We start from the raw sequence: 72,089 nt of genomic DNA on the forward strand, positions 1-72,089 counted from the left end.
TTCCTCAACAGATGGCACCTCAGCCAGCCACTCAGCAGGGCCATCCCCACTTTGTCGCACGATGTGTTCCAGGCTGAGGGATTTCTACTCCCCCAGGACCTCACATAAATGCTCAGAAAATCTGCAAACCTGTTCCTGTGGGTCGATGATGGTAATAGGTGTGGCGCTGCAGCCTCCTCTCGTTGTTATTGGGCTGTCTTCGAATCACACCAGATGACTCTATCCCGAATGTGACAGGAGTTCATAGAAGGCATCTGACTCATCGGCCTCGCCTGCATCCCTCCACGGATGTTCATCATGTTCATCTTCGGTGGGGGCATAAGTACCACGAAAAGTAGCCTGGGGCTTACAGCTTCCCACCGTCTCCTGCCCCGAGTAGAGGACTGTCCACCCCTCAGAACCGGTCCACTGGACCTCCTGAATACCACAGAGATCCAGGTTGGTGGTAGTTAATTGAAAGTGGAGGAGTTACCAGCCCCTCGCACCCGTCTAGAGCTCCCATTTGGCCGCAAACCCCATGGCTGCAAACCCCATGGCTACAAACCCCATGAAGGGAAAGGCCAATCTAAATTGGCCCTCCCCCCCACGGCACTGCCTACCACAGCGTTGCCGTCCGGCACCACGAGGAGGTAGGGGGTTGTTTCTTCCGCAGTCATACACACGCGCGCTCACACACACGGTCGCACTCACATACACACACACATACACACACACACGGTCGCACACACACAAAGACAAAGATCCCCCGTGTAGCCTTAACAGACTGTAGGGGCAAGTGCTGATGTTTACACACCGCACCAGGTTCTCATTTGAAGCATAGTCGACCTAGGGGAGGCCCATGACAAGTTCAGATAATCGTCGCTGGTGGTGTCCGTGAGCGGAAATCGAACTCGGGTCGCCAGTTCCGTAGCTGCAGCGCGCTAACCGCTACACTATCGCTCCCCACATGCACACACGAAAACAAAGACACACAAACAGATACACTCATACACACAGAACCACGGGACGGTTTGGGAAGAAGGGGGAGTTTCACGACATGAGCCACCAGTCGCATTGAAACGCTTTGCTCGCTTCCCCAGCCACGTGTGGTGTGAACTTTGGCGAAGTCACTCACTCTCTCAGTTGTTCACATTTCAGCTCCCTCGCCCACCGATCCTACCACCCACCCACCCAACCATCTCCTCAGTAACCAACCATCTCACTCACTCGGTTGCTTACCCGTGAACTCACTCACTCACCCACCCGTGCACCCATCCACTCATCCATCCATTCACTCACTCAACCCACTCACCCAACCCACTCTCTCATTCTCTCACCCACTCACCCTCTAACGCACTCAGTAATTCAGTAACTCACTCAGTAACTCACCCAACAACAACTGTGTTTCGGCAGTGACGTCAACCACTGCGCTTGTACCAGGCTAGGTGCATTTTACACTCATTATCACCCACTCACCTGCGTACTCACAACCCACTGCGTCCACTCGTTCGTTAAAATTAGTCTCCCATTCAATAATTTACAACCAATCGCATATCAATGCACCCACCATCTCATTCACTCACTCACTCGCTTATTTATTCACTCTGCTAGCGATCGACTCGCTCGCTCATCTATATACTCATCCACTCATGCAAGTATCCATTTAATTACTTAACTCACTGGCTTGCTTATTCACCCTCTCGCTCAATCGCTCCTTCACTCGGGACTCCGGATTTATAATCCCGTATGGAGTTGGTGGCGGTGAATAGACAGATGCATGCGCACAAACACACACGCCGACTCAAAGCACACACGGACAAAGATCACCCGTGTAGCCTACGCACGCTGTTGGGGCAAGTGCTGTTAAAGAGCACCGATGAAGGTCAGAACGGTACATGAAGGGGTGGTGTGGCCAAAACCACGCCCGGCCGTCTCTGTCTCCCCAGTGCTGATGTGAGGCTGAGTCGACCTAGGGGAGGCCCAGATAATCGTAACTGGTGTTGACCGTGAACGGGAATCGAACCTGGATCGTCAGGTTCGTAGCACAGCGCACTGGCGGCATATACTACCGCTCCCCACATACACACTACACACACATCGCACACACACACAGACATATAGCAAGCACACAGTAACACACGCAATTACAAAGGCAGTTACAAAGACAAATACAAAGATCCCCCAGATAGCCTTTGAACAAACTGTTGGGGTAAGTCCTGTAGCGAGAACCTATGAAGACTGGGACAGCAGATGAAGGGTCCGTGGTCAGGACTACGCCCGACCGCCTTTGTCACCCCAGTGCTGATGTTTACACACATCACGAGGTCCTCATTTGAGGTGGCGTCGCCCTCGGGGAGGTTTAGGATCTGTTCAGATAATCGTCACTGATGTTGGTCTAAATTTTGACTTAAAACTATCGTGACTGCAGGAATTCATATTCTTGGTTCTTTCGGTAAAAAGTCACGTCGATTAAAAAAAAAAAGATTACTTGTATAAAAAATAAAATAAGAAAACTATCGCAATAAATATAGGGTGATAATTATTTTTTTTATTTTACGTGACTTTACCGGAAGAACTAAGAATATGATGTTGGCCGTGAACGGGATTCGAACTCGGCTGGCTGGCAATTAACAAACGCGGCTTTTTCAGTGCGCTAACCACTGCACCACCGCTCCCCGCACACACAGGAGCCCAGTCCAGTGTGGTGGCAAAGAGACCGATGACTAATTGAGTGCTTAAGATTATATTCCTCATTATGATCATCAGCCATGATCAATCTACTGCTGGATGATGGACTTCATAAGCCATCAATCATCTGTCACGGTTCGACAAGGTAATGATCCGCATCACGAGATGTGAATGATCAAGAATAATTGTATTTATATATTTTAAATATATTAAAGTAATGTTTGGCAGTAAAAAAAAAGATGAAACCCTTCGCAATAACCTGCAAATGTATTATTACTTTTGATTTAAAGCTTTCGTGACTGCAGTAATTCATATTCTTAGTTTTTTCGGAAAAGTCACGTTGAAGAGAAACAACAAAATAATAAAATATATATAAAACAATAAAAAAAATTCTCACGACGTTTCGACCATAACTCAAACGGTCATCTTCAGGTCATCTTCAGATGACCGTTTGAGTTATGGTCGAAACGTCGTGAGAATTTTTGTATTGTTTTATATATATTTTATTATTTTGTTGTTTCTCTTCAACGTGACTTTAGCGAAAAAACTAAGAATATGAATTACTGCAGTCACGAAAGCTTTAAATCACATTTAATTTATTACCAAACATTTTTCATTTGTCTCCTCTTGCGAGAAAATAGTCAGTTTACTCAATATATATGCGTGCTAAATACGAGATACGCAATGAAATAAGTAGATTTCGCCCCCCCCCCCCCCCCACCAAAAAATAAAAATCGTTAAATAAAATAAAATGCCCGGTGAATGTAATTATGAAGAAACATATTTGGCCTTTTATATATGTGCACACGTATCGTATTTCTCTGATTTATTCATGATAAAACGATACTTAATGAAGAAAACATTCTCCAAAAATCGACGTACAAAGCGCTATCGCTTAGGCGGGTGGTCGCGGCAGCTCCTCCACGTGGCCGCCTGCAAATCGCAAATCCGGCACCGTGATGGCAGCAGCGGGGGTTAATAGATCATCGCACCGATGGTGTTGCTTGAGACTCCCCCCTCCCGTGGGCATCGAGGAGGAGCAGTACCCCTGTCTCGCCAGGAGAAGGCGGTTCCAGCGAAATGTGTTGTTCCGTCTGCACGGGGTGGGGATAGCGCGTTGCACCCTCGCACGCGTGCGTTTCACCTCCCACGTACGACGCGCGCCCACGTTGCCCATTTTTTGGCGACAACATCTGAATGCTTCTTAGGGGGGGCCGCAGAACTTGGACGGATTGTTTGGCCGCCGCCACCCGCGCCGCCGCCACCACCACCGCCACCACTCACGATCGTGCGATGAAACAATCCGCCCAAGCGCCTGCGCACGAGTTGATTTCATCGCTCCGTCTCCCGGGCGGACGTGCTCTCTGACGCCTTCCATCCCTTGGCTGCCACTCCGTTCCTATCATTGACCATCGCCTCCTGCCCAAGCCCCACTCACTCGGTTTGTTTATCTTTCCCAATGCTTTGCACTCCCGTCGTGTTTGTTTGTTGTATTGTTTGTTGTTGTAACCGTCTGAGCCTCGTGCGCCTTACCGGTCATCTGTGCGAGAACAAAAGCGCTTCGTAGCTCATCGGATTCCTCCTGCAATCTTGAATAAATATTGCTCATTCTGAACGTGGGCAGGCCCTTCCCTCTCTCCCGCTCCTCTCTCCGTCGCCCATTCACGACATCCTTCACTCCACTCCCCTTGCCACGAGTAAACATCCCTCCAGGGTGAATAAATATTCAGATTCTGACTTGTCTTGAGAGTCAAAATTGACGTCTGATGTGCCTTTGTTCTCGAATCAAAGTCTCCCTATTCCTGTCTCTCGCTCCGATGCCCAACGCTAGACCCACACTTATTTTACGCACTGTAACTATATACAGAGAGAGAGAGATTCGTAATAGTTCGGAGTTCAGAGGGGTAGTGACGCACAGTCCAGAGGTAGTGTGAGAGTTGGACAGCGACACACGCGGAAAGACACTCGTGGAGACAGAAAGCAGAGACAAAATCCACATTGAAGGTTTTTTTTGTGCGGGGTTAGATCGCGTAGAAGAGAAATGAGTCGTGAATCCACCACCATCGCCACGACCCGACAGAGCCATTTAGTCAGATTTATCACGTTAACGAAACGTGACAATCAGCCGCTACTTCAGCACCACCGTGGTGCTGGACAGCGAACCCACGACGAAGGTTTACAATGCGAGTACCGGTGACGTTTCGCCGGTGATTACAGGAACCGGCCTCGTCAGGCGATGCGCCACAGTTTTGGAAGGCGTCTCTTCCTGTTACCGCCGTCGACAGACTAAAGGCGAAGTCGTTACTGTGTTAGTTGCTTCGTGCGAAGTCCGCTTGCTCTACCAGAGCTGTTGTCGTGAGCGTCGCTGGTGGCTATCGGCACGGTGAGTTTCGAGTCGATGCTCTTATGAACGACGGCCAGTTGACTTTGAGTCTCAGGAATCAAACGTCGTTACATTTAAAACGTAAAAAACAGAACCCGGGGAAAGGTCTCTGGGTTTGATCCTGCACGCGAGCTCGTAGGCCACCCTAAACCGCATCCACCACACAAACCGCGGCAGTAGATGCGGATACAAAAAGCACAAATAAAAAATAAATAAATAAAACTCTCCTGTATTAGTGGTGCGACTGTGGTCATCCAGAACGGGACCGTACAACGCGTGACGACGCGTTGCCCTAATCCACAACTACGAAGGAGACGTCGCAGCGGCGACGATGGTGGCGGTACACTCCACTGGTGCTCCTGACACGGTAGTCACCTGGGCTTGACCACCTGAACGTGACATTGTCGTCGTTTGCTCTGCACCTACATCAGCCGTACGGTAGAATAACTCATAGGGACCCATAGATTCATAGAGACCCACAGAAACGCATAGACCCATTGACGAGCAGACATCACAGCGGTACACTTCGCTGCTGTCGCTGAGGTCGTTACGTGAGCTTGACCACCTGCAAGTTACATTGCAGTAGTCCGCTCTGAAATCTGCACCAGCAGCGGCCATACGACGGAAGAACATTTTTAAAACGAAGCCAAAAAAAAATAAAAATGATTCGGCAGAAATTTGCTCACGCCGGCTCCCACCAGCCGCTCTATTTGTGCGTGTTGTTTTTTTACGGCGCAAACGGCGCCCCAAGTCAACTCTACACTGGCTTCTTCACAAACCGGCCCAGCCCGGCTCCGAATATCGATCCGTCTCGTCCGTCAGCGAGAAACAAAAGCGGAGTTTGATTTTTTTTTGCTATCTTTATTTATATATATAAAGGCTGGTGCAGTGAGAGCGACGGAGACCCGCGATCTTATAGGTCACCGTCTCTTGATGTGTTAATGAGCGGTTTTAGGAGGTGGTCGTGGTGGTGGTGGTGGTAGTGGTGGTGAAGGTCGTGGTGAAAGTCATGGTGGTGGAAATAACGGTGGTAGTGGTGGTGATGATGGAAGTGCACGTGGCCTGGCACAGACGCCGTGGTGACTTCGCCATCACGTCGTGACGAATGGCGGCTGTGTTGGTATTGGTGGTGATGAGGGTGGAAGCGGTTGGTGGTGAAGGGGAAAATCTTCGTTTAGACTGGAAGAGGAATCCGATGAGCTGTGAAGCTCTTTTTGCACAGATGCCCAGTAGGGAGACGTCAGAAAGTGGTGATGATTGGTGGCAGCCAGGTGATGATGGTGGTGGTGGTGAAGGTGGTGGTGATGATGAAGGTGGTGATGATGGTGGTGGTGGTGGTGAAGATGGTGGTGATGATAGTGGTGCTGGTGGTGATGATGAAGGTGGTGATGATGGTGGTGATAGTAGTGTGTGATGGTGGTGGTGATGAAGGTGGGGATGATGATGGTGGCGGTGGTGGTGGCGGTTGCCAAAGTAATGAAGGTGGTGGTGGTGGTGATGATGGTGAAAGTTGTAGGTGGCGTTGATGTTGGTGGTGAAGGTGTTGCTGGTGGTAGTGATGCTAACTTTGATTGGGAGCGGTGGCGCAGCGGTTAGCGCGCTGCGCTACAAACCCGGCGACCCGAGCTTGATTCCCGCTCACGGCCAACACGGGTGACGATTCTCTGCAGGGGTCCTGGCCCTTCCCTAGGGCGAATCGGTGCGGGGAGACAAAGGCGGCTGGGCGTGTTCTTGACCACCCACCCCCTCGTGTGCCTTGCTTGCCCGCATAAATGCTCGCTGATAGCACTATCCCTAGCCGTATGTGGAAGGCAATATGGGGGATCTTTGTCTTTGGTATCGATGATGATAAAGGCAGTAATATTGATCATGTTGGTGACGGTGGTGAGGATAATTGCAGAAGGCTGAACCCTTCCGTTGCTGCTGATACCACTGATGCTGCTGATGATGCTGTTGCTGTTGATGCTCATGATGAGTATCCGTCCCAGCGGCTCCAGCTTAGGGCACGTGGCGTGCACATCACAGGAGACAAAATACCCCCATACAGCCTGCAAAGGCTGTTGGGGGCAAGTGCTGTTAGCGAGCACCAGTTAAGGCCGGAACAGCACACGGGAGCTGGCTGTCTCTCCAGCGCCGATGTTTATGCACCGGACCAGGTACTCATTTGAGGCTAAGTCGATCTAGGGGAGGACCCAAGACCGGTTCAGATAATCGTCACTGGTGTTGGCCGTGAGCGGGAATCGAACTCGGGGCGCCAGGTTCGTAGCGCAGCGCGCTAAGCACCACACACACAAACCACACACCACACACACCACACACACACCACACACACTCACCATACACACACACCACACACACACACACCACACTCACCACACACAAACCACACACACACCACACACACACCACACACACACCACACACACACCACACACACTCACCACATACACACCGGACACACCACACGCACACAACACACACAGCACACACCACACAGACCACACACACACACCACACACACCACACACACACACCACACACACCACACACATACACCACACACATCACACACACACACCACACACACACACCACACACGCAACACACACACACCAAACACACACCGCACACGACACACACACCACACACATAACACACACATACCACACACACACACCATACACACATACCACACACACAAAACACACACCGCAGACACCACACACACCACACACACCACACACGCACGCCACACACACCACACACACCACACCACACACACTCACCACACGCACACCACACACACCACACACACACTCACCACACACACACCACACACACACACTCACCACACACACACACCACACACACTCACTACACATATTCACCACATACACCACACACACTCACCACACACACCCACACACACCACACACACACACCATACACACACCATACATACAAACCACACACACATACTACACACACTGCACACACCACACACACACTACACACACCACACACACACACCACACACGCACACCACACACACCACACACACTCATCACACGCACACCACACACACACCACACATACCACACACACACTCACCACACACACACCACACACACACACTCACCACAGACACACCACACACACTCACCACACCACACACACCACACACACCACACACACCACACACACCACACACACACACTCACCACACACACACAAAACACACACCACACACACTCACCACACACACACCGCACACACCACACGCACACAACACACACACAGCACACACCACATAGACAACACACACACCACACACACCACACACAAACCACATACACACCACACACACCACACACACACACCACACACACTCACCACACACACCACACACACACCACACGCACACCACACACACCACACACACACTCATCACACGCACACCACACACACACCACACATACCACACACACACTCACCACACACACACCATACACACACACCCTCACCACAAAACACACCACACACACACCACACATACTCACCACACACACACACCACACACACACCACTCACACCACACACACCACACACTCACAACACACACACCACACACACTCACCACACACACCACACTTACCACACACACACCACACACACACACACACATCACACACTACACACACCACACCACACACATACTACACACTCACCACACACACCACACACACCACACACTCACCACACACACAGGACACACACCACACACACATCACACACACCACACACACTCACCACACACACTCACCACACACACCACACACACTCACTACACACACGCCATACACACATCACACACACACACCACACACACACACCACACACACACCACACACACAGCACACACAGCACACACACTCACCACACACACACCACACCACACACACACGCACACCACACACACACAGCACACACACCACACACACTCACCACACACACCACACACACACCACACACACACACCACACACGCACACCACACACACCACACACACTCATCACACGCACACCACACACACACCACACATACCACACACACACTCACCACACACACACCACACACACACACTCACCACAGACACACCACAAACACTCACCACACAACACACACCACACACACCACACACACTCATCACACGCACACCACACACACACCACACATACCACACACACACTCACCACACACACACCACACACTCACCACAGACACACCACACACACTCACCACACACACACAAAACACACACCACACACACTCACCACACACACACCGCACACACCACACGCACACAACACACACACAGCACACACCACATAGACAACACACACACCACACACACCACACACAAACCACATACACACCACACACACCACACACACACACCACACACACTCACCACACACACCACACACACACCACACGCACACCACACACACCACACACACACTCATCACACGCACACCACACACACACCACACATACCACACACACACTCACCACACACACACCATACACACACACCCTCACCACAAAACACACCACACACACACCACACATACTCACCACACACACACACCACACACACACCACTCACACCACACACACCACACACTCACAACACACACACCACACACACTCACCACACACACCACACTTACCACACACACACCACACACACACACACACATCACACACTACACACACCACACCACACACATACTACACACTCACCACACACACCACACACACCACACACTCACCACACACACAGGACACACACCACACACACATCACACACACCACACACACTCACCACACACACTCACCACACACACCACACACACTCACTACACACACGCCATACACACATCACACACACACACCACACACACACACCACACACACACCACACACACAGCACACACAGCACACACACTCACCACACACACACCACACCACACACACACGCACACCACACACACACAGCACACACACCACACACACTCACCACACACACCACACACACACCACACACACCACACACACACGCACACCACACACACACCACACACACCACACACACACTCATCACACGCACACCACACACACACCACACACACTCACCACACAAATAACACACACACACCACACACACTCACCACACACACACACCACACACACACCACACACACTCACCACACACACACACACCACACACACACCACACACACACCACACAAACACACTCACCACACACACACAACACACACACAGACACCACACACACTCAACACACACACACACACCACACACCACACTCACCACACACACACCACACACACACACTCACCACACACACACCACACACACACACACCACACACACTCACCACACACACACCACACACACCACACCACACACATACTACACACTCACCACAGACCACACCACACACACCACACACTCACTACACACACCACACACACAGCACACACACCACACACCACACACACATCACACACACTCACCACACACACACATCACACACACACACCACACACACAGCACACACACAGCACACACACCACACACACACCACACACACTCACAACGCACACAACACACACACACTCACCACACACACACCACACACACTCACTACACACGCACCACACACACACCACACTCAACACTACACACACCACACAGACCACACACCACACACACACCACACACACCACACACCACACACACACACACCACACACACACACTCTCACTGCACACACACCACACACCACACACACTCACTGCTCGCACACCACAGACACCACACCACACACATACTACACACTCACCACACACACACCCCACACACTCACCACACACACACATACACCACACACACACCACACACTCACCACACACACAGCATACACACCAAACACCACACACACATCACACACACTCACCACACACACTCACCACACACACACCACACACACACCACACACACACAGCACACACACCACACACACCACACACACTCACTACACATATTCACCACATACACCACACACACTCACCACACACACACGCCACACTCACCACACACACACACTCCACACACTCACCACACACACACATACACCACACACCACACTACACACACTCCACACACACCCAAGAGGCCCCGTTCGTCTCTCTGCATCACCTCGCGTCACCGTGGCGTGCTCCCCACGCTCCCACGCGTCGCCATCGCAGTGATTAACGCGTCAAGGGCCGCAGAGAGGCGGGCAAATAGACAAAGAGACCCCTCGCGCCTCCACGCGCACACAAGACAAAGGTGGCCCCGATAGCCTGCGCACGGGACGTTGGGGCCAGGGGCAAAGTGCTGTTAGCGAGCAGCGGCACCTCTGGAGGCCGGCACGGCACACGAGGAGGAAGAGGGGTGGGTGGTGAGCACCACGCCCGGCCGCCTTTGTCTCTACCCCGGTGCCGATGTTGACGCACCCCCAACCAGGTGACACTTGTTCAAGGTGACTCGTACGCATGTGTTGCGTGGCGTAGTGGGGGGGAAAGAAACCAACACACGTACGGTGCGAAGGAAGCTCAACAAACATACAGTTGCTACGCGAAGGTCCAAAAACGCCAAGTGATCAGCAACAAACAGCACTCTTGAAGTTGCAACGCATGATAATGAATAATTAACAAGTACGTTTAAGCAGCCAATGTTATAATTTTAATGTATTTGTTGAGTGTGTAAAGCCACGTAATGATTTGTCTAATTGTGTGTCGTAAGACCTTTCACCACCCGATATGGTCATATGAAGGTTTAACTGAATATATTTCTTCAGCTCACTACTAATTTTGAAGGATAATTCTCACAATGATATTTAGTAATCGTACAACGTATGTTTCCTCTTAAATCTATGAAGGCTACGATTATACCAACTTGGGAAAAGAGACGACTACGATGATGATGGGAGTAGGGAATTTCAAAGTGGAGCAGTGCGAGGGAAGTCAGAACCAACATCTGTATTCATCCTGGAGAAATCTTATGAGCTATGAAGCTCTTTTTCACAGATGTCCAGTGAAGTGTTAGTGACCTGCAGTGTGGTGAGTGAGCGGGTGAGTGAGCGGGTGATTGGGTGGGTGAGCAAGTGTGTGGGTGAGTGGATGACTGAGCGGATGAGTGTGTGGGTGAGTCGGTCGGTGGTTGGGTGAGTGAGTGTGTGTGGGTAAGTCGGTTGGTGGGTGAGTCGGTGGGTGGGTGGGTGAGTGAGTGTGTGGGTGAGTCGGTGGTTGGGTGGGTGAGTGTGTGGGTGAGTCGGTGGGTGGGTGAGTGTATGGGTGAGTCGGTGGGTGGGTGAGTATGTGGGTGAGTCGGTGGGTGGGTGAGTGTGTGGGTGAGTCGGTGGGTGGGTGAGTGAGTGAGTGTGTGGGTGAGCGAGTGGATGACTGAGCGGATGAGTGAGTGTGTGGGTGAGTCGGTCGGTGGTTGGGTGAGTGAGTGAGTGTGTGGGTGAGTCGGTGGGTGGGTGGGTGAGTGTGTGTGTGGGTGAGTCGGTGGGTGGGTGAGTGTGTGTGTGGGTGAGTCGGTGGGTGGGTGGGTGAGTGTGTGTGTGGGTGAGTCGGTGGGTGGGTGGGTGAGTGTGTGTGCGGGTGAGTCGGTGGGTGGGTGGGTTAGTGAGTGTGTGGGTGAGTCGGTGGGTGAGTGTGTGGGTGAGTGTGTGGGTGGGTGGGTGAGTGTGTGGGTGAGTCGGTGGGTGGGTGAGTCGGTGGGCGGGTGGGTGAGTGTGTGGGTGAGTCGGTGGGTGGGTGAGTGTGTGTGTGGGTGAGTCGGTGGGTGGGTGAGTGTGTGTGTGGGTGAGTCGGTGGGTGGGTGGGTGAGTGTGTGTGTGGGTGAGTCGGTGGGTGGGTGAGTGTGTGTGTGGGTGAGTCGGTGGGTGGGTGGGTTAGTGAGTGTGTGGGTGAGTCGGTGGGTGAGTGTGTGGGTGAGTGTGTGGGTGGGTGGGTGAGTGTGTGGGTGAGTCGGTGGGTGGGTGGGTGTGTGGGTGAGTCGGTGGGTGGGTGGGTGAGTGTGTGTGTGGGTGAGTCGGTGGGTGGGTGAGTGTGTGTGTGGGTGAGTCGGTGGGTGGGTGGGTTAGTGAGTGTGTGGGTGAGTCGGTGGGTGAGTGTGTGGGTGAGTGTGTGGGTGGGTGGGTGAGTGTGTGGGTGAGTCGGTGGGTGGGTGGGTGTGTGGGTGAGTCGGTGGGTGAGTGTGTGGGTGAGTGAGTGGATGACTGAGCGGATGAGTGAGTGTGTGGGTGAGTCGGTCGGTGATTGGGTGAGTGTGTGTGTGAGTCGGTGGGTGGGTGAGTCGGTGGGTGGGTGAGTGTGTGGGTGAGTCGGTGGGTGGGTGAGTGTGTGGGTGAGTGAGTGTGGGTGAGTCGGTGGGTGGGGGTGTCGTTGTAATCAGCAGTTTAGAGTATTTGGCTGCTATTTAATGTCCACACGATAAGCCTACTTCGCTGAGCTTTCGTTTGTGGCCAGGTCGCTTCTAAAAAAAATATCTATGAAGCTCAGTGGGACTTACTTGTTGCAATAAGCAAAATAGTTTAGTGTAGTTCTGGCTTTTTTTTTTATCTTGGGCCGTGCCCTCTTCCTCTCTTCAATCTCGGGGTGGGTGGGAGACTTCCATCCCGGCCTCCCTCCTCTCTCTCCCTGCTCCTCTCTCCTTCATCCACCCGTTACATCCCCATGACTCCACTCCCCTTCCCGTGGTGGTGGTGGTGGTGCCATGGGGTGCAAGGTTTCCGTTCCGACTATTTCTCTGATGGTTGTCGATTGAAGCGATACCCCGGTTGACGTCGGGAGGGATGCCCTCCTCAAAAGGTGCGACGACGAATATCGAAACGACGTTAAATCGAAGCGACTTACCGGGTAAATCGCTATCGAGTAAATCGCTTCCATTTAAGGATGAGAGGCGACGGAAAACGAGAAAAGACGGACGACGATGCCGTCAGCGACCTGAGCGTGTCCTTGAGGCGACGCAAATCGAGTGGTCGTGTTAATGACCACGTGACGACGTTATTGTGAAAGGGGGAAAAAGTGGCAGACGTAAATCGGGATATTACTGTATTATTATTATCCGCAGCAGCAGCAATCACCAATTGTCTTTCATCATCTTGATGGTAATCATCATAATCCAATGGTTTCCTTTATAATCACACGCTTATCGTCCAGCACGTTACGGTTTTTGGATAGATAATTTTCATCATCATCATTATCTGCAGGATAATCGTACCATTTTTATTATATATACACTAGGGGATGAGTTTCGGACTAAAACAAACCTGAAATTGGAACCTTGGATTTTTTTTTTTATGTAGTGATGTATTGCATTTGGAGGCTAGCCCCCTCTTTTCTCTCCGCCTGATGAAGACCGCTTGTGTTGCGATCGAAATGTCGTGGGGTTTTATTTGCATTTATTATTTTCAATTCAATTCAATTTGAAATTTTACTTGACTATTTTTATTGTTTTTTTGCTTTCATTATTTCAATTTATTTTTATTATTTTGTTTACTATCTACGTGAATGTGAATTCCTGCAGTCACAAAAGTTTTCAGTCAAAATTCACGGCGAGTGTTTATTCGGCGAGGCATGAAAGCGCAGCGCCCGTGGAAAAGCCACGTGGAGGTTGTGCGTAAGCAACAGATGGCGATTAGTCCACTTTGCTTTCTCCTGGCGAGCCACAGGTAGGGCACGTCTTGGACGCCCACTGTAAGGGAGTTTCACAACATCTGTGTTGCGATCCACCAATCCTCACTGCTGCCTTCAGGGTGCTGGGTGGAAAATGCATGCACATTTTTGGGGGGGAGGGGAATTTCTGATAGCTCACATAGTCACGTGTTTATTCACGTGTTATCGGGCTCACACATGTGACCGCCACATGTGTCACTAAAAAAAAAACCTCCTGAGTTGATCTCACGAGATATAGCCGGATTAATAAATTTTGTCACATATATTCTCCACAACTACTCGAATGATTATTTCGAGTTTTGCTTTACCGTGTCATTCAAAGTAACCCACAAACGCCACCTCGTGAAAGACCCAAGGCAGAAGATGCCTGGGTTTGATCTTCCACGAAGCTCATGGTCCACCCTAAACCGCATGCCACTGCACAAACCACGGCAGTAGATGCGGATACCCGATGCACGAATTGAAAATGTAAAACTCTCCGGTAGGAGTGGTGCGACGGTGGTCCTCCAGAACGCAGCGTACAGCGCGTAACATCGCAACGCCCCGATCCACAAATACGAAGGAGACGTCGCAGCGATGATGATAACGATGATGATACACTCCCATGCTGCTGACGCGGCGATCTGGCTTGACACACCTGCACGTGATATTGTAGTTTATTGCTCTACAATCTACATCAGCCGTGAAAAAGAAGAAGTTTGGGTCGAATCACGCACCCCATAGTGCAAAGAGATAGAGAGGCGGGAGTCCTTGCCTGGAATGTTCACCAGCATTGTTTCAAGCAACAAGCCTCACTGCTGATGAGACGCCGCGTATCGAAACCGCTCCAGAGTTTTGCTCGACTTGAATGAATGCTGCTGAAATTATTCACTCGGCCTGATTCTATTGGATTTTTCCAGTTTAATAAAAAAAACGGAGCGCATCCTTGGAATAAGAAAAAAGGGACAAAGATCCACCCTGTAGCCTCCATAGGCTGTTGGGGCAAGTGCTGTTAGCGAGCACAGATGAAAGCCGGATCGGCACACGAGGCGGAGGGTGAGCGACACCACGCCCGGCCGCCTTTGTCTCCCCAGTGGCGATGTTTACACATCGCACCAGGCACTCGCGTAAGGTCCGACACCGGTTCAGATCATCGTCTCCGATTTTGTTTTGCCAGTGATAAACCTAACTCGGGTGGTCAGCTTCGCAGCGCAGTGCGCTAACCGCTGCGCCGCCGCTCCACACATCCTTAATGCACCCGCAATAAAACGTCCCTTTCAAATGGCAGTCCATCACATCATCATGATCATCATCAGTAGCTGCAGTAGCAGCAGCAGCAGTCATGGTCTATCCACTGCTCGATGAAGGCCTCCCCAAGTCGTCGCCATCTCTCACCTGTGATGGGAACGATGCAAGAAGGATCGTCAATAAATAAAGGCAACGTCTCCACACCGTGGCCCCAAACACTCGTAAGCCAAAACCATCGTTTTATTGTCACTTCTGTTTTTATATATCTTTATATATATTTACACAATCATCAACCACACGCAACGCATGGCATTTCAATTCCGTATGTACAAGCAACAAGTGTGCGTGTGCGTCCGTGTTCCGTGTGGCATTGTGTGACCTCCTGCCAGCGGGCGTTCGACACTTCACGTGGCCTCAAGGTGCACATGGCCTGGTCACAAGCGTCGTGGTGACGTCACCGCCACTTAGTGGCGAATGGCGGTTGTTGTTGTTGTTGTGTGGTATTTGTGCTCGCTAAGAGCACTTGCCCCGACAGCCTGCATGCCTATACGGGGGGGACGGGGGGAGGAGTCCGTTTGTCTTTGTGTGTACGTGTGTTTGTGCGCACAAATAATGCAACAGATACCCATTTGAGACTAATTCGACGTCAGCGAGGCACAGGCCAATCCCAGGTGCACACGTGACAGCCAAGGTAAACTATGTTACACTCTTGCTTGCACGTGGTATCCGAACATAGCCGGTAGCCTCCCCTTAGCTCGACTCAGCCTCAAATTATTAGTAAGTAGCTAGTGCAGTGTGTGAAGACATCAGCGGAGGAGAGACAAAGGCGGACGGGCGTGTAAAAGCTGTCAACGCCATCCCACCAGGTTCCATATTGGCCTTAATCATAGGTGCTCGTTAACAGCTCTGTACCCCAAACAGTCTGTATGGCTGTATGGGTGACCGCTGTCTATGTGTTGATACGCATGTGTGTGTGTCTGTGCGCGCGTGTTCAGTTGCATACATAACCGTAGTAAAAGCATTTTTGCAATTACAAAAATAAATATTAATAACAATACCGCAGGACTTGCCATGACATTAAAATTCACAAACGCTCCAAAATGAGTTCTTCCAATATTTTACAAACTTTTTTTTTATATATGTCATATTTATATAATTTTCCTGCATCCTCCCCCCCCCCTCATTTTAAATCAATAGAACTTTATATCGCATTACAAAACATGTTATTCTTTCCTATTTGTGTTTTGTTTGTTTAAATACCGTGTGTTGTTTTCAAGTCCCCTTCACACTAGAGTGACCAGTTGCGCCTCTCTCTCGCTCTCATTCCGTGTGCTGTGAAGTAAGGGCCATTGCCCGAAACGTCGCCTATTTTATAGGCCTCCTCTTTAAAGGCCACCGTGTTATTGACACACGTGTTGCGTTCTTGTTGTTGTGCTTTTTTTATTTTACCAGGTAAGGCCCCACTGAGCTATGTAGCTCTTTGTTCAGAAGCCACCTGGCCACAAATGATAGCTCAACAAAGTGGCTTATTACGGGCAAATTTAGAGCATCCAAATACTCTGAACGGGGTGTTGATGATTCCAAATGTGGACGTAAAACCCGGAGGGCCCGGAGAAAAATCCACGCGACCACGGGGAGAAAGAACACGCAAACTCCAAATATACAGCAGGCGTCAGGGTCTGGATCAAACCCACGACCTCCTGTATACCGGGCGAGGTAGTTAACATCTCCTAGCCACTCTGGCTTGTGCACCACGCAGCAAGAGCATCACCAAATAATTCGCTGATATTATTCATCATTATTATTATTACTGGGCTTGTTTAGGATGGGAATCCTCATAGCGTCTCAATACCCTTTTTGTAGTAGGGGTCTTGCCAAGTTTTCGCAATAGGGTGGCGCTAATTGCTATTCACATTCCAATTGAGTAATTAGCAGAGTGTAATCCTTCATATTTTTTTCACAGAATATATACCCCGGCGCCGTGGGGACATAATGGCCTACTGCTTGCGAACGACGCCACGCGATTTTTAACGTCCGCTATGTGCGAAGCAAGCGGACACGCGTAATTATACCGCAGTATTAACCAGGGCCGCCGCCGCTTTGCACTGCAAACGGGCGGCAAACGCACTGACGCTGGGCCGTGCCTTATATGTCGACATCTCTTGCGAAACAAAGTTGCGAGCGGTTGCGCACAAACGGTTGCTGGGAGTTGCCAACCACCGGTTGCGAGTAGTTGCCCGCAACCGGTTGCGACGAGTTGCGTGCAACCCCGTTGCTCACAGTAGACACAGACTCGACTTTCGAGCGTCGATCTGCTCGGCGATTTTGTAAGGAGACGTCATCACCATGTGACGCAGTTGTGAAACAACGATTGGTCGTCACGATCCTGAACACGCCCATTAATTGACTCGCTGCGCAAGTCCTCGCTCAAACGTGGACAAATCAGTTGCAGGCAATTAAGTTGACGACGACGATGATGATGATAACGATGATGAATTACCATCAATCTAAGAACTGGTATTTGGCATATGATGGTGTTTTTTTTACGACAGTAAATGTTTGTACGCTGCACTGAGCTTTAGTTGATAGCGCAACTCTCCGCTCGGATGCGGACAGAGGAGTTGCGAGCTCTGAGCTGCGTGACACTTTTGAGAAGGATTTGATTGCGCAACTGACTGCTCTGGTGTGGAGCCGACTTTACTCTCTCGCTCTACATCGCTCCCTCTCTCTTCCTCTCGTTTGTTGGAAATAAATTCTAATTATAAATTAATAGCACGTTCATTAATTAACCTGAGACAATGCATTTAATCTACAGATACAGAAAATAACTACTTTTCGTGTAGCAATGTACAAAAGTTGAAGATGCACTCTCCCCGTCTTCTTCATCATCATCATCATCATAAGTCTCCATCTCCTCCTCGCGGTGAGAGGGGGAGGGTGAGTGCCATTGTGTGTGAGTGTGTTTGTTTGTGTGTGATTGTGTGTGAGTGTGATTGTGTGTGTGGGTGAGTGTGGGTAAGTGTGTGTGAGTGTGGGTGAGTGTGGGTGAGTGAGGGCGTATGTGGGTGTGATTGTGTGTGTGTGATTGTGTGTGGGTGTGATTGTGTGTGAGTGAGGGTGTGTGTGAGTGTGTGTGAGTGTGGGTGAGTGTGATTGTGTGTGAGTGAGGGTGAGTGAGGGTGTATGTGATTGTGTGTAAGGGTGTGTGTGTAATTGTGTGCGAGTGAGAAAGAGTGTGTGAGTGTGATGGTGAGTGTGTGTATGTGAGTGTGGGCGGATGTATTGCATGTGTATGTATTTGTGTGAAACACAAACCCGAACCCACCCTAGGTCGACTCAGCCTCAAATGAGTACCTGGTGCGATGTGTAAACATCGTCATTGTGGAGACAAAGGCGACCGGGCGTGGTGATGGCCACCCACCTCCTCGCGTGCCGTGCCGGCCTTCATAGATGCTCGCTAACAGCACTTGCCCCAAAAGTCCGTTGAGGCTATACGGGGGATCTTTGTCTTGTAATGTGTGTAACGTGTGTGTGTGTACACGGTCGTGCATCCACGCACAGTAATTGGAGCGTGCAGTTCATCTATCTGGTGATACAGCGACCTCTGCCTGAAACACATGTTGGCACAGCAACACACACACAGACACACATACACACGCGCACACACACAGCAACACACACACAGATAAATGCACGCGCATATATACAGCAACACACACACACACACGTGCACACACGTATAGCAGCCCACCCAGACACAATGGTAAAACCAGCAATACACATACATACATACAGACACACACACAGACAGTCATACACACATGTAGCAACACACATACACACGCCCACAGATACATCAACACACACAGACACCAATACATTCAGATATATACAGCAACGCAGGGCAAACGGACATAAAGACACACACATACATGCATCCATACAAAGACAGACACACACATAACGAACACACACACACACAGATACACATACTGTTCATACACACACAGAGACCCACATCCACATACACACAAAAACAAATAGACACACAAAGACACACACAGACAGACACACACAGAGACCCACATCCACATGAAAACAAATAGACACACAAAGACACTCACACACAGACACGCACAAATACGCATACATAAACAGGGACACACATACACGTACATACACACACCAAAACAAATAGACACACAGACATGCACAACAGATATGTAATATACACAGACATACACAGGGACACATACAAATGCATACACACACCAAAACGAACAGATAGACACGCAAAAAACAGACACACACAGATAGGTCAGCTTTAAGTGCAAGCATCGATTCATTTTAGTCTTAATGTTAATCCGTGCGAATGCGTGTTAATTGTGTGTGTGTTTGTGTTGAATACACTTTGTGTGTATGTGCGTCGTAGAAATGTGTATATGTACGTTTAGGAGTTGATATATGCATCGTTTCAAGGTGCACCAGTCCTGGCACAAGCCCAGCCTGCCACAAGCTCCGTCACCACCACTTAGTGGCGAACAGAGGGTTGTTGGTTATATATTGATCTTAGCTTGCAATAAGACATATTGAAAACAGCCCTTAATTCAAACACAGAACACCATCTATGAGCCAAACGTACTTTATACGAGCATAGAGTGCAATGTGGAACTACTTGCCCCCGTCATAGGAATGTAGAATGTACACCACTGGCTCAGCAATGTAATAGGAACGATCGCTGAATGTAATGTATATGAACGAAAAGAAATCATCATTGTGCTGCACTATGCTGCAAAGTCTATGCTCCCCACCGTCACCAACCCACACTGACCAGCTGCGGTGAGGTATGGCCAAACGACCCCCACGTGAGAAGGTGCGACGGCGTGGGGAGGCCTTCATCCAGCAGTGGATTGACAGAAAAGGGCCGTTCATAATTATTACACAAGTTCACTGAGAAACAGTGAATCCAGCACATTACATCTTATATTTTACCTACACTAATTATAAAATGCAACACGTGTGTCAATAATATTATACGGCCGTGAACGATAAAAAATATATATTTAATCGGCGACGTTTCGGGTCATGACCACTTCTTCATGTACTATGAAGAATGGGGCCAGTGAATTATTATTATTCAGGCGCAGCCCTGCAATTCCCTGCTCATGCCACTGCTATCAGAAAGGCCTCCACGAGAGGAATCTCTATCGAGCCTCCCGTTTGAGGATATTTGGCCTACTCGTCCTCGCTGGCCAGAGGTCATGGAAGTGGCTGAGGAACCCACGCTTATACCCCACCACCCATAACCTACCTGCCGAACGGATGAACCACTCATGCCCGACAGCCGCGGTGTACAACGACAATGTACTCGCACGTAGCCGAAAGCCGTGCTGATGGGATGCGCGTGCCGTGCGTGCGAAGCGTCGGACGTGGGTTTGTGATACACCGTTGCGATGAGACTTACCGCAATAAAAACCTTTTGAATAAGGCAGTCGTGTAAGAGCGCGTTCTATACGAGGCAATGGCGGTTGTCCTTTGAATCTGAAATACACAGACACATGAGTAAAGTTCATAATAGGGTTTTGTTGGGTGGCTAGATCGCGTAAATATAAATGTGTCCTTAAACCGTCGCGACACAGCCAATCAGTAAGGTTCGTGTCACGTAAACAGAACGTGCCAATTCGTTACTGGCACAGAAAAAACACCCGTTCGTGTGTTGGAGAGCGAATCCACAACATTTACAATCTGAGTACAAGGAGTCAAGCTGTAACGCGAGGAACGGTGGCTCAGCGCTTAGCGCAGTGTCCTGCACCATGGGCCCCGCTGATCCTCTGATATTCTCAGCCACGCCTAACAACTTTCCCCCTCCACCTCCCCCACCCACCTCCACACACACACACACCCCCATTGACCGGCGCGGTAAAGTATGGTCAAACGGACACATGCTTTTGACGGTGCGAGAGGCCTTCATCCAGCAGTGGATAATGTTTTTGTTGATCCACTACTGGATGACCGTCGGGTCTCCCCCCAAGTCCGTGCGGGTTATGGGGGGCAGGGGGGGGGCGTGGCGGGGGGGGGGGGTGTTCGACCATACTTCACCGCTTTGGTCAGTGGAGGTTGGTGTAAAGGTGTCATTAAAGCGCAAGTTTTTTACTGTTGGGAGGAAATACGAAAAAATAAAGGATACTGTGCTTACACAAAAATAATAACATTCATGGCGAAAGTTAAACCGACATTAAAATCAACTAAACTAAACGTGATGCGCAAACAATATAAACTCAACTAGAGCATTACAACTAAACTATATTTTATTTTATCAAGAAGAAACGCCCCATACCGAGCTGGCCGTCGCGGATGATAGCTCAACAAATTGTACTTCTCACGTGGCAGCCAAATACTCTAAACTCCTAATAGAGGGTATTTTGTTTGGGTTAGATCGCGTAAAAATATAATAAATGTGTCGTTACACCGGCCACCAGCCGACACAGCCAACGTGTAAGGGGTTTATCACGTCAACAGAACGTGCTGATTCGTTACTAGCACAGCAACATCGGGTGTGTCGGAGAGTAAGCCCACAACATTTACCATTCGTGCCCGACGTTTCGCCAGTAATTACAACTGAGCATTATCAGACGACGTGCTCGACTCCAAACGCGTTTTTCTAAACATGCGTAGAGAGCGATCTCTGTATCGATGGCCCATCGTTTCATGCCACCCCCAATCTCTCCTCGCACGTTCGAGTCAACAGCTGATGAGTCAATACCGCGGTGGAAAACACTTTGGCCCCGCATCTTCGCAAGATGTGAGAGTGGTAAATGATGTAAAAAGTGCACCGTGATTGGTGGGAGACGCGACCCTCTTGCAGGCATTTCCTCGCTTAACGCGCTTATCGCAGTGGTAGTAGATGCGTTCCAAAAAACGCGCACACAAAGCGAAACCGCACGAGGGGATAGCTGCCTGTCGAGTAGCACATACAGCACACACACAGTACATATAGTACACACAGTACATATAGTACACACACAGTACATATAGTACACACACAGCACATATAGTACACACACAGTACATATAGTACACACACAGTACATATAGTACACACACAGTACATATAGTACACACACAGTACATATAGTACACACAGTACATATAGTACACACAGTACATATAGTACACACAGCACATATAGTACACACACAGTACATATAGTACACACACAGTACATATAGTACACACACAGTACATATAGTACAGCCACACACAGTACATATAGTACACACACGCAGTACATATGGTACACACAGTACATATAGTACACACACACAGTACACACACAGCACATATAGTACACACACACAGCACACATAGTACACACACAGTACACATAGTACACACACACAGTATATACACACACACAGTACATATAGTACACACACAGTACATATAGTACACACAGTACACACAGAACATACATTACACACAGTACACACACACAGCACATATAGTACACACACAGTACATATAGTACACATACACAGCACATATAGTACACACAGTACATATAGTACACACACAGTACATATAGTACACACACAGTACATATAGTACACACACAGTACACACAGAACATACAGTACAAACACAGTACACACACACAGCGTTGTCCTATCTCCAACCACATAGCCGCATGAAGTTAATTAAAACCGCATCGAGCCACAATAGGTGAGCCGCATTTACGCGAAATCGCACAAACGCATAAATCGAGGGACAGTTGAATATCAATGGTGCGGGAGAGGAGGAGGAGGTGGGGGGAGATCTACAAGTGGCATTGGTAAAGGCGCAGCTCTGCAATTTCTCGCTGTGGCCACTCCCGCAGGAAGGGCGCCACTCGGTGTGCGTAAATCTTGTCGCCACGCCACCTGCCCTATCTGTTCACAAGGCCTGCGGCGGTCACCTATTTATGATGGGGTTATTTTACTCATTGCTAAACTTCGATTGTGTTTTTGTTACAGTTTTGTTGAGAAACAGGCTCGACGGTTGTTGTTGTTGTTGTTGTTGGTTTTTTTTGCAAAACATTAAAGCGTGTGAGAAGCAGTGCGATTAACGTCGTAACAGTAAATAAATAAATTTTGATTTAAAGCTTTCGTGACTGCAGTAATTCATTTTCTTATCTCTTTCGGTAAAGTCACGTTGAAGGGACTTTACCGAAAGAGCTAAGAATATGAAATAAAAAATAGGTTAACAGCTTTTATTTTTTAATTGAGCATAAAAGTGTCGCGATTTTTTGTTTGTTCCTTATTGTGATTATAATAGTTTGGGAAGTAAAGATAAGCTAGGAAAAGACAGAAATCTGGCCCTCGCCTGATGAAGCTAGTTGTAATTACTGGCGAAACGTCGTACTCAGATTGTCGTGGCTTGGCTCTGCAACACTACCGGCGTGCTGTACTAGTGACGAATTGGCCACGTTCTGTTTACGTGATACAAACCTTACTAGTTGGCCGTGTCGGGTGGTGGCGGGTTTAACGACACAACATTTATATATTTACGCGATCTAACCCAACCGAAACTATATTTTATGAGACCTCCTTTGCCAGTAGCAAGATATAGTAATAGGTTTTTACCCTTTCATCTGGCACAAAAACTGACACCTTTATACAAGGGATCATGTTTGCAATAACCACAACACAAGTAGTCAAAATGCAAATAAAAAAAGACAACTCTGATAATATATAATAGGACAGTGCACATTATCAGAGTTATATTTTTTTGTTTGCATTTTGACTACTTGTGTTGTGGTTATTGCAAACATGATCCCTTGTATAAAGGTGTCAGTTTTTGTGCCAGATAAAAGGGTAAAAACCTATTACTAGAAACTATATTATCAAAGAAGGCGTCGTCGACCCTCCATCCCATGGCGATGGTGGGGAGAGTCGGGAATTCCACATCGGAGAGGAACCTCGAGGCGAAGTCGAACTCCTTCGGATCCCCGACTGCCGGGCCATGGAGATCGAACTCCCCCCCTGCATCGAATCGAACCGCCTACACATCCCCGCATCGCGAGCGCGGTCGTGCCGAACAGCAGCAGCAGTATCGCGATTATCATGAATCTAAAATAAATCATAGACTATTGGGATTTTATTTCGATTTAAAGCTTTCGTGACTGCAAGGATTCGTCTTCTTTGGTTCTTTCGGTAAAGTCACGTAGAATGAGAATAAGATAATAAATTGATAAAAATAAAATAACACAATAAAATTCTCACGACGTTTCGGCCACAACACAAGCGGCCTTCATCAGGTGAAGGGACGAGACTGTCTGGAGGACAGCGCTGGAGCGAACACAGCTTTTAGTGGGGTGTCTATAAATGTGGGGTGTCTATAAATGGATCGGGCGGGGTGGGTGGGGCTGGAGAGGGGGGGGGGGGGTTTGCGTGCGAATTTGTAACACTGAAGTCTCGCCGCTTGAACAATCGATGTTCTTATCGCCTTATGTACGGACCATTGGACGTATTTGCCGAACAAGTGAGGCATGCCTTTTATCGTGGAGCTAAAAAAAAATGTCATTCTCGCGCAAAGCTCCCCCCGTTAGTCTTCACCGATTGTGTATGGCAAGTGCTTTTGGCTACGTACGGTGCGAATCCGGCACGGTTACACCAGGGTATGGGTGGCCAGCACCACGCCTGGCCACCTTTGTCTCCCCAGCACCAGGTTACTCATTTGAGGCTGAGTCGACCTAGGGCAGCTCCAGGACCCGTTCAGATAATCGTCACTGGTGCTGGCCGCGAGCTGGAATCGAACCCGGGGTGCGGCAGCGCGCAAATCGCTACAGGAACGCCCCGAGCCCGACAGAGACAAAGATCCCCCGTGTAGCCTTAACAGACTGTTGGGGCAAGTGCTGTCACCTATGATGGCTGGGAGAGTACACGAGTGGGTTGTGGTTGGCCAGCACCACGCCCGACCGCCTTTATCTCCCCGGTAGCGATGGGTTTTTTTTTCTACATCGCACTAAGTACTCATTTTGAGGCTGAGTCTACCTAGGTTGAGGTCGCCGGTTGTTAGCCGTGAGCGGGAATCGAACTCGGACCGCCGGGGTTCGTAGCGCGGCGCGCTAACCACTGCGCCACCGCTCCCCATGTTACGCAAACGTACATGCGTAGGCACGTGTGCATTGATATGCGCACTCGTTCGCATGCAACACTCGCGGAACTGGTGAGAAGGTACACTCACAAGCGTGACACAAATACGCACAGCAGTTAAAAATACGCGCGGACACACCAACTTTCTATGCATGCGCTGCGTGATACGCGCACAAGTACTTAAACGCATGCAGACACTGCGACACATATACACACACGAACTATGCGAAACAAAGACAAAGATCCCCCGTATAGCCGTAGGAGAGCGTTGGGGGAAGTGCTGTTAGCGAGAGGCAGCACCGCACACGATGTGGTGGATGGCCACCCTACGCACACAAACACGCTTCCAAAACACCAGCTCAGATAATCGCTACTGATGTTAGCCGTAGCGCCAGTGCGCTGCACCCATTAAAGCATGATAAGTGCACCTAGCCTGGCACAAGCGCTATGGTGGGTCACGTCACCGCCACTGAGTTGCGAATGACGGCTGTCATCGATAAAGCGCGCGATCGTCGTCGGCCATGGTCGATCCACTGCTGGACGTAAGCCTTCGCAAACCGTACGCCGCAGACAAACGTGCGTCATGAAGGGCCGTTGCCCGAAACGTCGCGTATTACACGTTGCATTGTTTAAGGCCACACCCGGTGTCGTTGACGAGTCTTTCGGGGTTATCAGACACTTATACAAACATCGCGTTGACCCTTTAACCTAACGCTGTAGATGATTTGGGGCAGTAGCATTAGTGAGCAACTATTACATACTGTATACACAAAGACAAAGGTCACCCTTGTGTAGCCTCTACCGGGCTGTTGGGGCAAGTGCTGTTAGCGAGCACCTACGTACGAAGGCCGGCACGGCACACGAGGTTGGGGTGGCGTGTGGCTAACTTCATGCACGGCCGCCTTTGTCTCTGCACAGTGCTAATGTTTGTTACACGTAACAACAGGTACTAATTTAAGGCTGAGTCGACCCAGGGGAGGCCCCGGACAAGCTCTGATGAGACTCGTCACGTATGTTAGCCTCGTGCACATTCAACAACCCACACATTAAAAAAAGTGTTGCGTTCATATTACGAAGGCATAGATATTACAACTATAACGAATTGTAAATGTTGTTGATTTACTCTCCAACACAACGGTGGGCTGAAGTAGTAATTATTTGGCGTTTTGTTTACGTGACAAATCCCTTACTAATTTGCTGTGTCGGGTGGTGGAGGGTTACGACGCATTTACACTTCTGCGATCTAACTCAAAAACCTTTATTAGGAATAATATTCGTCGCGAAAGCCTACTTGTTAAACTAGAACGATACGTACGAAAAATGAATCCACAATCTCATTCGCTAATGACTCAACTCACCCAAACGACTTATTTACTCATACAATCACCCACATTCCAACAATGTCACTCACTAACCCATATACTCACCAACTCACTCACACACACACAGTACTCACTCACTCACACACAGTACTCACTCACACACAGTACTCACTCTCACACACAATACTCACTCACACACACAGTACTCACTCACTCACACACAGTACTCACTCACACACAATACTCACTCTCACACACAATACTCACTCACACACACAGTACTCACTCACACACACACAGTACTCACTCACACACACAGTACTCACTCTCACACACACAGTACTCACTCACACAGTACTTTCACACACACAGTACTCACACACACACAGTACTCACACACACACAGTACTCACTCACACACACACAGTACTCACACACAGTACTCACTCACACACACAGTACTCACACACACAGTACTCACACACACACAGTACTCACTCACACACACACAGTACTCACTCACAGTACTCACTCACACACACAGAACTCACTCACACACAGTACTCACTCACACACACAGTACCAACTCACACACGTACAGTACTCACTCACACACACAGTACTCACACACATACAGTACTCACACACACACAGTACTCACTCTCACACACACAGTACTCACTCACACACACAGTACTCACACACACAGTACTCACACACACAGTACTCACACACACAGTACTCACACACACAGAGTACTCACTCACACACACAGTACTCACTAACACACACAGTACTCACTCACTCACACACAGTACTCACTCTCACACACACAGTACTCACACACACAGTACTCACACACACACACAGTACTCACACACACACAGTACTCACACACACACAGTACACACTCACACACACAGTACTCACTCACACACACACAGTACTCACACACAGTACTCACACACACAGTACTCACTCTCACACACACAGTACTTACACACAGTACTCACACACACAGTACTCACTCTCACACACACAGTACTCACTCACACACACAGTACTCACACACAGTACTCACACACACACAGTACACACTCACACACACACAGTACTCAATCACACACACACAGTACTCACTCTCACACACAGTACTCACTCACACACACAGTACTCACACACACAGTACTGACTCACACACAGAGTACTCACTCACACACACAGTACTCACACACAGTACTCACTCACACACACAGTACTCACTCACACACAGTACCCACTCACACACACTACTCACACACACACAGTACTCACTCACACACACAGTACTCACTCACTCACACACAGTACTCACACACACAGTACTCTCACACACACACAGTACTCACACACACAGTACTCACTCTCACACACAGTACTCACTCACACACACAGTACTCACACACACAGTACTCACTCACACACAGAGTACTCACTCACACACACAGTACTCACTAACACACACAGTACTCACTCACTCACACACAGTAATCACTCACACACACAGTACTCACTCTCACACACACAGTACTCACACACAGTACTCACTCACACACACAGTACTCACTCACACACACAGTACTCACACACACACAGTACTCACTCACTCACACACAGTACCCACTCACACACACAGTACTCACTCACACACAGAACTCACTCACACACACAGTACTCACTCACACACACAGTACTCACTCACACACAGTCCTCACTCTCACACACAGTACTCACACACACAGTACTCACTCACACACAGTACTCACTCTCACACACACAGTACTCACTCACACACAGTACTCGCACACACACAGTACTCACACACACAGTACTCATCCGTCTTACAACTCAAGATACTTAATCATTCACCCACTTAATCAATAGCCCATCAACTGACTCGCTCAGCCATCATCCACATACCCTACTCACCGATTCACCCACCCACCGACCCACCCATTTATTGACTAATCCACTCACCAGCCCACCCACCTTCCCTCAAGGGTCCCGATGTGTACCCGTGAGGCTCCTTGAAGCGACCCATCCGCCCATCCACCCATCCACTCACTCACCCACCCATCCACCCATCCACTCACTCACCTATTCACTCATCCACTCGCTGACCCACCCACCGCCTCACCCCTCTACTCAACCACCCACCCATCACTCATCTACCCACTCACCCACCTATTCACTCACTCAGTCACACGCTCACTCATCTACCTACTCACCCACCCACCGAATCACTCAATCACCCACCCATCCACTCACCTTCTCGCCCCTTCACCCATGCATTTATTCACTCAGCCACTCACCTTCACTCTCCCTCTCAATTTCTCACTCGTGAGATTCCTCACCCATCAACTCTACCACCCACCCCTCACTCACCAAACCTCTCACTCACTCAGTTGCTTACTGGTGAACTTACGAACTCACCATATCACTCACCTACCCAGTCACTCATCCACTCACACACCCATTCACTCACTCGCGCATTTACTCACCCTCTCACCACCCATCTTATAACTCACCCTTTCACCATCTCACTCACCCTCTCATCCACCCACTCACCCTCTCATCCACCCACTCACTCTCTCATCCACCCACCTTCCCACCCACCCACCTTCCCACCCACTCACCCTCTCACCCACCCTCTCACCCACCCTCTCACCCTTTCACCCACCCACTCACCCACCCTGTCACTCACCCTGTCACTCACCCACGCACCCACCCAACAACCCTCTTCACCCTGCCAGCTCACCTTTTCGCAAGTCGCAAGCCGTGTCTCTCTGAGTCTCAGCGTAGCCGCCCGCCCCGGGGTGCCTGTGACTCTTCACCTCCTGCAGGAGGAGAGGAGGGCTCCCTCTGCCCTCCACCTGCAGCTGAAAAGCGCCGTGCGGGGCCGGCAGCCGTCCCCCACCCACCACCAGCATTGTCTGCGGTGATGTTGCCGCGTGCTGTTGCTGCTGCTGCTGCTGTTGCACAGCACAAATCGCTGCCGTTGCTGCTGCTGCCGCCGCTGCTGCTGCCGTGGGAAGTTCCAACAGCCTCAGTGGCCCCTGTGTGGCCAAAGCTGTCTCTGTGTGTGCTATCGGCACAACTGTTGATACGCTGCGGCCTCCGACGGCCAGCGGTTGCTGCTGGTTGCTGCTGCTGCTGCTGTTGTTGCTGCTGTTGCCGCCGCCGCTGCTGCTGTTGTTGTTGTGGTTGCTGTGTTGTTGTTGTTGATGGTGTTGGCTGCTACCGCTACCGCTGCTGCTACTACTGCTGCTGCTGTTGCTATTGTTGCTGTGGTGTTGTTGTTGTTGTTGGTGGTGGTGGTGATGCTGATTGTTGTGCTGGTGCTGCTGTTGCTGATGCTGCTGATGAGTTCCGCCGGTGGCTGCCAGGCCGCTGAGTCCGTGATGAGCGGCAAAATGAGCGTAGCCCGTGTATGCGGAATAGAAGGGGGAGCTGTAATAGACTGGCCTTGCGAGTCCCGCCGAGTTGGGATAAACGCACGCGGTGCCAGAACCGGTCCCGCCTACGACGCCGTTGGCTAAAGCGCACAAGTGCTGATGCTGCTGCTGCTGATGATGATGCTGCTGATGCGGATGATGGTGGTGGTGGTGGTGCTGATGATGTTGCTGTTGTTGTTGCTGCTGCGTGGGTAGTTGACTCTGCTTGGCATCAGTGGCGCATGCAATTTCTGCCAGCGACCAAAGTTTTGGCTTCGGAGGTCCGCTGCTTTGCGATATTAATACAGACGCATCGCCACCACCACCACCACTCACACCACCACCTCCTCCTCCCATCACAACGCCACCACCACCACCGCCGCCGCCACCACCAACAATCACAACCCCCTGCAGAGCGTGAGAAGCGGGGGATGAGTCTCTGGGCGAGATGGCATCGGAGAGACTCGCGGCGTGGTTGATGATGTTGTTGCTGCCGCCGCTGTTGTTGATGTTGTTGTTGATGTTGTTGTTGATGTTGTTGTTGATGGTGGTGGTGGTGGAGTGCTCGTCCTGCCTCAACGCGTCTCCCGGATCGAGATCGTCCCGCGGGGAGGCGCTCCGGTCGTGGTTTAAGAGATTGACTGCGAGGACAGGTGGGGAAATGAGATGATATCATCATCAACATCATCATCCTCAACATCATCGTCGTCGTCGTCGTCATCATCGGTAGCATCATCAGCAGCACTGTCATCATCATCAGCAACAGGAGCTTTGTCATCATCATCAACAGCAAAAGACTCATCATCATCAGCAGCACATCATCATCGGTAGCATCATCAGCAGCACTATCATCATCAGCAGCAGAAGACTCATCATTATCAGCAGCAGCAGCATCATCATCGTCATCATCGGTAGCATCATCAGCAGCATCACTGGCATCATCATCTGGAGCAGAATTCGCTGCATCATCATAACCACCACTATCATCAGCAGCAGCAATACTGTCATGATTGCTATCATTGTCATCAGCATCATCATCGGCAGCAGCAACAGCAGTAACATATGAGCAAAAGTATAATCATCATTATCATCAGCAGCATCACTATAATGATCAGTGTCAGCATCATCAGCAGCATCCTCATCGACATAATCAGCGTCATTGTAGGCTGTAATTCTTATCATCAGAAGTGTAGCAGCTGAGCATCATCACCAACATCATTGGTATGATCGGCAACACAGTAACTATCACTGTAATCATCATCAGCAGCAGCAGTAAGCAACGTTGCCATAAACATAATCAGCATTGTTATTATCCGTATCAGTGGTAATAGTAGCAGCAGCAGCAATATCATCAGCAAGAACAGAATCCGCATAATCATCAGCGGCATCGTTATTACTGTCATCATATTGATCATCATCAGCATCATCATTATCATCATCATCAGCGGCAACGGTAAATTAATATAATCATCGTTAGCAGCAGCAGTATCTCTATTAAAATGTCATCATCAGGAGCATCATTATTATCACCATCAGCAGAAACGTCAGCATTACTATCATTATCATCAGCAGCAGTAGCAATACAATCATCATCAGCAGCAGTAGCAATACATGCATCTTGAGCATTATCATAATGAGCAGCAGCAGTTGCAATAAAATCATCAGCAGCAGCATCATCAGCAGCATCTGCATTATCATCATCATCATCGCCATTGCGTTAACTCACGTAAGCGTCGTGTGTACAGTATACGTACAAATGTTGAAATTCTTTCGCACCGTAAGTATGTACGCTACGCACGCGTCATTTTCTATCAATCGCTCAATTACCGCAGTGTAAACATCTGCGTTCGTACGCCCGATGATAGTTATAGCGTAGACACACACACACGCACGTAGACATATCAACGTAAACACACGTAACAAATAGGCCGCTGGTGATCATCCTGACGATGTTCGCGATGTTCTTAGAGAGCTTCAGTTTGACACGTGCATAGTCGAGGTTACGTTTGTACCTGGGCTATAAATGTTTTTTTTGTATGTCACCAGGTAAGGCACACTGAGCCACACGGCTCTTATTCAGAAGCGACCTGGCGCAAATGATAGCTCAACGAAGTGGACTTATGATACTCTTTGGTTCTATTGGGTAAAGTCACGTAGGTGAAAATAAAATAACAAAAAATCACGACGTTTCGGCCACAACACAAGCGGCCTTCATCAGGTGAAGGGACGAGACTGTCTGGAGGACAGCGCTGTCCTCAATGTGGAGGGAAAACTCGGAGGACCCCGAGAAAAATCCACGCGACCACGGAGAGACAGAGAGAGACACGCAAACTCCAAATATACAGCGGACGTCAAGGTCGGGATCGAATCCTCCTGTATACCAGGCGAGGTAGTTAACATCCTCTAGTCACCGTGATGATGATGAGAGAGAGACACCGCGAACTCCAAATAAACAGCAGGCGGCAGGGTCGGGATCGAACCCACGACCTCCTGTACACCGGGCGAGGTAGTTAACATCTCCTAGCCACCGTGGCGAGATGTTAACTAAAGAAGCACTAACTGGGGAATGTAAAGTATGGGGTTGGCAGACTCAGCCTCGAGTTACACATTGCTGCTCAACGATCAAATACCCCCGTATAGCCTGAACAGAGTTTTATGGCGAGTGCCGTTGAGCGAATAGCACCTATGAAGGCCGGCACTGTGCGCGAGGCGGTGGGTGGCCAGCACTAGGCTCGTCCGCCTTTATCTCTCCAGTGGCGATGTTTACACACAGCGCCAGGTACCCATTACAGGCGGAGTCGACCTGGGTGTTGGTCGCGGGAATCGAACTCGGGTGTCGCCGGGTATCGCCGGGTTTCGTAGCGTGGTGCGCTAACTGCTTCACCACCCACTCCCCCGACCACGCTCACACATTACTCGGTCCAATGTCGGTGGACCGAGTAATTCGCCTCCCCCGCGGAGTGTGACGCTAAAGCCGACAGCGAGCACTGAACGCTACACGCTACACATTCAAAGTGATTTTCGTGGTTCGAACTACAACCGGGGCTGTGCACATCTCTCGTTTACGGCCCACCCGAGCCGGTGGTGGAAACTCCACATTCCCGTGGCGGGAACGAGGCAGTCCACAAAACGACTGTTGACTTCCTTCCGCGAAGTGGTGCTGATTTTATCGACCCCCGGACGTCGGGATGATGGGCTGAATCAACCATCGCCCCAAACGAATATCATCAGCCTTCCGATGATTTTTCATATGCAATTTAATTTATTGTAATTATTAACATAGTTTCTTTGTTTGAATACGATCATAGAATACCTGATGCGCGCGATACGTTCACTTTGATACCTATATACATATGGGTCAAATTAAGAATGAGACGTATCGTTTTACAGACGCCGCAATATCGTCATACCGGTGGCTCCACGTGCGCGCGTGAGTGCGAAAATTGTTCGTAACAAAATAAAAATGTGTGTGTTTGGGGAAACGTAACCGGATCAAAACCGGTAACCGTTTTCAAAATCGCTTCGACCCGTTTCCGGCAACTCTCGCACGGGCCTCGTGAGAATTTCGAGGAATGCACGCGCGCTTGATTGGCGCGCGTGCAAGACGTACAAACGGCACGGCGGTATTAGTGACCGCGTGGTACATATTGCAAGAATACAAGACGTTATTCACGCGCGTGCGTGTGTGTGAGATTGTGTATATGTGTGTCTGTGTGTACGGCCTTCGCGTGCAGGTAAGCCTGGCACAAGCACCGTGGTGACGTCACCGCCACTTAGTGGCGAATTGCGGCTGCTGTTGTTGTTGTTTTGATTTACAGCTTTCGTGACTGCAGTGATTCATATTCTTGGTTCATTCGGTAAAGTCACGTTGAAGGGAAACAATAAATAAATAAATATATCCTGTATATAAAACAATAAAATTCTCACGACGTTTCGACTGTAACACAAGCAGTCATCGTCAGGTGAGAATTTTATTGTTTTATATATATTTGTATTATTTTATTGTTTCCCTTCAACGTGACTTTACCGAAAGAACCAAGAATATGTTGTTGTTGTTGTTGTCGTGTACAGAGTAATCAATGCTGCTTGCTGGGGAGCTTCTACAACTACACATGGGCACGACGTGCACCTGGCCTGGCACCGGCAGCAATATAAACGTTCGTCGCTGTCGATGCAGTGTTGAACGCAAAGTTGCGTGAATGCCAGCAGACATCACCATCGCATCTTTTACCTGTCAATAATTAGGTCACGTTTTACGTAATGAACACAGCGATTAATATAACTCGGTCAAAAGGGACGACGTTAACTTTGACGACTCAACGTCATTTGCGGCAAAATAAAGCGGCAATTCCACGTGTGCTTGAGTCGTCAAACTATGCATTGACGCGACTATTGCGTCTGTATGTACGTGTGTCTGTATAGAGGTGCTCGCTAACAGCACTTGCTCCTACAGTCTATGAAGGCTATACGGGGGATCTTTGTTTTTTGTGTACGTATAAAAAAATGTAGTATGTAATCGGGCATAATGCAATGTCTGTTTATATATATGGATTGTGTTTTATGTGTATGTGTAGAATGGGCGATCCATTTGCAGATGCCCCATTCAGTTCAAATGCCCCCACCTCTTAATATGGAACATCTCAGTTGAATGACGTTAGTAAAGCGACGATGGCTCCGTATCTTTACAGAGTGGAGAGAGGTAAACTTACTTAATAAGTTGTATTGACATTGGTGGAAGACGTGCAGCTTTCTCTATAATTAATCCGTTATTATAGTGAGGCATCTACAAATGGATCACCACGTGTTACACAAAATGTGTCCGCGTGTGTGTATGTATATGTGTGCGTGTCAAAATGTATGACGTACGTATGCTCGCATGCATGCATGTATATACGAAATTGTACATACTATGACGCGCGTGTGTGTGAATCTATCGGCATGTGTCATCCGTATATCATGTAAATGTGTTAAAATATATTTAACCAAAATGCTCCAAAATTAATAACTAATTTAACTTTTGATAACAAAACATATTTTCACCACAAATTACATTTTAAGAAATAAAATAAATATTCACCTCAGTATATTTTCAATATCGATCCACAACTACAACAAATATATATAAAAACTGCTAATTATATATATTTTTGCAACACGTGAAGTTGAGTCGTTGCCCGAAACGTCGCCTACTGTATTTGTTTTTTGAGAAGTGTGTTGACTTTGTTAACTGTTACTTGTGCATCACTGCCAAGGCAGCAGCAACAGCAATACATATACATTTCCAGACACTTCTTAATTGAAGTTGTAATAAACTGAATAATGTTTTACTTTAAATCATAAAAAAACCTTATGAATATTTAAAGAGCGGCTTGCGTGAAATGTCACGTGTTGATTATGTAGGGTTATTAATGTGATTTACACGTTCCCTGACGTACAAGGGCAAGTATGCATTTGTACAAAATGTGTGTATACATATATGTATGTGTGTGTAGGTGTGTGTATGTGTGTGCGTGCGTATGTGTAGGTGTGTGTAGGTGTATGCGTGTGTAGGTGTATGTAGGTGTGTGTAAGTGTATGCGTGTGTAGGTGTGTGTAGGTGTATGCGTGTGTAGGTGTATGTAGGTGAGTGTAAGTGTATGCGTGTGTAGGTGTGTAGGTGTGTGTAGGTGTGTGCGTGCGTGTGTGTAAGTGTGTGTAGGTGTATGCGTGTGTAGGTGTATGTAGGTGTATGTATGTGTGTGTAGGTGTATGTAGGTGTATGTAGGTGTGTGTAGGTGTATGCGTGTGTAGGTGTGTGTAGGTGTGTGTAGGTGTGTGTGCGTGCGTGTGTGTAGGTGTGTGTAGGTGTATGCGTGTGTAGGTGTATGTAGGTGTATGTAGGTGTGTGTAGGTGTATGTAGGTGTGTGTAGGTGTATGTAGGTGTGTGTAGGTGTGTGTAGGTGTGTGTAGGTGTGTGCGTGTGCGTGCGAGTCGGGAGGGGTAGTGTTGTGGTTAGCGCGTTGCGCTACGAACCTGCCCCCCCGGGTTCGAATCCCGCTCACGACCAGCAACAGTGACGATCATCTGAACCGATCCTCGACCTTCCCTAGGTCGGCTCAGTCTCAAATTAATACATGGGTGCGGTTTGTAAACATCGCCACTTGGGAGACAAAGGCGGCCGGGTGTGGTGCTGGCCACCCACCCCCTCGTGTGACGTTGCTGTCTTCATGGGTGCTCACTAACGGCACTTGCCCCAAGAGACTGTTCAGGCTATACGGGGGATATTTGTCTTTGCGTGTGCGATATGCGAGTGGAGCATGCTAATTACTTTTGCGGAGGAGCGGTGGCGCAGTGGTTAGCGCACAGCGAGACTATGCAAATAATTGGTGTTTAAAAAATAGGTAATATTGTTTCCACTTATTGATGGGAATAATATAAAATAATGTAATTAATAAATCCAACGAATATTCGCACGAAATTGAGAAAGGTAAGATATTAAAAATAGAAAAATGAATGGCATCATTAGTAACCCTAATTACGATTAACACAGACACATATCCCCCCTATAGCCTTAACAGACTTTGGGACAAATGCTGTTAGCGAGCACCTATGAAGGCCGGAACAGCGCACGAGGAAGTGGTTGTTGCCAGCAACCACGCCCGACCGCCTTACTACAACACGACACCAGGTACTCATTTGAGGCTGAGTTGACCGAGGCAAAGCCCAGGACCGGTTCAGATGATCGTTACTCGTGTCTGTCGTGAGCGGGAATCGAACTCGGGTCGCCAGGTACGTATAGCGCAGCGCGCTAGCCGCTACGCTACCGTGCCCCAACAGCGCACACACTCACCCAAACACAAATGTACGCACGTACATTCACATCGTAAGTTGTCATTCCCAACCCTGACGTGTCACTAATTTGTTTATTTATTCCCCATTACAATTCACAACGTCTCGTTCAATACACATATTCAATTGGTACAGTAAAGTCGAAAGCTTATTATTCACTCGAATGCTCACTAGTAATTATGTTAACATTTGCCTTGTCTTTGTGTGCGTGATGTGTGTGTGGGGAGCGGTGGCGCAACGGTTAGCGCCCCAATGCGCTACGAGGCCTGCCAGCCGAGTTCGATTCCCGCCCACGGTCGATTGCAGCGGCGAATATTTCAACCGGTTCTGGGCCTCCCCCTGGGTCGACTCAGCCTCAAACGAGTACCCGATGCGGTGTGTGCAAACGTAGGAGTGTTGAACTTCTTTCGCACCGTACGTAGCCAACCGTGCGAACCGGAGGTGCCGGTGGAAGGGCGGCAAACGATGCACAAATAAATGAGGTTTCAATATAGAATCATCAACAGTGGGGAGGCGAAGAAGGCGTCCACACTCCCTTGTGCGCCGTGTCAGCATTCATAGTCGCGTGCGTCTGTACGTGTGTGTGTCTGTACGTGTGTGTGTGTCTACGTGTGAGTGTACGTGTGTCTGTACGTGTGTGTGTGTCTGTACGTGTGTCTGTACGTGTGTGTGTGTCTACGTGTGAGTGTACGTGTGTCTGTACGTGTGTGTGTGTGTCTGTACGTGTGTGTGTGTACGTGTGTGTGTCTGTACGTGTCTGGGTGTGTCTACGTGTGAGCGTGCTTGTGTCTGTATGTGTGAGTGTGTGTCTGTACGAGTGTGTGTCTGTACGTGTGTGTGTGTGTGTCTAAGTGTGTGTGTGTGTCTACGTGTGTGTGTGTCTGTACGTGTGTGTGTCTACGTGTGGGTGTACGTGTGTCTGTACGTGTGTGTGTGTCTGTACGTGTGTCTGTACGTGTGTGTGTGTCTACGTGTGAGTGTACGTGTGTCTGTACGTGTGTGTGTGTCTGTACGTGTGTGTGTGTACGTGTGTGTGTCTGTACGTGTCTGGGTGTGTCTACGTGTGAGCGTGCTTGTGTCTGTATGTGTGAGTGTGTGTCTGTACGAGTGTGTGTCTGTACGTGTGTGTGTGTCTAAGTGTGTGTGTGTGTCTACGTGTGTGTGTGTGTACGTGTGTGTGTCTACGTGTGGGTGTACGTGTGTCTGTACGTGTGTGTGTCTGTACGTGTGTCTGTACGTGTGTGTATGTCTGTGCGTGTGTCTGTACGTGTGTGTGTCTGTATGTGTGAGTGTACGGCTGTGCGTGTGTCTGTACGTGTGCGTGTGTCTGTACATGTGTGTGTGTGTCTGTACGTGTGAGTGTGCGTGTGTCTGTATATGTGAGTGTGTGTGTCTGTACGTGTGAGTATGTGTGTGTGTGTACGTGTGTGTGTGTATCTGTACGTGTGTGTGAGTGTGTGTGTCTGTACGTGTGAGTGTGCGTTTGTGTGTCTGCACGTGTGAGTGTGTGTGTCTGTGCGTGTGTGTGTGTGCGAGTGTGTGTGTCTGTACGTGTGGATGTGCGTGTGTCTGTGTGCGTGTGAATGTGCAAGTGTGTCTCTGTACGTGGCCCCGTGCGCGTTAATTCATCAATTGACTCGTTAATTAACGATTGCGACGCGTGTAAACAGATTTAAATTTAAACACACACACGCACAGATACCCCCGTTTAGCCTTACAGACTATTAAGGGCAGGCCGCTGTTAGCGAGCACCTATTAAGGCTGGGACGGTGCGCGTGGCCATAAACGCATCTGCTGATGCTTGTGAACACACATTACCGCATCATGTGATAATTTAAGGCTGAGTCGACCTAGGGGAGGCCCTTGACAGTTTAGGTAGCAATTAGCCTCCGGTGGTGATATGTAACTCTTTCAGATAGAGATCACCCGGACAGGCAAACTGTCTACCGGGGCAAGTTCTGTCACCGAGAATCTATGATGGCCGAGGAGAGGGAGGGGGGGTTGGCGATAGCACCACGCCCGGCCGCCTTTGTTTCCCCAGTGCTGGAGGTGTCACGCGTCACCGGGGTACTTAATTAATGCTGAACCGATCATCGGGGCCAGTTCTGATCGATGTCGCCACTGAAGTTGGCCTTCATCGAAAATCGAACATTGTTCTCAGCGCAGTGCGCTATCCATTGCGCCACCGCTCCCCACAAAGAGAAAGATCCCCCCCCCGCCCCGTGTAGCCTTAACAGACTGTAGGGGCAAGTGCTGTTAGCGAGCACCTATGAAGGCCGGCACTGTGGCACACGAGGGGTGTGGGTGGCCATCACCACGTGCGACCGCCTTTGTCTCCCCAGTGGCGATGTTTACACACCGCACCAGCTAATCATTTGAGGCTGAGTCGATCTATGGGAGGCCCAGATAATCGTCACCAGCGGTGGCCGTGAGCACACACATACACAGCTCCCCATAGACCAATAAACACACGCATATGCACGCGTACGCAAACATTGCCATACGCTAACACTTTATAGACTGCACACTTGGTCATGCAGTATATATTCTCGCTCACTCACTTGCACGTCCATACCTCTCCACACTCACACACTCGCATACCTCAGGCTAGGTGCACCTCCACATACCCGCAGATATACTCCTACACACACGCAGATACTCTCCTAACCATCTCTACACACCTCCACGGACACACACACTCCACACACACTCCACACACACACTCCACGGACACACACTCCACACACACTCCACACACACACACTCCACACACAATCCACACCTCGACACCAGGAGTAATGTCTCGCTGGTAGACTGGAGTAGTCGTAGGCACGTGACGATCGCCTACCGCCATATCGAGAGGTATACTGGATGTGGTGCGCCGAGTGCGGAGGTAGTTTCCAGGTCAGACAGACTCGGATTAAACCCAGGCCTGCACACCAACACGCGCCAATCCTCCTGCTCTCCCCTCCTCCTCTAATCTCACCCCTCTCATCTCCTCCCCTCCAACTCCCTCCTCCTCCACCGCCGTCCTCCATCTCCCCCCCCCCCCTTTTCTCTCATCTCCTCCTCCGGTCTCATTCTCCTCTTCTAGTCTCACCACCACCCTCCTCATGTCCTCTCCTCCATATTCCTACTCTCTCTCTTATCACCACACTCCACTATCCTCCTCCATCCTCCTCCTCCATCCTCCCCCATCCTCATCCTCCTCCATTCTCCATCATCCTCCTCCTCCATCCTCCTCCTCCATTCTCCATCATCCTCCTCCTCCTCTTCCATCCTCCTCCGCTATCCTCCACCTCCATTCTCCATCCTCCTCCATCCACCACCACCCCCCTCTCACCTTCCCCGTCGTGCGCCGCCGCGCTCAGCCCTTTCTCGGGCGACTCGGCGTCGTCGTCCGTCTTCTCGAGGTCGATGGTCGCGTCCTCCTCCTCCTCCTCCTCGTCCTCGCTCTTGGCGCGCGGCGCCCACGTCACCTTGTTCTCCTTCTTGAGACGCCGGCGCGCGTTCGCGAACCACGTGGAGACCTGCGTGAGGGTCATCTTGGTGATGATGGCCAGCATGATCTTCTCGCCCTTGGTGGGGTACGGGTTCTTGCGGTGCTCGTTGAGCCACGCCTTGAGCGTCGCCGTGGCGTCTCGGGTCGCGTTCTTCCGGTAGGCCGCGTCCGAGTAAGGATAGGGCCCCAGCGGGGTGCCGTAGGGGTGGTAGGCGGCAACACCTCCGGCCAGACCTGGGCCCGTGGGGTCGTACGGGGATGCCTGGGGGCGAGGGGGTGCGAGTGAGAGAGTCGGGGGGAGCGGGTAGCGTAGGGGGTTAGCCGCGTGTCGCGCTGGAGCTGCGCTTCGACTGCCGAGGCGTGGAGCCCGAGTTCGATTCCCGACCACGGCCGCCCCACCTAACGCCTGCGACGATTGTCTGGGTCAGGTTCGGACTCAGATGGGCACCAGGTGCGGTGCGTTAATAGCGCCACTAAGGGAGACAAAGGCGGCCGGGCGTTGGTTTTCTGGCCACCCATCACGTCGAGTGCCGTGCCGGCCTTCATAGGTGCTACTCGTTCGCTCACCGCACAAGCCCCAAAAGTTTGTGAATGCTATGCGGGGGATCTTTGTCTCTGTGTGAGCGGAGGTATGTGAGCGTGAGAGGGCACAGGAGCGACGCTCACAACAGCGAGCCGAGTGCCGGGCGGATAAAACGCAGCGAGGGGCACAGGTGGTGCATCTGTCAGTCATCTCAGCCACTCGGGTCTGTCCCCTGACCTCGACACTTCCCGTGGCCTCAATGTGCACGTAGCCTGGCACAAGCGCTGTGGTGTTGTGTGATCGAGAGTTTGAGAGAGGGAGAGAGACGGGTGGATGTTTTTTTGAGGATTGAGTGAGACAGAGATGAATGTGTGTGTGTGATAGAGAGTATACCACACCGGACCTCATGGGTGTACGCACACAGCACTTGCCTCAAAACTATGTGTAGGCTATGAGGGGGATCTTTGTTTGTGTGTGAGAAAGTGAGTGTCGGTGGACGTGAGAGTAAGTTAAGAGTCACGTCGGAGTGTGTGACGTGGAGTGAGAGTGTGGGTGAGATTGTGCGTGAGAGTGTGGGTGACGGTGTGGGTGAGGGTGTGGGTGAGTGTGTGGTTGAGGGTGTGGGTGAGGGTGTGGGTGAGAGTGTGGGTGAGAGTGTGGGTGACGGTGTGGGTGAGGGTGTGGGTGAGAGTGTGGGTGAGGGTGTGGGTGAGGGTGTGGGTGAGGATGTGGGTGAGGATGTGGGTGAGAGTCTGAGTGAGAGTGTGGGTGAGTGTGTGGGTGAGGGTGTGGGTGAGGGTGTGGGTGAGAGTGTGGGTGTGGGTGAGGGTGTGGGTGAGAGTGTGGGTGAGAGTCTGGGTGAGAGTGTGGGTGAGTGTGTGGGTGAGGGTGTGGGTGAGGGTGTGGGTGAGAGTGTGTGTGAGAGTGTGGGTGAGTGTGTGGTTGAGGGTGTGGGTGAGGGTGTGGGTGAGAGTGTGGGTGTGGGTGAGGGTGTGGGTGAGGGTGTGGGTGAGAGTCTGGGTGAGAGTGTGGGTGAGTGTGTGGGTGAGGGTGTGGGTGAGAGTGTGGATGACAGTGTGGGTGAGTGTGTGGGTGAGGGTGTGGGTGTGGGTGAGAGTGTGTGTGAGAGTGTGGGTGAGTGTGTGGTTGAGGGTGTGGGTGAGGGTGTGGGTGAGAGTGTGGGTGTGGGTGAGGGTGTGGGTGAGAGTGTGGGTGAGGGTGTGGGTGAGGGTGAGGGTGTGTGTGAGAGTGTGGGTGAGTGTGAGAGTGTGGATGACAGTGTGGGTGAGTGTGTGGGTGTGGGTGAGGGTGTGAGTGTGTGTGAGAGTGTGGGTGAGTGTGTGGTTGAGGGTGTGGGTGAGGGTGTGGGTGAGAGTGTGGGTGTGGGTGAGGGTGTGGGTGAGAGTGTGGGTGAGGGTGTGGGTGAGGGTGAGGGTGTGTGTGAGAGTGTGGGTGAGTGTGTGGGTGAGGGTGTGGGTGAGAATGTGTGTGAGAGTGTGGGTGAGTTTGTGGGTGAGGGTGTGGGTGAGAGTGTCGGTGAGAGTGTGTGTGAGAGTGTGGGTGAGTTTGTGGGTGAGGGTGTGGGTGAGGGTGTGGGTGAGGGTGAGTTAGCCTTGGTGTGAGTGAGTGAGTGTGAGAGTGAACCTGAGCGAGTGTGGGTGGGATTGTGAGTGATCTTTGGGCGGTGTGATAGTGTGATATTGTGTAAGTGGGAGTGTGAGCATAATAGAGAGTGTGGGAATGGATTGATGCGTGTGAGTGTGCGTGCGCGCGTGTGTGTGTGTGTGAGAGTGAGTTTGGTCGTGCGTTTGTGTAAACTAGCGAGTGTGAGTATGAGTGGGAGAAAGTGAGGGTTTGTGTGTGTGTGTGGGAGAGTGAGTTTGGCTGGGAGTGTGTATGTATGTGAGAGTGAGTGTGTGTGAGTGTGAGTGAGTGAGTGTGTGAGTGTGCGTAAGGTAGGGGTGGGTTGGGTAGGTGAGTGTGTAAGAGTGTGAGTGAGGGAGTGTGAATTAGTGGGAGTGTGTGGGAGACCTATTTATGTGTGCATGCACAAAGGTGTGAGAGTGTATGAGTGAAAGTGAGAGGGTGTGTTAGAGTGTGAGTGTGTGAGTGTGTGAGAGTGTGAGGGTGTGAGTGTGTGAGAGTGTGAGGGTGTGAGTGTGTGAGTGTGTGAGTGTAAAGGTGTGAGTGTGTGAGTGTGTGAAGGTGTGAGTGTGAAGGTGTGAGTGTGTGAGTGTGTGAGTGTGTGAGTGTGTGAGTGTGTGAAGGTGTGATTGTGTGAGGGTGTGAATCTGTGAGTGTGTGAGTGTGTGAGTGTGTGAATCTATGAGTGTGTGAAGGTGTGAATGTGTGAGTGTGTGAAGGTGTGAGTGTGTGAGTCTGTGAGTGTGTGAAGATGTGAGTGTGTGAGTGTGTGAGGGTGTGAGGGTGTGAGTGTGTGAGTGTGTGAGAGTGTGAGTGTGTGCGTGAGGGTGTGAGTGTGTGAGTGTGTGAGGGTGTGAGTGTGTGAGTGTGTGAAGGTGTGAAGGTGTGAGTGTGTGAGTGTGAAGGTGTAAGTGTGTGAGTGCGTGAGTGTGTGTGTGTGAGTGTGTGAGAGTGTGAGTGTGTGAGTATGTGAGTGTGTGAGAGTGTGAGGGTGTGAGTGTGTGAGTGTGTGAGGGTGTGAAGATGTGAGTGTGTGAGTGTGTGAAGGTGTGAAGGTGTGAGTGTGTGAGTGTGTGAGGGTGTGAGTGTGTGAGTGTGTGAGTATGTGAGGGTGTAAGTGTGTGAGTGTGTAAGCGTGTGAAGGTGTGAGTGTGAATCTGTGAGTGTGAGTGTGTGTGAGTGTGAGTGTGTGAGTGTGTGAGTGTGTGAGGGTGTGAGTGTGTGAGTGTGTGAGTATGTGAGGGTGTAAGTGTGTGAGTGTGTAAGCGTGTGAAGGTGTGAGTGTGTGAAGGTGTGAGTGTGTGAGGGTGTGAGTGTGTGAGTGTGAGGGTGTAAGTGTGTGAAGGTGTGATTGTGTGAGGGTGTGTGTGTGAAGGTGTGAGTGTGAAGGTGTGAGTGTGTGAGTGTGTGAAGGTGTTAATGTGTGAGTGTGTGAAGATGTGAGGGTGTGAGTGTGTGAGTGTGTGAATCTGTGAGTGTGTAAGCGTGTGGAGGTGTGAGTGTGTGAGTGTGTGAGGGTGTAAGCGTGTGAGTGAGTGAGTGAGTGTGTGAAGGTGTGAGTGAGTGTGTGAGTGAGTGAGTGTGTGAGTGTGTGAGGGTGTGAGTGTGTGAGTGAGTGAGTGTGTGAAGGTGTGAGTGTGTGAGGGTGTGAAGGTGTGAGTGTGTCAGTGTCTGAGTGTGTGAGGGTGTGAACGTGTTAATGTGTGATGGTTTGAACGTGTTTATGTGTGAGTGTGTGAACGTGTTAATGTGTGAGTGTGTGAATCTGTAAGTGCGTGAAGATGTGAGTGTGTGTGTGAGAGAGAGAGTGTGATGGTGTAAGAAAGTGGGTAGCTGTGTGGCTTCAACTGTGTGGGTGATATCACGTGCGGGGAGTAGTTGCCTAGCGGTTAGTGCACTAGTATCTGGTGTGTAAAAGTCGCCAATGGGGAGACAAAGGCGGCCGGGAGTGGTGCTGGCCACCCACCCTCTCGTGTGCCATTCATAGGTGCTCGCTAACAGCAATAACCACAAAAGTATGTTGAGACTATAAGGGGGATATTTGTCTTTGTGATGAGTGTGTGTGTGTGTGTACACGTGTGATGTGTGTGCAGTTGTGTTTGTGTGTGTGTGATCAAGTGTGGGTTTGTGCAGGTGTGTGGATGCAATCGTCCATGCGTGTGTATTTTGTGTGTGCGTGTGCAAGTTAGAGTGTGTATGTCTACCGGTGTGTATGTTCAAAAGTGTTATTGTGAGCGCATGTGTGTGAACGCGTGTTTGCACAAGTGCGTGCAGCTTCCGTTTGGCCAGATAGAGGGGGCTAAACGTGCGCGGCACGGGCTAGAGAAGAGATGGAGCTGATGCGGTACAGGAGGATTTGGAGCAGGGTGGACCTGCCGACGACCGGTACCAGCGGTGTCAAGATCGGCCTCTGTGGAGGAGGAGGCTCGTGAAGGACGCCGCTGCTACCGGGGCAGTTGGAGGCAGTCGCCCTCCATCAACAACGGAGACCGGGAGGAGCGACGCTCACAACAACGCGCGCAGCGATGGTCGGTTAAAACGCATCGAGTTGCAGGGAGCGCAGGTGGTGCATCTGTCGGTCATCTCGGTCAGCCAAACCCATGGCACCTGGGTCAGCCCCGTGACCACCCGTCAGCGAGCCTCTGAAACTGCACTTGAACCCAAAGTGCACCTTGCCTGGCACGGGCGCTGCGGTGACGTCACATCAACTTAGTGACGAACGGCGGCGAATGTTGTTGTTGTTGCTGTACAGGTGTCTGTGTGCTCAAGTATGTGTGTGTTTAGGTCAAGTGTGTGTGTGTGTGTAGGCCAAATGTGCCTGTAAGTGATAAATACGTGCGCGTGCGTGTGTGTGTGTGCGGTGTTGTGTGTGGGGAGCGGTGGTGTTGCGGTTAGCGCGCTGCGATGCGAACCCGGCGACCCGAGTTCGATTCCCGCACACGGCCACCACCAGTGACGATTATCTGAAACGGTCCCGAGCCTCCCTTAGGTCGACTCAGCCTCAAATCAGTGCCTGGGGAGACAAAGGCGGTCGGGCCGTGGTGCTGTTCACCGCGTCGACCTTCATAGGTGCTCGCCAATAGCACTTGCCCCAACAGTCTCTTAAGGCTATTAGGGGAATCTTTGTCTTTGGGGTTGTGTATAAGTGTGTATAAGTGTGTATAAGTGTGTATAAGTGTGTATATGTGTATATGTGTGTGATGCAATACAACATATCGATATATCACTAAAACATCACACGTAATTGTCACGCACACACACATCGACCAATGAAGGCCGGCATGGCACACGAGGTGATGGTCCGGCTAAAACCACGCCCGACCGCCTTTGTCTCCCCGATGCTGACGTTTAAATCATCGCAACAAGGAGTCATCTTCAGATAATTAAATGGCCGCAGATGTTGGTCTAGGGTGGGATTCCAACTAGGGTCGCCGGGGTTCGTAACACTTTCGATCCGAGGCACTTGCCCGTTGTTTTGACTGCCGTGCCCTGAGATCGAAACCGGCGACACCTGTGTCGCTCGTCCAGTGTGGGACCACGGCAGCTGCCCCGTGTGTATCAACCGATCCTGGGCCTCCCCTAGGTCGACTCAGCCTCACGTGAGCACCAGTAAACATAGTCACTAAGGAGATAAAGGCGGCCGGGCGTGATGCTGGGCACCCACCAGCATCATTGTGCCGTGCCGGCCAATAATAGGTGCTCGCCAACAGCACTTGCCCCAACATTCTGTTACAGGCTACACGGGGGATCTTTATCTTTCGAGCTATCGCTCCCTCCGTTGCTCTGTTAATGGCTCGTGTAAACTCGCTCAATGCTCTTATTAATACATTAATGCGGCAGATTAGGCGCTTCACTCATTAATTAATAGGGCCATCATCGCCAATTAATAATGTACAATTATAAGCGCCACACAAAGAGAACGGTTTCCTCGTTTAGAACGTTGGGGGGGGGGGGGAGGAGGGGTGTGGAAATGCGATTAGCGAGCAGCTATGAAGCCTGACAAGACACGCGAGTTGATTGTGCGGCCAGCACCCCGCGGCCGAACGCCTTTGTCTTCCCTGTTCATGTTTACATACCGTAACCACGTGCTCATTTGAAGCTGAGTCGACTTAGGGGGAGGCCCAGGAGCGGTTCAGATATTTGTCACGCACTGTTATTGCTCGGTAATCGAACTCGACTCGATGGGTTCCAATTGCAGTGCGCTAATCACTGTGCAACCGTAAATACAAATATACATTGCAAACGGCGTACACGCAAAGTGTGTAGAGCTATGGCGCAGTGACTAGCGCACTGCGCTACGAAGTAGGTGACCTGAGTTGGACTCCCGATAGCGAGTGAGCGATATCTGAACGGAATCGTTGGTCGTGTGTCCACGAACCGGCGCTGACCGGCGCGGTGAAGTATGGTCAAACAACTCCCATACGACCGACAAGAACGTAGACAGGCCTTCATCCAGCAGTGGATACGCATGGCAATTGCTTCTTCAAATGTACACACGCACAACACGCACTTCCAAATCTACACACACGCGCGCGCACGTACACACGGACACGTAAACATACATGTACAGCTGTATACATGAAGAAAGACAGGAAACCCGTATAGCCGTGAACAGACTGTTGGGGCAAGTGCAGTGAGCGAGCACTTTAAACACACAAAAACCCACACACGATTATGCAATATATATTTACATACTGTATATGCTTGCGTGACTGTATTGAAATAAATATAACATACGTAAGCATAAATACGTACATACAGACGAACACACTTACATATACATACACATGTACATATACACGTATACACATATACACAATAAATCACGTACACATCCTCTCACACATACGCAATACAAGCATACACAAAGATCCCCCGTATAGCTTGAACAAACTGTTGGGGCAAGTGCTGTTAGCGAGCACCTATGAATGCCGGCACGGCACACGAGGGGGTGGGTGGCCAGCACCACGCCCGACCGCCTTTGTCTCCCCAGTGGCGATGTTTCTACACACCGCACCAGCTAATCATTTCAGGCTGAGTCGACCTAGCGGAGGCCCAGTACCAGTTCAGATAATCGCCACTGATGGTGGCCGTGAGCGGGAATCGAACTCGGGTGGCCGGGTTCGCGGCGCAGTGCGCGAACCGCTGCTCTACCGTGACCACACCTACGTACTCACACAAAGACAAAGATCCCCCGTATCGCCTTCAGAGACTGTTGGGGCAAGTGCTGTTAGCGAGCAGCACCTATGAAGGCCGGCACGGCACACGAGGGGGTGGGTGGCCAGCACCACACCAGCGGTGCTGGTGATGACAATGATGTTTACACACCGCACCAGACGCTCGTTTAAGGCTGAGTCGACCTAGAGCTAGCACAGTAACGATTCCAGAGATCGCTCGTGGCCTGTAATAGAATTCAGACGGCCGGGTAGGGATCGCAGCGTGCTAACCATTGCGCCACCGCTCCGCAGTATATACACACGCAGACACCAGTACATTTACACGCATACATACAACAACACACGCGGGATATTGTTGTTATTATTTACATTAGAGAGCATTGGGTCACTTGCTTCTCGCGAGCACCTATTGAGGTCACAAAGGTAAAGATCCCCCGTATAGCTTTAACAAACTGTTGAGGCAAGTGCCCTTCGCGATTACACTTGAGGTGCGGTGGGACCAGCACCACGATCACCCGGCCGCCTTTCTCACGCTCGCTGCACAAGCTATCACTTTTAAGGCTGAGTCGACCTAGGCGATGGGTGTTGCTCTGAATTGCATTGCGCCAACGCTCCCCAGCCAGACACACACACACACACACCACGCGTACACAAGCAAAACAAAGACAAAGATCCCCCCGTATAGCCTTAATAGACTGTTGGGGCAAGTGCTGTCAGCGAGCGCATTTGAAGGCCAGAACGGTACACGAGGAGATTTGGTGGCCAGCGCCACGCCCGACCGCCTTTGTTTCCCAATTGGCGATGTTTACACACCAGGGACTCATTTGAGGCTGTGTCGACCTAGGGGGAGGCCCAGGACCGGTTCAGATAATCGTCACTGGGTGTTGGCCGTGAGCGGGAATCGAACCCGGGTCGCCGGGGTCGTAGCGCAGCGCGCTAACCGCTGCACCACCGCTCCAAACACACACAAACACACACAAAGACAGAAAGTCATTTAAGCGTGTTTAAAATAACACTGTCAATTTAACAGCTCTATCTAAATAGCCGTGCAGACGTAATCAATAATTAACTGCTGTCGCTACAAGTGTGGTTATCTCGTCTTGCGACAGAATATTTAGAACAACACAATTGTGTCAACGTTATTATTTTCGTTACACTATCGTAACAATAAACACGCGACTGTCGATTCCAAAACAATTAATATCATAATGATTTAATAATAATAAAGATGATTTACAGGGCTTAGTACATACACTGCTCCACAGAATGAAAGGTCTCTCTATCCCACGCCATGTTGATGACGAGGGTTCTTTTGACCATACTTCACCGCGCCGGTCACTGCGGGCTATGGCTGAATATTATCGATCTCTCATTCGCCACTGACGTTAGCCGTGGTCGGGGAATCGAACTCAGGTGGGCGGAGTTTACGTGCGCTAACCGCAGCGCCACCGCTCCCGTCCCTCTCCATATTACAAAAAAATCTATAATGGTGGCTTGATTGATTAATTAACACCGGGTCTTAATTAATGTGTTGACTATTTAAAGCTATGTGCACAACCATTAATGCTAACATAGGTTTCATCCAGCAGTGGATCGCGCATGGCTGCTGCTGATGATGAATGGGTATTTGCGCGCGTGTGTATTTGCGATGCATGTTATCTGAATGCGATAATTGTGCGTGAATATACTGTGGGCAATTATGTATGTGTCTGTGTCTTTATGTGTGTTCATGTGTGTAGGTAGACTTAACTTCGAATGCGTACCTGGTACGGTGTGTGAACATCGCCACTGGGGAGACAAAGGCGGCCGGGCGTGGTGCTGGCCACCCACCCCCTCGTGTGCCGTTCCGGCCTTCATAGGTGCTCGCTAACAGCACTTGCCCCAACAGTCCGTTAAGGCTATACGGGGGATCTTTGCCTTTGTGGTTATGTGTATACGTATGTGTGTTATGTGTGCACGTGTGTATGCATGTGTTCTAAATACGTGCGTACACGTGTATGTAGTATGTGCGTATGTATGTGTACATGTGTGCACGTGTGTGGGCAGTGTATGTGTGTGTACGTGCTTGCGCGTGTGTGTGTATATTTTTGTGGGTGCACATGTGTGTTTGTGTGTATGTTTAAATGTGTACGTATGCGCGTGTGAATGTATGTGCGTATGTGTGAGTGTTTATATTTGTGTGTATGTGTGCGTGTGTGTTTGTACACGCGAATGTGTGTATGGAAAGGCGGAGCCGGAACCTTAATAGGTACTCGCTAACAGCACTTGTCCAAACGGCTTGTGTCGGCTATACGGGGGTTCTTTGTCTCTATGTAGGTATATATGTATAGATATGCGTAGTGCGTATGCGTGCGTATGTGGGTGTACGTGCATTTACGTCTGTGTATGTTTTTATTTATGTATGTTACATGTGTTTATGCATGGGCGAAAAAACATTGCCACTAGGGAGACAAAGGCGGCCGGGCGTGGTGCTGGTCACCCATCTCGTCGTGTGCCGTACCGGCCTTCAATAGGTGCTCGCTAACAGCACTTGCCCCAACAGTCTGTCGAAGGCTATATGGGGGATTTTTGTCTTTGTGAATATACAACATTGAGCAAGAGCTAATTCACGAATGTTAGCGTATGAGCGCGAACTACTGTGTATATGAACTAGTTTGCGATTGAACATTGACGCATAAGTACACACGCAAGTACATCACATCTATGCGTACACACACACACACACGTGCTCACTAATCAACGTGCATTTACACACGCAAAATTTTGTAACGCACGCGTACAGACACCTACACACGCACGGATGCACAGATCCTCCCGTGTAGCCTCGACGGACTGTTGGGTCAAGTGCTCTTAGCGAGCACCTATGGATGTCGGCACGTCATACGAAGGGGTGTGGTGGCCAAGACCACACCCGGCCGCCTTTGTCTTCCTGGTGGCGATGTTTACACACCGCACCAGGTACTCATTTGAGGCTAGGGGAGGCCCAGGACCGGTCCAGACAATCGTCACTGGTGTTGGCCGTGAGCGGGGATCGCAATCAGGTCGATCGCTGGGTATCATAGCGAAGTGCGCTAATCACTCCTCTACCGCTCCCCACATAATCTATCACACACATATATATGTATACACACACACATGTATCCATCACACAACAACAACCATCGTTCGCCACTAAGTGACTGGGACCTCACCACGACGGCTTGTGCCATGCTAGGCGCACAAAGACACTCACGCACTCGTGTACTTTAACGCGTGCACGCGCGCACACACTCCGTGCGTTTGAACATCACGACACACGAACGGGCAGATACGCATGGGCACATACACACGCACATGCGTATTTGTCGAAATGCATTACACGTAACATTTGGATCCGTTCACACACACATATATACCACCTTCTCACATGCATATACAGACGCAAAGATCCCCCGTATAGCCTTAAGAGACTGTTGGGGCAAGTGCTGTTAGCGATCACATTTGAAGGCCGGAACGGGGGGGGTGAGTGGCCACCACGCCCGGCCGCTTTTGTCTCCCCAGTGGCGATGTTTTTCCACACCGCACCATGTTCTCATTTGAGGCTGAGTCGACCTAGGGGAGAACTAAAACCGGTTCATATAATCGTCGCTGTTGGCCGTGAGCGGGAATTGAACTGTGGCCAACCGGGTTCGTAACGGAGTGCGCTCACCGCCACGTGACCGTCCCTCAACACACACACACATATATACACATTTATATATATATACAAACACACACGCACAAATACACATACAAAACACGTTCTCATACACACACACTCAGGCACACGTGTACAATAAACGTGTGTACGCCACACACACACACACTCTCGTGTACACATATACAATAACACGTTTGCACACACATACACACTTTCTCTCTCGTAAGCACACGTACAATGACACGTATATACACACACACACACTCTTTCGTATACACACATAGAAGGACACATTTGCACACGCACACACACATACAATCACACACACACATACAGGAACACATGCACACACACACATATGCATACTATCACACGTTTGTATACACACAATCTCGAGAACGGATATACACAAATACACACGTATTAACACAACTCATGGATACTGTGATGATTTAATAACTTCATTAATGAATAAGCCACGGCTTGACGATTACCCTAGCGCGTACTTACTCACGGACACAAAGAAAAAGATCTCCCGTATAGCCTTCAACAGACTGTTGGGGCAAGTGCTCTCAGCGAGCGCCCAAGAAAGTAGCCACAGCACCACGCCTGGCCGCCTTTGTCTCCCTAGCGGCGATGCGTACACACCGCACCAGGTACTCATTCGAGGCTGAGTCGACCTACACACAGACACACTCACACATGGACGCAGACACACACACACTAACTTTGACGCACGAGAGATGATGATTGTGAATCCACCCCATAGCCTTCAACCGCTCCGCGCCAACAAGGCGAAGAAGCGACGTCTCCCGAGTGGAGGAGGCATTGAGCATCGCCCATCTCGCCCAGAGACGCAAAGTCCACGGCACACTCGGCAAAGTAACACAATCACACCACCACCGTCACCGTCACCACCATCAACACCACCACCACCACAGAAGCGTGACAAACACAACGCACAATCGATCACAACCCAGACGTAGACAGAGTGAACAACGTGACAGCCCTACAGCAACACCCAAACGTGCACAGGCGGATCCGTGCCGTACTCATCCCCCCCCCCCACCCCCTCCAAAAAAAACTCACTCACATCAACGCGCTCCAACTCTCTTACTCACTCACTCACACGCGCGCGCACTTACTCCAACACAGCGCTACGGATAGCGGGATGGAGAGTGAGGACAGGATGGGGGGGGGGTGTTGTGTGGTGGTGGTGGTGGTGGGGGGGAGGAGGTAGCGATGGTGGTCAAGTATGGTCAAGGCTTTCGGCTGCACACTTACCACGTATCCAGGGAAGGCTGCGTGGTCAGCCGTGTACTGTAGCGGGCTATAGGCGTGCGGTGTCGCAGCAGCCGCGGCTGCAGTCGCGAAGGCGGCCGAAGCCGGGTAGGGGCTGAACGCAGATCCGGCACCGGATCGGCCCAATTCCTCGGAGCGAGCGCCACCCAGTAGCGTGGGGGCCCCGTACGCCGGGCACGAGTAGAGGGCGAGCGATGCGGACGAGGGCTGGTACAGATAACCTTGGGGATGGTGAGCCATCACGCACACACGCCGACTCGGGTCTGCGGTGGCGGCTGTCGGCGAAGGCAACGGCGGCGGCGCGCGGGTACGAGAAGGGGAGGAGGAGGAGGAGGGGGGGGCTCGAGTCGATGGGAGAGTTTTTCTCGGGGGGGGGGAGGGGCGGGGTGTGTGTTGGGGTAGGGATAGAGGGGTTGGGTTGATGGTGGTGGTGATGGTAGTGGTGGTGGTGGTAGCTGTGTGTCTCTCTCTCTCTCTGTGGGTGCATGAGCGACCGCGCGCGCGCGCGCGCAATTGTGTGCGCGCGCGTGTGTCAGTCACTTTGTGTGTGCGCGCGCGTGTGTGTGTGTGTGTGGAGAAGAGATGGGGGGTGGGGGGAGAAGAGTGGATCATGGGGTGGGTGGGTGAGAAGGGAGAGTGGGTGGGTGGATGGGTGGGTAGGTGGGAGGCAGTAGGGGAGGGAGGAGAGTGAGAGGAGGAGGAGTAGAGGGGAGGGAGTGGACCCGAAGCTTCTAAAAACTGTGCGCTCTCACTTTGTGCTGAATGTCAACGCAGACCCAACCACAACCACCGCCACCCCCACAACCACCGCCACCACCACAACCACCGCCACAATCACCGACACAACCACCGCCACCACCACCGACACAACCACCGCCACCACCACCACCACCACCGACACAACCACCACCGACACCACCACCGACACAACCACCACCACCGCTACCACCACCACCGCCACCACCACCACCGATACAACCACCGCCACCACCGCCACCACCACGACCGACACAACCACCACCGACACCACCATCACCACCGACACAACCACCGACACGTCGTGCGAACTGCCCCAAAGCTGCTTCCTCGCTAGGAAGACATCTCTAACATATCTAACAATTCAGCCAACGATATTATTGAGGGTGTTTGCGCACGTGTACGTATACACACAGCATGTGTGGGAGCGGTGGCGCAGCGGTTAGCGCGCTGGCCTACGAACCCGGCGACCCGAGTTCGGTTCCCCGATCACGGCTAATATTGGTGGCGAATACCTGCGTCGGTCCCGGGACTCCTCTATGCCGACTCAGCCTTAAATGATCAGTAACTTAGTGCGGTGTAAAACAAAAATCAGCGCTGGAGAGAGGCAAAGAAGACAAAGGCGGCCGGGCGTGGTGTTGGCCACCCACCCCCTCGTGTGCCGTGCCGACCTTCATAGGTGCTCGCTAGCAGCGCTTGCCCCGAACAGTCGACGTGGGATCTTTATGTCTTGAATCCTATGATACACATATGTGCATATCGTCCGTGCGTGCGTGTGTGCGTGTGTGTGGTGTGATTGTCTCTATGCGTGTGTCTGTGCGTGCCTCTGTGTGACTGTTTTGTGTCCGCCAATGTGTTGTCTGTTGTGTATGACTGCGTGTGTATGTGTGCGTTTTTGTCAGTCTGTGTGATAGTGTGTGTGTCTCTCTCTTTGTGCATGTGATGGTGTATTTGTCTGTATGGGTAGGTGCTCGCTAACAGTACTTGCTCCAAGTCACTTAAGGCTACACGGGGAATGATTTATTTGCCTCTATGTGTATGTGAGTGTCTGTGAGACTGGGGTATCTTCAATAGGTGCTCGCAAAGACCACGTGCCCCCAAACATCCTTGTACGTGTGTATGCGCGCGTGCATCTGTGCATTTGTCTTTGCGTGCATCCGTCTGTTAGCACGGATTCGTGCACCTCTGTCCGACTCATGTTGTGCGCGTGTCTCGCGCTGTTGCTGCCCGGTTGAAATCTGTCGCCGTCACTGCTCTTACCATCCCGTCGATCTGCGTCGACGTCTTTGTCTCTGCCAGCAGTGGATCGACGAGGCGGGAATTTCATTAAGAGGGACAAAGCTACTCCGCGTAGCCTTTAACGGACAGTTGGGGAAAGTGTTGTGAACGATCACTCATGAAGAACCTTGTATACAACGACAACGATCCCCCGTGTAGCCTGTAACAGACTGTTGGGGCAAGTGCCGTTAGCGAGCACCTATGAATGCCGGCAGGGCACACGAGGGGATTGGGTGGCCAGCACCAAGCCCGGCCGCCTTTGTCTCCCCAGTGGCGATGTTTACACACCGCACCAGCGTTCTCGTTTGAGGCTGAGTCGACCTAGGCGGGAGGTCCAGGACCCGTTCAGCGATGTTGGCCTGTGAGCGGCGGCGGGTATCGAACTCGGGTGGCCGTGGTTCGTAGCCGCAGCGCGCCAAGCGTTGCACCACCGCTCCCCACGTGCTCTACGTGCACTCTGTGCGTGGCACGCCACGTGCGCCATTGCATTGATATGTTCATTGCATAGTTACACGTGTGACGACGGTACGCACCGTGCGTGTCTGTCAATGGCAATGACATCAGAATGCATTTGTGTCGGCTTGCAATGAGCAGCAATATCAACACGGTGGGTATATATACACACACGCGCGCGTTACTAATTGCTGCAAGACGTATACCGAGCGTTTTGTGTACGGCGTTGCATTGTTTGTGTGCGCGTGTACATAAATATGTGCGTTGTGTTGGTGACTGGGACGCGCTGTGAATGATTGCGTATTGCGTGTGTGTGTGTCTGTGTGTTTGCGGTCCGGCAAAACAACCCCCTACCTCCTCGCGGTGCCGGACGGGCAACTCTGTCGTGGACAGTGCTGTGGGGGGAGTTCCAATTCTGATTGGCTCCTCCCCTCATGGCATATGTGTCCACCACAGGGGCTAAACGGGGGCTCTGGACGGGTGCGAGGGGCTGGTAACCCCTCCACCTTCAATTAATTACCACAAAACCACGAATTAAAGTGAAATATGTAACAACTAAGCTTGTGCCGGAGGCCCCGGGGGGCCAGGCGTCTATGACGTCTCCTGGCCAAACCCCAATTGGCGGAGCCAGGAGATTGAATACCTACCCTCGGGGCTACTCCAGAAACAACGAAAAGCCACTACGGGTGGCCACGTGGAATGTTCGAACGCTCACTGCAGAGGAGAGGCTGCCACTCCTCTGTCGGGAGCTGGACCGGTACCGCCTGGATCTATGCGGCATTCAGGAGGTCCGGTGGACCGGCTCTGGCTCCTGCCACCATGAGGGGTGGACAGTCCTCTACTCGGGGCAGCAGACTGCCAAACAACAGGGTGTGGGTCTTCTTTTGAACAAAAGAATGAAGGGGGCGTGGGAGCGTGGCGGTGAGGTGTGGGAAGCTGTAAGCCCCAGGCTACTTTGGGCTCGCCTTCCCATCAACCGGAGGCGAGGAATGGTGGTCGTGGTTACTTATGCCCCCACCGAAGATGAACATCCGTGGAGGGATGCAGGCAAAGCCGATGAGTCAGATGCCTTCTATGACCTCCTGTCACAGGTGCTGGCTAAAGTGGCCCCTCGGGATAGAGTCATCATGCTGGGTGACTTCAATGCCCGAGTAGGTCATGATACTGGCACCTGGTCTGGAGTGATTGGAGGGCATGGGCCAGATCAGCTCAATAACAACGGTAGGAGGCTGCTAGATTTTTGTGCAGCCCATGGGCTTGTAATTACCAACACGCTGTTCCGGCATCGGCGCATCCACACAACATCATGGATGCATGCCGGGTCCAAGCAAGAACATCTGCTGGACTACATAGTGACGGACCAGCGAATGCGAGCCCATGTCCTTGACACCAGGACCTACCGTGGAGCTGATCTGCCCTCTGACCATCGACTAGTCATCTGTAAGATGCGCCTGCCATTCTTCCACTCCGGTGGTGGGTGTACACCCAGGACCCCATTCCAACCTAAAGTGGCCTGGTCTCAGTTATCTGATGAAAGTTGCAAGCGAGAATTTCATCATCGCTTGCGGCTGGGATTGGCATCGTCCCCGACTCCTCCTGATGTCGAGGGTAAATGGGCGAGGTTTAGGACTGTGACTCATGCAGCTGCAATGGCTGCTTTGGGTACGCGGTCCAGACCTCCCCAGACACCCTGGATGACAGAGGAGTTGTTCAGGATGGTTGAGAAAAAGCGACAGGCCCACTGTCATCGGCTACAGAATCCCACGTCAGAGAATGAGGAGGCTTACCGCAGCCTTCGCTCGGAGGTTCGGAGAGCCGTGAGGCGCTGCAAGGATGGGTGGTGGTCGCGGGTTGCTGAGGAGATGGAGTCTGCCTCAGTGGCCCGTGATCACAAATCGCTATTTAACTCCATCAAAAAAGTAACCTGCAGCGCCACACCTATTACCATCATTAGGGGAAAAAACGGTGATCCAATTTCCGACCCCCAGGAACAGGTTCGCAGATTTGCTGAGCATTTCTGTGAGGTCCTGGGGGAGGGAAAATCCCACAGCCAGGAAAACATCGTGGCACAAAGTGAGGATGACCCTGCTGAGGCTGCGGTGCCTCAAATATTGGATGAAGTCACCCCCTGTGAGTGGCTGGCTGAGGTGCCATCTGCTGAGGAAGTATTGAAGGCGATCCGGAGTCTGAGACCAGGAAAGGCAGCGGGCAGAGATGATCTCCCAAGCGAAATGCTGAGGGAGGGTGGCGTTTGTGCACAGACTGCCCTATATGACATCATAACAACAGTCTGGACCACTGGACGGGTTCCGCAGGATTGGAAGGATGCCCTGGTGGTCCCCCTTTTTAAGAAGGGGGACCGCACAGACTGTAACAACTACAGGGGCATCTCACTCCTCAGTGTGCCGGGAAAGGTCCTGGCAAGGATTATTCAGCATCGCCTTGCCAGGCACGCTGAGGAGAGGCTTGCGGAGCCCCAATGCGGTTTCAGGAAAGGGCGGTCCTGCACAGATGCCATATTTTCTGTCCGTCTGCTACAGCAGAGGTGTAGGGAATTCCAACAAGACCTACATCTCTGCTTTATTGACCTGGTCAAGGCCTATGATACCATCAGTAGGCCTGGGCTCTGGGTCGTTCTTCGTGCTTTTGGAGTACCTGACCCTCTGCTCACGATCATTAAGGACCTTCATGATGGTGAGCGGGCCCGGGTAAAACTACGTGGCCGGGAGTCAGAGCCATTCCCTGTACACCTTGGGGTGCGACAGGGATGTCCTCTGGCTCCCACATTATTTAACATCTATTTTGACCACGTAGTTCGTGAAGCCTTCAATAGCTGTACCGGGGGAATCTCCATATGGTACAGATATAATGGGAGGCTAATCGATGCCCGGGTGCGGTCAAGGGATGGCTCCCTATTGCTCAACCACGTTATGTATGCTGATGACTTGGTAATAGCTGCTCAGTCAGAGGAGGAGTTGGAGACGCTGCTGCTGAGACTGGAGCGTGCCACTAAGAGGTGGGGCCTTACCATCAGCCCCACCAAAACTAAGCACCTGCCTGGGTATTTTGTACCATCGGACACTCCACCCCCACAACTCCCAATCGGTGATGGGGCAGTTGTGGAGAGAGTGGAGAGTTTCCCATACCTGGGCAGTGTGCTTATGACTGGCTCCAGTTTAACAGCAGAGGTCTCACTCCGAATCAGTCGAGCGGCAATATCTTTTCATCGGTTGCGTAACGCTGTGTGGAAGCTACCTGGTCTGTCGCTCCGCACTAAGCTTCAGGTCTTCTCGGCCACGGTCATTCCCTCCCTTCTCTACGCTTGCGAAACGTGGACCCCCCTAATGGAACATCTTCGCCGGTTAGAAACATTTAGGCTGACCTGCCTACGATCCATCCTGGGTTTAACCAGACTGGATTGTGTGAGGAGCTCACAAATCCTTGAAAGATCTGGGCAGGGTCCCATCGGTGAGCTCCTCCGGCAGGCAAGGCTGCGATGGCTGGGTCATGTAGCCCGCATGCCCAGCCACCGCATGCCGAAACAGCTTTTGTTTGGCCGGATTGAGGGGGCTAAGCGGGCGCGGCACGGGCTAGAGAAGAGATGGAGTGATGTGGTACAGGAGGACGTGGAGCTGAGTGGACTTGCCGATGACTGGTACCAGCGGTGTCAAGATCGGCCTCTGTGGAGGAGGCTCGTGAAGGATGCTACTGGGCAGTTGGAGGCAGTCGCCCTCCAACAACAACGGAGGGCGGAGGAGCGACGCTCACAACAGCGAGCGGAGCGCCGGGTGGCTAAAGCACAGCAGGTTGGCACAGTAGGGGGCACAGGTGGTGCATCAGCCAGTCATCTCAGTCAGTCGACCCGTGGCACCTGGGTCTGCCCCGTGACCTCCTGCCAGCGGGCGTTCGACACTTCACGTGGCCTCAGGGTGCACATAGCCTGGCACAAGCGTCGTGGTGACGTCACCGCCACTTAGTGGCGAATGGCGGTTGTTGTTGTTGTTGTTGTTGTTGCGTGTCGGCCTTCATAGGTGCTACTCGCTCACAGCACTTGCCCCAACAGTCTGTAAAAGCCACACGGGGGATCTTTGTCTTTGTGTATACGTGTGTTTGTATACTTTGTGTGTGTACGTGTGTGCAAGTGTGTGTATATATACTTACGTGTATATGTGCATGCGTGTACGTGAGTGTATGTATCTATATAGATTCCTCATCAACAGCCTGTGCTTACACTGTACCTGGGCCTCCTCTAGGTCGACTCAGCCTTAACTGAGTACCTGGTTTTAGGCTATACTGGGGTATATTTGTACGTGAACGCACGTCTGTTCCATGTGCATGTGTGCCGGTAAGTATAACCGTTTAAACATGTGCGATACATGCACGGACGCATACGTTTAATGTATATTCCTAAATACAATATTTATACGGCTATCGCTAACAGCACTCTCGTGCCAACAGTATACGGAGGCTATACGGGTGATCTTTATATTTGAGTGCGTCTGTGATGTAACATCGACATCTCTCCTGTCGTCTACTGAGTCGATCCACTGCTGGATTAAGGCATCACGAAGCCGTGTTGTTCATGGAGGGGAGGTTGTTGGGATGCGGTGGGGGTCTTTGACCATACTTCACCACGCTTTGTCAGTGCGGGTTGGTACATCCGTGCAGACATCACTCGCCATCGATCCTGTGCCGTGGCCAGGAATCGCACCCAACACAACAGCTACGGTGGGTGCGCGAAGACAATTCCTCGTTGTGCTGAACGATTAATCGATTTCGATTTAAATCGATTAATCGATTTCGATTTGAAATCGATTAATCGTTCAGCCCTAATTCCTTGCGCGCGGTGCCCTCACCACTGCTGCTACCGCTCCCCGTAGATCTATGTAATGTGTGTGTGTGTGAATGTGTGTGTGTGTGAATGTGTGTGTGTGAATGTAATGTGTGTGTGTGTGAATGTAATGTGTGTGTGTAAATGTTTGCGGAACAATGCGCGCGCACACACACACAGCGGCCACCCGGTCGTTGGCAACGTGAGCCTCCGTTCCCTTCTTAGATCAATAGCGGGCGCGAGAGAGAGAGACAGGAGAGAGACGGGACCACCACCACCAACAACAACCACCACCAACAACAACAACCACCAACAACAACAACCACCACCAACAACAACCACCACCACCAACAACCACCACCACCACCTCCGACAATGGCCTAAGTTTCCGGGATTAATGAAGTCGGCCACACTCTTCCTCGCGATTATTAAATTAGGGTCTGGTCGTTCCCACTAATTATGGGGCTGCCTCGCAACCCACCCCCTTACTTTAGTAGATCTCTCGTCCCGCCTTCACTCCTCTTTGTACGTCCCCCCCCCCTCTCTTCCTCCTCCTCCTCCTCTCTGTCTTTCTCCATCCTCCCCCTTCTCTCCACCCCCCTGCTCCTGCTCTCTCTGCTCCTTTTTTCCTCCTCCTCCTCCTTCTCCTCCTCCTCCTCGTCCCCTCTGCTTCCATCCTCTGATGCTCTCCATCCCTTCCCTCATCCTCCTCTTTCTGTCTCTGTCTCCTTCTGCCTCCATTCGCGTCTTCTCTCCAACCAAGCCTTTCTCCTGCCGTGTCTCTTCGCGACTATTTACGTCTGCGCCCTCCTCTTTCTATCTCCTCCTTGCTTCGGAATCAGAATATTGATTTCTACCGGAGGAGGAATCCAATGAGCTATGAAGCTCGTTTTCCACAGATGTCCAGTTGGAGCGCGGGGTCAGAACGTTACAACAACAAACAGTGCGAAACACAATAGGAGTGCGAAGTATAGGAATGGTAAACAAATCACTTAAAAAAATACACAAATTATATGTGATCCTCCTCCTCACTGCCATTATCCTCCTACTGCAGTGTTGTGTTCAGATGTCAATCATCCAGCCAGCACCCCGCCAGCACCAATCCCGGGTCCACAGGAAATTAAAGCAGCCCCCCACTCCTCCGCCCCTCGCCCCCCCGCGGTGTCGATACGGGAGGCGGGGGCAGATACGGGGGAGGGGGCAGATACGGGGGAGGGGGCAGATAGGGGCGGGGCGGATACCGGGATGGAGCAGATACGGGGGGGGTTGCAGATACGGGGGGGGGGGCAGTTACGGGGGGGGGGCAGATAGGGGCGGATACGGGGAAGGAGCAGATACGGGGGGTGTTGCAGATACGGGGGGGGGGCAGATACGGGGGGGGGGGGGTGAGATACGGGGTGGGGGGAGGGGTGATCCTTAGCGTGCTGGCGATATGCGAAGATGATAGAGCAAAGGTTCGTTTTGTATAATGACCAGGTCTCGGTCAATCCACCGCTGGATGAAAGTCTCCCCTCCTCGTGCATCCGTATTGCTTGACCATGACCATACTTCACCACGCGGGTTGGCGATTGGGCTTGGGCGCAGTGCCGTTATAGGGCCGCAAAGCTCGACCGCCTTTGTCTCCCCCAAAGTGATCGTGCTCGCACGTTGTGTCAGGTTACTCATTAAAAGGCTGAGTCGACCTAGGGGAGGCCCAGGTGCCGGGTCGCTTATTTCGCCATTGATTGCTCATCGTTTTCGGGACTGGAACTCTGGTTTGAGCGGAGTGCGCTAACCACTTGGCCACCGCTCCCCCGTACGTACCGACGACACGCGCGCGTGCGCACACACACGCAGTCACTCACACACACACAGTCACTCTCACACAGTCACTCTCACAAACACAGTCACTCACACACACACAGTCACTCACACACACACAGTCACTCACACACACACAGTCACTCACACACACACAGTCACTCACACACACACAGTCACTCACACACACACAAAGATCCCCCATATAGCCTTAACAGACTGTAGGGGCAAGTGCTGTTAGCGAGCACCTATGAAGGCCGGAACGGTACACGAGGGGGTGGGGTGGCCAGCACCACGCCCGACCGCCTTTGTCTCCCTAGTGGCAATGTTTATTACACACCGCACCAGGTACTCATTTGAGGCTGAGTCGACCTAGGGGAGGCCCAGGACCGGTTCAGATAATCGTCACTGGTGTTGGCCGTGAGCGGGAATCGAACCCGGGTCGCCAGGTTCATAGCGCAGCGCGCTAACCGCTACACTACCGCTCCCCACACACAGTCACTCACACACAGTCACTCTCACAAACACAGTCACTCACACACACGCAGTCACTCTCACACACGCAGTCACTCTCACACACGCAGTCACTCTCACAAACACAGTCACTCTCACACACGCAGTCACTCTCACACACGCAGTCACTCTCACACACGCAGTCACTCTCACAAACACAGTCACTCACACACACACAGTCACTCTCACAAACACAGTCACTCACAAACACACAGTCACTCTCACACACACGCAGTCACTCACACACACACGCAGTCACTCTCACACACACAGCCACTCACACACACACAGTCACTCTCACAAACACAGTCACTCACACACACAGTCACTCTCACACACACGCAGTCACTCACACACACACAGTCACTCACAAACACAGTCACTCACACACACACAGTCACTCTCACACACACAGTCACTCTCACACACACGCAGTCACTCACACACACACGCAGTCACTCTCACACACGCAGTCACTCTCACACACACAGTCACTCTCACACACACACAGTCACTCACACACACGCAGTCACTCTCACACACGCAGTCACTCTCACACACACAGTCACTCACACACACACAGTCACTCTCACACACGCAGTCACTCACACACGCAGTCACTCACACACACACAGTCACTCTCACACACGCAGTCACTCTCACACACGCAGTCACTCTCACACACGCAGTCACTCTGACACACGCGCAGTCACTCTCACACACACAGTCACTCACACACGCAGTCACTCACACACACAGTCACTCACACACACGCAGTCACTCTCACACACGCAGTCACTCACACACATGCAGTCACTCTCACACACACAGTCACTCACACACACACACATTCAATCTCACACACGCAGTCACTCTCACACATGCAGTCACTCACACACACACAGTCACTCACAAACACACAGTCACTCTCACACACACGCAGTCACTCACTCACACACGCAGTCACTCTCACACACGCAGTCACTCACTCACACACAGTCACTCACACACACACAGTCACTTTCACAGAACAACAACAACCGCCATTCGCCACTTAGTGGCGGTGACGTCACCACAACGCTTGTGCCAGGCCATGTGCACCTTAAGGTCACGTGAAGTGTCGCACGCCCGCGGGCAGGAGGTCACGGGGCAGACCCAGGTGCCACGGGTCGACTGACTGAGATGACTGAGATGACTGGCTGATGCACCACCTGTGCCCCCTACTGTGCCAATCTGCTGTGCTTTAGCCACCCGGCGCTCCGCTCGTGACTACCTCCAACTGCCCAGTAGCGTCCTTCACAAGCCTCCTCCACAGAGGCCGATCTTGACACCGCTGGTACCAGTCATCGGCAAGTCCACTCAGCTCCACGTTCTCCTGTACCACATCACTCCATCTCTTCTCTAGCCCGTGCCGCGCCCGTTAAGCCCCCTCGATCCGGCCGAACAAAAGTTGTTTCGGCATGCCGTGGCTGGGCATGCGGGCTACATGACCCAGCCAACGCAGCCTTGCCCGCCGGAGGAGCTCACCGATGGGACCTTGCCCAGATCTTTCAAGGATTTGTGAGCTCCTCACACAATCCAGCCTGGTTAAAACCCAGGATGGATCGTAGGCAGGCTAGCCTAAATGTTTCTAACCGGCGAAGATGTTCCATTAGGGGGGTCCACTCACACACACGCAGTCACTCTCACACACGCAGTCACTCACACACAAGCAGTCACTCACACACAAACAGTCACTCCTACACACGCAGTCACTCTCTCACACAGAGTCACTCTCACAACACGCAGGCAGTCACTCACACACACACAGTCACTCGCACACACGCAGTCACTCACACACACGCAGTCACTCCCACACACGCAGTCACTCTCTCACACAGAGTCACTCTCACAACACGCAGTCACTCTCTCACACAGAGTCACTCTCACAACACGCAGTCACTCACACACACAGTCACTCGCACACACGCAGTCACTCACACACACGCAGTCACTCCCACACACGCAGTAACTTTCACACACGCAGTCGCAACAATAGCGGCCCTTCGCCACTAAGTGGCAGCGGTCGAGTTAACAAGACGCTTGTGCCAGGCTACGTGCACTCTGAGAACACATGCACTCACACGCACACACGTACGACGAAAATGCAAAACACATCATCATCAGCAGCAGCCATGATCTATCCGCGAATAGTTGAATGCCTAATCTAGCTACGCACGTCGTACAGTCGCATGCACACGCACATCAGTGTCGTCTTATAGACAGTGCTGTTAGCGAGCACCCATTAAGACGCACACGCATGGAGCGGTGGCGCAGTGGTTAGCGCAGTGCGTTCGGAAAACCGGTCACCTGCGTGGGATTTCTTGGCCAAGGCGAACATCGCAAACCGGTTCAAGCGAGCGAGAAGTGTGGTCAAACAAGTCGCAAGACCCACATGGAGTGGGGAGGTCTTCATCCAGCAGTGGATTTACAAAGGGCTGAATTACATTGAAGACGAATACGCAATACATTGAAGACGAATACGCAATGCCAGATCTATTATCTTGTTTCTGATAATACACCCCCCCCCCTTATTCCTCCGCCCTTGCCATCAAAGACAAAGCTCCCCCCTATAGTCTTCACCGATTGTGTATGGCAAGTGCTGTTGGCTACGTACGGTGCGAATCCGGCACGGTTACACCAGGGTATGGGTGGCCAACACCACGCCTGGCCACCTTTATCTCCCCAGCGGCGATGTTTACGCACGGCACCAGGTTACTCATTTGAGGCTGAGTCGACCTAGGGCAGCTCCAGGACCCGTTCAGATAATCGTCACTGATGCTGGCCGCGAGCTGGAATCGAACCCGGGGTGCGGCAGCGCGCAAATCGCTACAGGAACGCCCCGAGCCCGACAGAGACAAAGATCCCCCGTGTAGCCTTAACAGACTGTTGGGGCAAGTGCTGTTAGCGAGCAGCACCTAAGAAGGCCGGCACGGCACACGAGGGGAGTGCGTTTGGCCAGCACCACGCCCGGCCGCCTTTGTCAAAGACAAACACACACACACCTACTCTGCTCTCTACCCCTAACAAATACACACACACACAAGTACACGCGAGGCTAGTGGCGTTTGGGATCAGCAGAGGGGGTGAGTGAGAGAGAGAGAGACCGAGCGATAACTGCAGCCACGATCTCTGTCGCTACGTCTCGACCCGTGGGGTCACCCACCCTCCCACGCGCCTTGTGCTCCCTGCCCCACTCAGTCACACGCGGGCAGAAACGATCTCAGCACCACCTCGACCAGTGGTTATTATTCGCAACCTGTTTGTTGGCTATCGGTACCCCAACCTTGTTGAATTTAGTTTCGACCGAGTATATACCCCCCCCCCCCCCCTTTGTCCGACCCCAACAAAGGTTCTGAGACATAAATGTACGTAGGAATTCATGAACGTTGTATCTATATATATATTTTTTGTTATTGTTTCACCAAACGTACACTTTGTGAGGTTTTCCCAAACAGCTAAGTAACCAACTGCGAGCGAATGCAAAAGTCAACGGACGCTTTTGCACACGTGACGCGACGCGTTGGCGACTTTTCGAAACCCGCATTGTTGAAGATCAAATGAGTTTAGCAAATGTGTTTTAAATCGTGCTAGGTTTGCCATATGCACTAAAATGCTATCGTCGTTATTTTACATTGGCAGATTCGTACGTGATTATTCACCAATGACTCTCATTCGCGATATCAATTCGCACATTTATAAATCACTCCACGTACCCCCCCCCCCCACCGCCACCCATCTCCCCCCCCCCCGGGGTATTGCCACGCGTACCCCCAGGGGGGTCCGCGTATCCCTCCCCCCCCCCCCCCCCGGTTGAGAACCATTGCTCGAGGCCACAGTTAGTCGGCAGCTGTTCTCTCGGTTCGATCTCCCGGGCGCGGCAGTTGAAGCGATGGTGCGATGTTCTCATATCGCGCACCCCCCCCTCACCCCCCGTCTGTCTCTGTCCACGCAGCCATAATAGCAAAGTGTAAAACTAAACTACGGTTTATTTTACCAGGTAAGGCCCTCTGAGCTATGTGGCTCTATTTTTTTTTTAGAAGTGACCTGGCCACAAATGATAGCTCGCACGAAGTGGCTTATCACGTGGACATTTATTCGCAGCCAAATACTCTGAACTCGTGATGCTCATTCAGTAAGTGAAGGTGACAAAAACCCGGAGGAACCGGAAAAAAATCAACGCGACCACGGGAAGAGAGAGAGACACGCAAACTCCAAATATATAGCAGGCGTCAGGGTCGGGATCGAACCCACGACCTCCTGTATACCAGGCGAGGTAGTTAACATCTCCTAGCCACTGTGATGATGATGAGAGAGAGACACCGCAAACTCCAAATATACAGCAGGCGTCAGGGTCGGGATCGAACCCACGACCTTCTGTATACCAGACGACGGAGTTAACATCTCCTAGCTACCGTGATGATGATGAGAGAGAGAGAGACACCGCAAACTCCAAATATACAGCAGGCGTCAGGGTCGGGATCGAACCAACGACCTCCTGTATACCAGGCACTGTAGTTAACATCTCCTAGCCACCGTGGCGAGTCCCAGCTACAGCTAACATCAGTGACGATCATGTGTACCCGGTCCTGGGAGTCTCCTTACGTGGACTCGGCCTAAAAGTGAGATCCCAGGTGCGGAGGGTCAACTTTAGGAGCGGCAAAGGTGGCCGGGGCGTGTTTCTGGATGACTTTAGTAGGTGCTCGCAAACAGCACGTGGCTTTGGTGGGGGGGGGAGAGATCTTGGCCCTTTTTGTAAGTATATCGCATTGCCAATGAATGCAGCGAATGTAGGAATTGGTGAATTATGGAATGAATAATTAAACAGATGAAAATGATGGTCAATAAACATGCATGACGTACATGAGGATGGGCATGCATAACATATAGCGAGATACAAAGACGAAGATCCCCCGGATAGCCTTAACACGCTGTTGGGGAAAGTGCTGGTAGCGAGCACCTATTAAAGCCGACACGGCACACGAGGGTCTGGTGTGGCCAACACCAACGCAGGACCGCCTTTGTCTCCCCAGCAGTGATGTTTACGCACCACACGTGCTACTAATTTGAGGCTGAGTCGACCTAGGGGTGGCCCATAACCGTTTGAGACAATCATCACTTGTGTTGACAGTGAGCTGGAATCGAACCCCGGTCGCCGAGGTTCGTAGGGCAACGCGCTACCCGCTACACTACCCGCTCACTCACGTTCACTCACTCCCACTATGAGCATACTTCCATAAATCTGCTCTTCACACTCCCTTTCTCTCACGCAAACCTCACACACCCACTCAATAATTAACTCAATCAAACATTCATCGTCTCATTAAAAATTCGCACACTTGCAGTCAACCGTTCATCGCATCAGTTCACTCATCCACTCATTCAATCACTCTCCCCCAACACGTCCACTCACTCCTCATTCACTCAACCACTAATTCACTCACTCTACTCCATCCACTCGTTCGCTCAATCACTCAGCCATTCACCCACACACTTACTCGCTCAAATATCCATCCACTTTACTCTACGATTCACCCGTCTATCCACTCGAGGGCCCATTCACTCACCCACTCATCATCTCACCTACCCATTCACTCATCCACCCATTCACTCACCCACTCATTCACTCGCCCACTCATTCAATCATCCACCGACCCATTCAGCCGCCTCACTCACCCATTCACGCTCCCGCTCAGTGTAACAACCATTCACCCATCCACTTACTCCCCATTTCCTCACTCACCCAACTCAACATCAATTCACTCATTCACCCTCCCACCCAAGAGAACCGTAACACATTCTCTTCTAAGGGGGCGCCACGGTGGCTATCAGATGTTAACTACCTCGCCCGGTATACAGGAGGTCGTGGGTTCAATCCTAACCCTGATGCCACCCACCCCCTCGTGTACCGCTCCGGCCTTAATAGATGCTCGCTAATCTCACATGTCCCAATAATCTCTTCAAGCTACACGGGGGTTCTATGTGTTTGTGTATGCGTGTGTGGGGAGCGGTGGCGCAGTGGTTAGCACGCTGCGCTCACGAACTCGGCGAGCCGTGTTCGATTCCCGCTCTCGCAGCCATCATCATCGGTGTTCGAATTTGTAGAACCGGTCATGGGTAGACTCAGCATTAATCGAGTACTGTGTACGTGCCTGCGGTGTGTAACCATAAACAACGTCACTGGGGAGACAAAGGCGGTCGGGCGTGTTCATACGTGGCCACACAGCTATAACAGTGCACAGCACTTGCCCCTGCATTATACTTAAGCATCTTTGACTTTGTGATTTTATTTTTTTACTTTGAGTCGGAACGTAATAACTAAAGTGGCAGAGATTAAAAAAACAGAATCCCGCACACACACACACACTGCGGGGGGGTGGAGAGTGCAATGCTCAGTCAAACCCAAACGCCATACATGAGCAGCCACTCAACATCAATTAAGCAATTTACCTTCGGGCTATCGACACGTCTCCCTCTCTCTGTTCGGCGCGGATGGTGGCTTCGGTTTCTCCTTCACTGGCGCCGTGTCACGGATTTCGTCGCTGTTTTTTTTTTTTTTAAATCGTCGGCGTGCGGGACTCGAGGGTGACGTCGCGGTCAGAGGACCGCGCTGAACGTCTGTGACAAAGAGCTTCGCCGCTCATCGGATTTCTCCAATTTGGCACAGGTTCGCCGGTTCGTTTCGATCTCCCGGCCCGGCAGCTGCAACAACAATACCGCCACCCAGTGGCGGATGCCCGATCACGACCAATGTCTGCCACGGTTGGCGAGATGTTAACTACCTCGCCCGGTATACACGAGGTCGTCGGTTCGATTCCGTAACCTGACGGCCTGCTGCTGCTGTATATTTGGAGTTTGCGTTGTGTCTCTCTCCCCGTGGTGGCGTGGATTTAGAATCAACATCGCGGGTTCGGAGTGTTCGACTGCTGAAAATGTCCACGTGATGATAGGTCGCTTCTGTAAAACAGCCACATAGCTCTGTGGGGCCTTTCCTGGTAAAACAAAACCTTTTTTTTTAGCTCAGTCTCCCCCCCCTCGCCTATGTCCACCCAGCAGTGTTCATGGTTTATTCCACATTTGGTCGATCGGCAGTCGCGCCTGGTGAAGTGAAGTGTGGCTACTTACACCTCTTCCGAGGCGTCTTGCCAGCGTGTGGAGGAAAGAGTAGACCAAGCTCCCTCGAAGTGGATGCTCTTTCCGCCAGCGGCGGGTTTGTGGTGAGGGTAAGGGATCGTTGGCGTAAGGCACTACCACTGGAGTGCAAAAGCATGCCTGCACAAAAATAATCCTGACATTGTGGTGAAGATGAACTCGGTCGAGATGGAAAATGCTGCGTGGCCAAAATCACTTCTTGGAAGAAGAACGATCCGGACTAAAATCCCTGATTACTAGGACCATAGACAAAGACAAAGATTCCCTGTATAGTCTCAGCAGACTGTTGGGGCAAGTGCTGTTAGCGAGCACCTTTGAAGGACTAACGGTACACGAGGGGTTGAGTGGCCAGTACCACGCCCGACCGCCTTTGTCTCCCCAGTGGCGATGTTTACACACCGCACCAGGTACTCATTTGAGGCTGAGTCGACCTAGGGGAGGCCCAGGACCGGTTCAGATGATCGTCACCGGTGTTGGCCGTGAGCGGGAATCGAACTCGGGTCGCCAGGTTCGTAACGCAGCGTAGCGCTAACCGCTACACTACAGCTCCCCACCTTTGTCGACCTATGCCACACACAGACACACACGCAGAGAGGGGTGAAAGAGAGAGAGAGGAAGAGTGAGAGAGAGAGGGAGGGAGAGGGAGAGAGAGGGAGGGAGAGCGCGCTTGAAAATGCTTTTTTGAGATAGATGTAGTGAAGCAAATTAAATTGCCGCGGGCTATTTTAAATTGTGACTTAAACCCACGTTTCACCAAATTAATATTAATTGAATATGAATGAGAAGGTAATACGAAAATTATTAGTCTTTTAAATATTGCAAGTGATTTTTAATCATGTGTTAGGCAGTGGCCCATTACCCACAGTGCAAAGCAGTAATTTCTCCTGTATTAGGATTTGACAGATTTTTTTCGACACCCAACCCCATTAGGGAAAGAGTTTTTTTTTTGTGTGTGGTGGTGTTCAGAAACGTAAAAGCGTAAAGATGTAAGGGAGCTGGCACCACGACCGTAACGATAATTATCACACAACTGGACTTGAGATCCATGTATGGCCAGGTTTATTTAACATATTATATACCAACGTTTAAAAAAAGTATTTTACTGGGATAGCTCAACGAAGTGGCTTATCATATAAGCCACTTTTATAGCAGTAGGTAAATACTCTTAACGTGTTATGTTGATTCTCAATGTGGTCGAGGGAAAAACCCGAGTAACCCCGAGAAAATCCACGCGACCATAGAGAGAAAGAGAGACACACAAAATACAAATAAACAGCAGGCGTTAGGGCCAGGATCGAACCCACGACCTCCTGCACACCAGGCGACTGAGTCAACATCTAGCTCCCTAATTAAATGACTATTCACGAACGTAATTGCCGTTGCTGTCCATTCAAACTGTTCAGGAGAGTGAAGTGCGTGCTTGGGCAAGGACACGTGCAGACGGAACGTTGTCCGGTGGCTGAGAAGAACAACAGTGCCATCCATGGGACAGAAGGCGCCCTAGAGGGACCTCTTCCACGGAGGAGACGGAGCGATGAAATCGTCTCTGTGTGTGCGCGGGTGGCGCTGGATGGCATTGTTACATCGC

At 51.1% G+C, this 72,089-nt stretch overlaps 1 protein-coding gene across 3 annotated transcripts; it reads right to left on the minus strand.

Moving 5' to 3' along the window:
• Nucleotides 1-16,317: 16,317 nt before the first annotated feature.
• Nucleotides 16,318-54,130, minus strand: LOC116952056 (Iroquois homeobox protein 5a-like). Of its 3 annotated transcripts, XR_004404380.2 has the most exons (6): nucleotides 53,662-54,130; nucleotides 41,196-41,616; nucleotides 30,348-31,664; nucleotides 21,560-21,636; nucleotides 20,927-20,988; nucleotides 16,318-19,703 (listed from the first exon to the last, which is right to left on the minus strand). XR_004404380.2 is itself a non-coding variant. In XM_032971070.2 (5 exons), exons 1-4 carry the CDS (start codon nucleotides 53,917-53,919, stop codon nucleotides 21,605-21,607), a joined length of 2,028 nt encoding a protein of 675 aa, XP_032826961.2. In that variant the 5' UTR covers nucleotides 53,920-54,130; the 3' UTR covers nucleotides 16,318-19,699; nucleotides 21,560-21,604. The 3 variants fall into 3 exon arrangements, 2 of the variants coding, with proteins under 2 accessions (XP_032826961.2, XP_032826959.2); XM_032971070.2 differs by lacking the exon at nucleotides 20,927-20,988 and having other exon boundaries at nucleotides 16,318-19,699; XM_032971068.2 differs by lacking the exon at nucleotides 20,927-20,988.
• Between the last annotated feature and the right edge of the window lie 17,959 nt (nucleotides 54,131-72,089).

This window comes from Petromyzon marinus, chromosome 45 (assembly GCF_048934315.1).
Source record: "Petromyzon marinus isolate PM22_M1 ecotype Great Lakes invasive population chromosome 45, UKy_Petmar_22M1.pri1.0, whole genome shotgun sequence".
Taxonomy (NCBI): Eukaryota; Metazoa; Chordata; class Hyperoartia; order Petromyzontiformes; family Petromyzontidae; genus Petromyzon; species Petromyzon marinus.

Coding starts and splice junctions, on each gene's coding strand:
- LOC116952056 (XM_032971070.2), bottom strand. CDS start 53,919: ATGGCTCACCATCCCCAAGGTTATCTGTACCAGCCCTCGTCCGCATCG. Junction 41,617..53,661: donor CAGCCTTCCCTGGATACGTG/GTAAGTGTGCAG, acceptor CCTCGCCCCCAG/GCATCCCCGTACGACCCCAC. Junction 31,665..41,195: donor GGCGGCGCACGACGGGGAAG/GTGAGAGGGGGG, acceptor CTGTCCTCGCAG/TCAATCTCTTAAACCACGAC.